The following is a 72,079-nucleotide window of genomic DNA, read 5'->3' on the forward strand; positions in this document are numbered from 1 at the left end:
GATAATTCTGGTCCAGCAGCGATCAGCACGCCACCTCCTCGAGAATCTGTGCGGTCCTTCCGATAAAGAGAAAAATTCGGCAAATCGGCAATGACTTCAGCATCAGTGATATCATTAGTAAGCCAGGTTTCAGTTAATAACAGTATACTGCTGTTAGATGATGTGACTAAGCTAGACACGCGTCCTCGTTTCGGCATTAGACTGCGAATATTAGTGTAGGTTACAGAGAACGAAAGATGATTACTTGGTAAAGTGCGGGGACGGGTATTGATTACATTTGGGGGAGGTGACCGCTATGGTATCTCTTTAACCATCTGCGATGAGATATCGTAGATGTAACGCTTAGTACCAATGTGCAATGTCTTGTAGCGAAGTGAAAATTTAGCTTTTTTTGCTTTGGCAAATGCTACAAGGTGGCTACGCGCGGTTTGGACAGAACGAGAGAAGTCTTCGCCGATGGTGTAGGATGTGTTCTTTAGTTTCCGGGCATTTGAGAGAATATTGTCTTTTGTTTTGTAGGACGTGAATTTGGTTATTATTGGGCGGCAGCGGTCGTCAGAGCGGCGTCCAAGGCGATGAGCGCGTTCTATTTCTTTAGGGTCGATTGATATGTTAAGGCGATCCTGGCAGTGGCGAATGATGATTTCTTCAGCCTCAGCATATGTTTCGGTCGCATTAGTGTCTTCAAGGCCATAAAATATTAGATTATTCCGCCGCGATCGATTTTCGGCGTCCTCTAGGCGTGTTTCTAGTGCAGCGACTAAGCTGGCTGTCTGGGCGGCGTTAGTTCGGACAGTATCAAGGTCTGTTTGTAAGGTTTTTAGGGTTTGGTAGTGGTTCTCGAAATCAGTCATTCTTTCGTTCAGATTGGAGATGGTTTGGTTTGTCGTTAGTAGTTGGTTTTTTAGTTCACCCACATCGGCGATGAGTTGAGATTGACTGGCTGAAATTTTTTGCAGCTCGGCAAGAATGGCGACAGTATCAGGACCGGGGTTAGTTTCAATGTCACCGGATAATAACAACAGAAGGGAACGGGCAAAATCGGCAACGATAGCACTCAGACACTGTGGCATTCAGACATATTCCCGCAGATAACGCATCTACAGGTTGTTTCACCTAAATCCTTAAAAAACTTTAAGAATAGGGTTTTTCAGTTAGCAGAACGCTTTTTCTTCATAACATTGTCAGTGATGTAGTACATCGGAATACAGCTAAGACGTGCTAACTGCCAGGCTGGTCAGCTAATACATAACCGTTAACTTTTTATCTTTTGCAGCTAGGCTTCTTAATTATTGAAAGACGTGGAACCCATCATAAGATCTGTCTATATCAGCTTTTCTCTTGATCATGCATGCTAGTTTTAGCAGTCACTTGTGCTTTTATATTTTTGCTAGAGCTATGAGTTTATGCTAAAAGTCGCTGAACGAAAACTTTAGTTGTCAGTCCTATGCATAGCCTTGTATGCTGTCTTTCTTCACTCTGTGACATGCATTATGCTTCATGAAGTACTTTGAACTTTTGTTTTCTATGAATGTTCTTTCCCATTATTCTGTCTATTCTTGTTAATTCTGCCTTCAACTGCACAAAAGTTATTCAGATTCCTGATGGGGAAGCAAACATCGCTGCAATACATCATACACATTAACTGCCCGGATACTTCGTTATGTTTGCATTGTTTAGATAAGTGCTGTAGATATTGTCATGGAGAATTCATTAAGACTATTACGCTATTCTGTGTCAGCGTGGCACCAATGGCATTACACTACTCATGAATGAAATGCTTACCCAGCGGACATGAATGAGAACGTGCCATGTTCTGTGGAGGTTTATCATCCTCAAGCAGCACTGTGGCTACTAGAGGTGCTGTAGTGGAAAGCAAATTTACTTGAACCACCTCTGGACATTACTGTTAACTGGATGAGTTTACATCCCACTGCCGCTGAAGTATGGTTGCGATGACAAGGGTCAGATCTGCAACGAATGCTGTGCAAACGAATGCGTTCGCCTCTTTCTCGCCATGGACTGTGAGTACCCATGAGTGACGAGAGACTGAAAGGTGCTCGACACATAGTTTTTTTACGGTAGCACTCTATTTTACTACAGCACTGATATATGCCACTGACAGAACGGGAAAATGTTCAGTATTTTCCTTTACATCATTGGAACAAAGAAAGGGTTAATCTGGTGGGTCTTTCACGAACCGAAGAAAATAGTGTGAGCAGTACGAAACTTCATTCTACTTTTATTCAAATGGGGAAGTACAATCTGCTTTATACTGTTGTCGTTTACGCAAGTTTTCTGTTATGTTTCGTAGAGGTGACTTCCAAGGTAGAGTTTGCAAACCAACTAGTAAATAGCTAAAGAAAGCTACAAATTTTCCCACGCTTTTTATTTAAACAGTTTGCAAAGCTTTCTACCTTCCAATATAGAAAATATGGACTTTAATAACGTAGGCTAGAACTCGTATTGCAGACTTTGATCCCTGTTGGCTCTTTTAAACAGTTCAATAATTGTGCTGCCCTAGTCAAGAAGTCTGGCCATTTACTTCATCAAAAGTTAGTGTAGTTGTTCCTTAAGCGAGACCGTGCAGGCAGAAATAATCTCCTGCGTGACAAAATTCAGTAGCGAAGACGAGGCATGCATTCCTCTTGGCAGTGCTCCTTTGAGTAAAATCTGTTCGTGACGGGCCAAAAAGTCGTCTTTCGTAGGAATGTCTCGGTTTTCTTGCATTCATCTTCATCGGCATCATAAAAATAGGACGTGTAGAATCGAAAACTATGCAGTTCTGTTTCCTTCAAGCACGATGATCTACCTGAAGAAAAAAAATCATGTACAGAGTGTGATATCATACTCACGCTATGTACGAGCAGTCACTTCATTTCATGACAAGAATCACGGTTAGTGGCAGCTGCGCTCCCACCAGCGGCTCCAACCTACTTAAGGTGTTAACAGCCTAGACACTTTCACAACACTTTTTGCATTGAAATAATTTTGCATTAATCGTAAAGATCAATTTGCAATGGAATAAAAAATCGGGAAGAAATATTAGCGTTTTTATTCCCTGTTCCTAAGCAGTAAGGTTTGGGAAAAAGCATGCAAATAATTCCTCACGATAAATAAATAAGTAATACCACTGAGGTCGATTTTAGCATATTTGCAAATCTGAGTTTTATCCCTTCAAATGCATGTAATTTTTATTTCGTGATTGAAATTTCATTTTTGTTTAGAAATTGCGAAGGAGAGAATCCCGGGTTATTTTATAAAAAATGCACGAAACATTAGGTGGTTTATTATCCATAAAGCTCTTTCCCAGATATGAGCTCAACGAAGGGCCCAGTGTATCAAAAACATTTTTGCTCTACACTCGGCATAGATGCATAGGTTGTCGCTTAAATCATCCCTACTGATTTAATGCTCCGCGTGGACATTGCAAGAAGCACAAAGGTGGTAGAGATTTAGCTGCACTGTTTCTTTAGAGTATTTTTTTAGCAATAGGGGAGTGAATATTCGGCATTGTGGAACATTGGAGGGTTCCTTTAAAATTTGCCTGACGGTCTGTCGGATCATCTGTGTCGACTGTCTTTCTTCTTGGCACACACCAAACAAAAAAATAGAAAACTTACTATTGCAGGTGAGAAGGCATTCTTTTCGAGTAAGAAAGCTGTTTCCATTTCCGCCAGGACAGGACATAAACTTTTCGCATTTTCCACTGGAGGAGTTGAAACCGTACCGGGCTTGGGAATAACTTCCTTTGCATTTGAGTACAGGATCTATTCTGTTTTCGCAGGCATCGAGACTGAGTTCTGTAAAATTGAACGGTTCTTCATCACGATTGGGGCCTTCTATTCTTTACTTTAAAGGTTCCCGTATTGGGAGTACTAAAATAGGGGTGCGTAACACGTGTAAAACACCTTACGCACAGAACAAACATTTCAGCTACAGGTATGAACAGTCTTTCTCAAAAGTTTGGAGCCCAGGCGTTTTCTTCTGAAGCACACTGTCTGGTTCGTAATACATCGCCAGTGCTCCAAATTTGCTGAAAGTAAGAAGATTTCTGTTCCTGCATGCTCCAATGGGTAGGACTACCACGAATGTTACAGGAGTCCCACTGCGAGGCTTAGAAGCAAACCCCCGGGCTATAAACTTTTGACAAAGACTGTACGTTCGCTGTTACATATGAGTGCTATAGATTTCGAAAATGTGGCTGCGGCTTAGCCCGGTTATGCAAGCGAAAGCTTTGCTATGCGTGATTATGCTGTGTTGCTCAGCCAGGTTAGACTCAACGTCTTCGTCCGCCGCCGAAATCATTGCGGAGGCAGAAACAGCGGCTGCAGCCTCGAAAGCTCTTCGCTGCCGCCCTTCGGCATCCTTCAACCACCGCTGAGCCAGTCGGCGCTCCCGTTCAACGTCGGTCTCTGCCGCTAGCTTCGCACGTTTACCTTCCCTACCTGTAGCTAAATATTTCGCATGATTGGCAATGTAAGCCGGATGATCACACTCCGCCCGTCGTATATGAGACCGTCCCGACTGCGTGGACGGTTCCGGCCGACTCGCTTCATTCATATCGTGAAACTGCGAGGCGGCAGTGTGTATGCACGCGAGAGCGGCGCTGCCTCCCTTTCAAGCGAACGGTGAGTCACGTGGTTAGTCACGTGGACACAGCTGGCGAGGTTGCGGCGAGTCACGCATTACGTCACGCGGCTGACACCCCTCCACTCCTCCACTTGAAGGTCAAATGGACCGCGTCGATGGCCTTGGCTCGGCGAGGCTATTAAAGTTTTCCCTTGAAAAATGTGGATGGGCTAGTGTTATAAGTTATACATAAAACAATGCTGCCAGATATTTCATCCTCTCAAGAGCAAAATATAGGAACAGAAGCTATTCCTGCATCACTATCTGGCATTTTTAATACCGACGGTTCCATAACCATTGTAACATATAAGAAATAGCAGATACTGGATTGCCGCCGCGGTGGCTCAGTGGTTATGGTGCTCGGCTGCTGACCCGAAAGACGCGGGTTCGATCCCGACCGCGGCGGTTGAATTTCTTTGGAGGAGAAATACTAGAGGCCCGTGTACTGTGCGATGTCAGTGCACATTAAAGAGCCCCAGGTGGTCGAAATTTCCGGAGCCCTCCACTACGGCGTCTCTCATAGCCTTAGTCGCTTTGGGACGTTAAACCCCATAAACCAACCAATCAACCAGATACTGGATTGAGCCCACATCGCGACCAGAGTTACTTGATTCTGAGACTCGCCGGGAAGGTATACTGATTTTGTAGAGCACATGCTGGCTCCAGTTTCAGGTCATGACATGTCATGAAGCTAATATGTTTACTGCGATATTATTTCTTATTAAGTTCTCATTGAAAAACTTTGATACCTTGATACTTCGAGACATCGAGGTTGAAAAACGTGATAGCTTGCTGCCCAAAAGAGGAATATTATCCTGTTCTTCATGAGCAGTATAAGATACTTATTTGCCTGGAAAAATGATGTTCTTTAGGATGAGCAAGCTACTAACACGTGACTGATCTAGGGACCTGACAATGGGCGTGCTTCAAAAAGATAGATGGGGCGACGGAGCGGAAGGTTTGCGCTGACACATCTTGCCCTCAGGTTAGGAAGAAAAGTCTAAGAGTACTCCAGTTAACCTCCTTGCTGACGACGTAAACGAAGGCGCCCCTGCCGGCTACCAGCTTTACGTGAAATACAACGGTACCCGTATAATAAAGACAACCGCGCACATTATCACAGCGGCATGCAGAGTGTGTAGTACTGTTGCAGCTGCAGACTAGATGCGCTACATATAAACTAAGCCGGATCGACCCTGCTAGATCCGCTACTGTCGCCCTCATATAAACGCGGCTTACGAGCCTTCAATGGCGCGTTTTAGGTGTCTACCGAGAAATGAGACAGTTATTAAGCCATTTCCTTCGCTCAAACCCCACTTTTTTCATCGGATTTGATTCATAGAAAGTTATGGAAATCTCAAAAAACTAAACCTAGTCAAGAAGATCATCTGCGCAAAAGTGCCTCTGAGAATGAATAGACCAATATTGTTTTGCACTGCTTGCTGAAATTTCGCCGATACCTTCATTCGCATTAACCAATACAACTCATACGGTTCGAAGACCTAATCAGGAGGGGTGCAGAACACCAGTTCAAGCGTCGATATATTATTCAATTTAAAAATCGAGAAAAGCGAAAGCTCCCTCATACATACAGAATTACTTTTTAACAGCACTCATCTCAACCAGCCAAACTCGCAATCTCTGGGAATGAGATCGCGAAATAAAGGAAGCCTTATACAACGAACTCAATAACGTATGTAGTAATGCACCACCAATGCAGTTATAGCGGAGCCAAAAAGCAATAAAAGGCCCAGAGCTAGGTTACATACCACTCACTACATACGATAACAACCTTAGAAGTGTTCTTATATCTGCAGATTTAAAAACTTCCAACCGGTTATTCTTCGCAGGGACCTAGAAGTCAGCGTCACGATGTCGCGTGCGGTGGAGACACTAGTGTTGAATAATTTGCCAGCCTAACGGACAGATAAATATTTTACAGAGAAGTTCCCATCTCTCAGATTATGAATTTCTTTCTCATTTTCAGCCTGGGAATACTATCCGCTCTCCTTAGCGCGGTTAGACTGTTATGCTGGTTAGAAGGGGTCAGCCACTCGTGTTGTTTTACCCTCTAATAAAAGCAAAAACGCAATAAAGTACTCGTTGAAAGACGCAAGAATTTACTAGTTGTACATGGGGACAACTGAAAGAAAGAAGCGAAGGCAAGCTTTCCAGTCTTCGTGACACATTCTTACCTTCGCTCGAGGACTCCAGTTCATCCGCTTCAATATCTCTTTTCTCTAAAAACACAAAATATTTCGATTCAGCACTGGAATACGGATATACCGCCATTGTTCGCTTTGTATTATGTCGTTTGCGGTCATAATAATAATAATAATAATAATAATAATAATATATTTTATTGCACATAGTAAATACAGAATAAAGAAACGGGCCTGTCAAAGCCTCTAGTGGCTTGAGGGACTAGGCCCGGCAAAGTCGGCAGGCGGACGTGCAATGCAAACATGAAATATGAGCATAAAATTAACACAACATATCAAAACAATAACACGAAATGAGTAGTGACCAAGGTGTAACAGTTCAGGTAAGTGACATCAGCAAGAGATAAAAATAAACTGCAAGAGCCAAGGTTAACACAATAGTAATTTAACACTTCGTGCCTGATCATGAAAATTAAGACAAATAATAACCGTGTTACAGTGACTGAACCATGATTTTTAATGCTTTTTTTGATGTTGCGGAAAGCACCTCCTCTGGCAAATCATTAAAAATTTGGGGAACATAAACACAGCGCCTGGCTTCTCCATACCTTGTTGAGGAGCGCGGTACCTTAAAACGAATGGTACTACGTAGGCTTCGGGAAGCTACATGATGCACTTTGAAATTGCTATCCCAGAAATGCCGTACCACTACAGTCTGTAGAAAGAGCGTTCGAAAGGATGGAAGACCAAGGGCTGTGAAAATGTTATCGGATACAGAAAAGGGGGCGTTATATGCTATATTTGTCAGTATGTTTCGCAATAAAGTGTCAACTCTGTTTTGCCATCTGGCTGAGCAAAAAGTAAAAATAGTAATTCCATATCGGAGAATGCTGCACACCAGAGCATGCGCAATATTTTTTTTTATGCGAAAAGGAACAATTGATTTTAAATGGAAAAACAACCAGGCTGCGCTCCTTAGCTTATCGCAGACGTGTGATAGCTGGCTGTGCCAAGAATGTCACTGTCGAAGAAGACTCCCAAGTATTTTACCGAATTCACATAGGTGAGCGGCACGCACCGACAGGGAAAACAGTTGTGAATATGTAGAAAAACCGGCGCATCTATAGCTGGTAGTTTTAATGGGGATCTGAAGCAAACGAGTTTTGTTTTTACCGGGTTAACTTCCAAACAGTTATTAGTGAACCAAGTTATTGTTTTGTGTATGTTATTCTGGAGATTAGTAATGGCCGTGTTGTAAGAAAAGTGTTTGGAAAGCAGAACAGTGTCGTCGGCGTATTGAAATATTAGACCTTTGGAAATTACTTCGGATAAGTCATTAACAAACAGATTGAACAGAAGGGGTGATAATATGGAGCCCTGCGGAACTCCGGCCTGCAATGGAAGTTTGCTACTTACATTTGTCATCCCGTCTAACACAACAACCTGTGATCGACCGGAAAGATAATGCTTGAGCACATCGTAAAACGGACCTCTGAAACCCATGGAGTGCAGTTTTTCTAATAAAATGCCGTGATAAACTGTTTCAAAAGCTTTTGAAATGTCTAAAAATAAAGCAACACTGAACAAATTTTGATCGAAAGCTGAGAAAAGTTCATCTGAGAATTCTTCCAGAAGAGCTACAGTACCACGACCGGGAATGAAACCAAACTGACGGGTTGACAAAATAGAAAATTTTTCAACAAAGGATGACATGGATCTCAAAAGAAATTTTTCGATTATGTGGGAAAGTATAGGCAAGATCGAGATGGGTCGATAGTTTTTCATGTCGTCTTTCTGTCCTCCTTTAAACAACGGCTTAACTACAGCAGTTTTAAGTTCATCTGGAAAACACGCAGTGTGTAGAAAACCGTTCAGCATGTAGATCAGGACATCAGACAATGCCTCGAAATTCCTTTGGAGCAAATCTGCTGACAAGCCGTCAATACCAGGAGGTTTATTTCGCTTGAAGCTAAAGATTATATCATGTAGGTCTTGTTTCGTAATGCTGGCTAGAAAAGCGGACGCAGAGTTTGATTCTTTCAACGTGCATTGGTATGCCCGACTGGAAGATGCTTTCTCTGAGGACAGCGCAAAAAAACGATTAAAGCTATCAGCGACTTCGATGCAATCTCCCGGAAAGAAAGAAAGCGGGGAGGTATTTGCGGAATTTTTGCCACGAAGATGGTTTATCAGTGACCACGTTTTAGCAGCATTCCTTGACGACTGGCGAAATTTTTGAAAAAAGTACTGGCGCTTCGTGGACCTTAGTAGAGCGACCACCCTGTTTCTTGCGGCTTTATATTCCAGTCGTAAGGCTTGATTTTTTGGTACACGTTTGCATCGTCTCCAAAGTGTGTCTCTGTATGAAATGGCACGCATTACGTCAGCGGTCAACCAGTTATAATCTCTTCGGCGCTTTTTTATTACGACACGTTTAGAATTGCCCTCAAATTTTCTTATTCGGTCGCAGAAGATACTATAGACCTTCTCTGGCGAATTAGCCTCAGTTATGGCTAACCAATTAAAACTGCTGATCAAGCTATCTAAGACTTTGTGGTCATCTATAGTGATATAAATGAGGTTTTTTGGAACAGCGCTTCGTGAAGCATTTGATAAAGGAAAAGAAGGAGACGAACGACAAGCAACCAGATAGTGATCCGCGAAGCGCTGTGAAATAACACAGGAGGCAAAGGAATAGTTAGGAGCACGGAAGACAATGTGGTCAATACATGAACTAGTTAGACGACCGTTAACCATTTCGTCACGAGTGGGAACTGTTATCGTATTTCTTAAACCACATGAGGACAGGAGAGACAAGTAATCGGAAACGGTGCCCATTGCAGGGCGCAATGTGTTTATGTTTAAGTCGCCCACCAAACGTATCTCTTCCACGGAATTCCAGAGCTTCAATATTTCCTCGAGCTCTAACAAAAATCGGGTGATACTAGAGCACGGCGGCCGATATAAAGCTAACAAATTTACACACCGGGCACCGCAAGTTATCTTCAGCGCTAAACATTCCGCATGCGCGAAGTTCACGTCCAGTGATGAAACATCAAATTTATCACTTACGAAGATAGCGATTCCACCGCCTCGGCGATGAGGCCTTGTCACAAAACGACTCTGATAGCCTGGTACTGAAAATGTGCGCAAACAAGCATCTGAAGTATTGGTTTCTGTCAGCACGAATACATCGATGAAACCTATTCCTGACGTAGCGACAAGCTTGAATTCTTCCCAGTATTTGCGAAGGCTCCTGATATTGGTATTTACAACAGTGAAATCATTGTCAACGCTCACACCAAAAGTGTCCTTGAACGACTGAAAGCGTGGAAGCTGGTGGCACGTGTCAGCCATGATAGCTACACAATGTTATCCAAGTCTGCTTGTCTGATAATTCGAAGAAGGGACGATCCTTCATTCTTTCTCACAAAAATTTTGCCACGCTTCACCCAAGCAAACTTGTACTCCATTTGCTTTGCTCTCGTCCTAGCACGCCAGAATAAGTCACGGTTTATTCTTGTCAGGTTTTCGTTCAAATATATCTTTTCAAGCGAACCAGCTTCGGAAAGTTGTAGAAGCTTTCCACGGGCATCGAACAGATTGTTTCTGGCAGCAATAGAAGTGAAGCGCACAAGGACCCTCGGAATGGAGTCACGTTTTCCCGGAAGACGATGAATCGCCTCAACCTCCGACAGGGAAAATTTCTGAAGGTTTAGTTTTTCAGCGATATCACTTAGCATTTCCTTCAGATTTTCGTTCTCTTTTTCCGGCAGACCATGGATTTCTAAGTTCATGTTGCGGCTGTATTGCTCGCTCTCATTATGGTCAACCTGTAGCCGCTCTAGCTGTTCGGCTTGTGCCTGAACTGTTGCTCGGAGGGCGGTTATCTCAGCATCTCTAGACGTGGCTTGTTCCTTGGCGGTCTTCATTTCGTCAAGAATGGAATCATATTGTTTTGCTACGAAAGTCACCGCGTCCTCCAGTTCATGAACTGACTGGGTTAAGCTGACAACTTCGGCTTTCAAGAGGAGCAATGAGTCAACCTTTTTGTTAAGCTCCGGTAGACATTCTAGACTTTTCTTTATCTCGAGCAGTTCCAAAAACAGAGCTGAATCCATGCCTGCACCTTCATCAGCATCGGAAGCATCCACCAGAGAGGCGGAACCACCAGCGCGTTTTTTTGCTGCTCTGCATGTTTTACACACCCACATGTCCCTTTTGGCTGGGCCCATTGTATTGAAGGTACTGGGTGCAATTCCGGAGCATGATAATAATAATAATAATAATAATAATAATAATAATAATAATAATAATAATAATAATAATAATAATAATAATAATAATAATAATAATAATAATAATAATAATAATAATAATAATAATAATAATATTCGGCCCGATTCGATCTTGGCCGCAGCGGCTGAATTTCAATGGAGGCGAAATTCTAGAGGCCCGTCTACTGTGCGATGTCAATGCACGTTAAAAATCCCGAGGTGGTCGAAATTTCCGGAGCCCTTCACTTCGGCGTCCCTCATAGCCTGAGTTGCTTTAGGACGTTAAACCCTAATAAACCAATAAACCAATAATCATTTTCCAAAAGCTCCGCAGAGAAACAGATGCAGTGGCAGTGTTTATAGAGTGTAGGTATTTTAAATGACACTATAACTTGGGATAAAGCTTTCGATCTACATACTACCTAATATCTAGGTGTCCTCAACATGTTCATTACGGCACTTCTAAGCTTATTATTGTCCCATGTCTATTTATGTAGTGCTTCCCGTCAGAGCTTTTTGATTCATGTAGATGGACTAAAATTTCTTTGTAAGGTTTTAATCATGTACTTGAGACTTGTGTTCGCAGTAACTGTATACGTTTAATACTAATCTCCTTCATGATCGTGAAACTATGCATTTTAATGCTGCAACGGCTTCGTTCGCCAGAAAGCGGCATTTCACTGGATGTTTTCCTATGTACAATGCGGTGGCCTATGACCCATGTCGCATGCATTCAACTCGGACGAGCCCCAGTACATATCAAGGAGAGAGCATGGACCTGTGGTAAAGAGGTTGGCACCCACCGGAATCGGACCATGCACCTTCCAAATATTAGGCGTGCGCTCAAACCACCAGGCCACCGTTTTACTAGTTATCGCCTGAACTAGTAGGCATCCTCAGAAGCCATGCAACCACAATGCCTAAAACAACGCTGCGTGCATGAAACTCCGACAAGGAAGGCACAGTAAGGAGACGCAAATTCATTGTTTGCATGTTGACTGAATCGTGGGGCATCGGTGGGTCACGTCGTGTATTCACGCTGTGCGGGCACGAATACTGGGTCGCGAGATGAAACCATTGGACAGCCAAGATTTAGCAAAATGCCTGTGAAAAGCACATATGTAAGGTTGCTATTGCTGCCCTTTAGTGGTTTCAAGAAGTTGGCTTCGCCGGTTGCTAAGTTAGAGGTCAAGCCGCACCCATGAAAATTTTAAAAGTCGCCCACTAGTCGGCAGTAAAATAACAGAAATGAGGCTTCCGAAAATTGCAGCTGCAGTGGCGTGTTAGAGAATGCACGGCAATTGGGAGAATTGAATATTCAGCACGACCATATAATATTAGACAACACAGTCGTCGTTGTTAGTTTTTTGTGTCTCAGGCAATCGGAGAAAGCGTAGCTGATTATTCACTGCATGAACGCCTGCAATACGACCACACATTTTTAACCAGCCGACAATAATGATCTCTATTTAGAAGTCTAGTTGCATGTGCATTCCTTCAAGGGTCAACCCTTATGATCCCAGCTTGCACTAGGAAACAGCCTATAGAAATACCAAAGTCTAAGCGCAAAGCATTGTACACTGCCAAGAAATATCTGTTTTTATAAGGACTGCGGTTATCTGGAATCAGGGAATAATACAAAGACCGGTCTACAGTCTTTCGTGAAGTGGTACTGATGTCCACTCCCCAGGAAGTATACGTCTATAGTTGTGCGCCACATGCATTGAAATCTATGAAATACGTGAGTTTTAGTTCATGCCGAAGGGATCATTGCCAAGAGGCCAAAATAGTATCCAAAAATAATACCTAGTTTAAAAAGGTATTACATACCCAGAACGTCTGTACCAGCACACTTCATCAACAGGAAATTGTTTGTAAGCCCGATTTATTTTTGCATATTGTGAGATTACATCACCATCCGCAGATCGCTACTCCGGATGATTGAAGTTGGTAGCTACTTATTGAAAAAAATATACACCATTCCTTTTTTTTTATGGGAGTCTAAACTATTGGGCTCGAACTGAGGACAAATTTTCAAAGCAACATTTCGTCATGCATCGTGAGAATGCATATTTGCCACTAGAAAATTCATAACGGTATCTTATAACATTCAGCTGCTGGCTCAATACTAAAACTGATGTCGAAGACCTTGAAAGTGGGCTCATAAAATCGTGTAATGTTTCGCTCTGAAATTTTCTTATCTGATTCGCGGTATTATCAACGTCCATAGCGGCTTTGAAATGAATGTGCCTAAAGTTGTCGTACCTCTTGATGAGACTTGATTCCAGGATTGAAATAGTGATGCCTCGCTCTCTGTTTCCCCTATCGTACCTGAAATGAAAAAAAAAGCACAACATTTTGTGCCACTTGATGTATCCTAAAAAAAGGAAGGATGTTCCGAAGACGGCTTCCGTCCCCTGTAATACGATAATTTCAAAGCATGGTAAGACATAGGGTTTCAGAACAGGGGACGTTTCTCAATGCATTCCAAGCGGTCGAGTGTGGATTCACGCCCACCAGACGACAGCGACGACCGCCAGCACCTTTTTTAGGTTATTGCTGCATCTTCGAGTTATATTCCATGGTAGTGTATTGATAGTGTACGTGTGAATTCAAATTTATAGTTTTTTTTTCTTGAAAAGCAGTAAATGTCCTTGCTGGTACAAATTTTCTTTAGCAGCGTATATTAGTGTACACATGCATTTAAAGAAGGATGGACAGTTGGACAAGTTGGTAACGGTTAAATTTGGAAGCTGCAGTGCAAAAGAGACGCAAGACGTACAGAAAGTGGACAGAGACAAGCGGCTGAGTCGCAGATAATTTTTTAGTATAAAAAAACGCAACACATTTTATACAAAGCAGCCATGTCAAAACCAGTCGAGAGAACTTGCGCTGGCGCATTGCAGAGGGAAAAAGCACTAACACAGCACTATACCATACCGAACAGAATCCCGCCCCCTCTCTTGGACTTAAAGGCAAGATTAGGAATTATCAAGGAAGCAGGCCTCCTTGTCGACTAGCATAACAGAAGGCTGGCTTACACATTGAAGTTGTCTTTTTCACACACACTTCAACAAGTTTTGTTGATAAATATAATATAGTGAGTGCTGCTCACTATGTATTTCAAAAAACAAGTCGTCTGAGCATGCACTACTGAATATCAAACATGAATATTACAAAATATTGAAAAGCATACAATAGTTCTTTTTTTGGATCTGAGGAAAGCTTTTGACTCCGTTATTCATGACGTCCTTCTCTCTAAGCTTTACGGCTATGGAATACGTGGAAACGTCCACATACCCTTAAAGAATTACCTGACTAATCAATATCAGTATGTATCTTCTCACAATCAGTCGTCGTCAAGATTAAAAATTTTAAACAGTGTTCCACAGGGATCAATATTGGGACCTTTATTATTCAACCTATATATTAAGGGTCTTCCCTTCATACCTCCGACACCCCAAATCATTATGTATACAGACGATACAAACATATTCTTCTCAAATACATCATTACCAGACTAGCGATTACCTAAGGCATCTATCTGATTGGCTGCACATAAATAAGATACAACTAAACGTTAACAAAACAAAGTACGTTATATTTAGGCCAATAAACAAGCCACTCTGGGTGATATTACAATCATGTTCTGCTGCAAATTATTACAAGAGGCAAAAGAGCAAAAAGTTTTGGCGTTTCATTTCTAAATGACATGTCATGGAATACACATGTCCCTAAACTAGCTGTTTAATTAGGTAAAACTATTGGACGCATGAATAGAATTATTAACTTACTCTTCTATGGTTGAAAAAAAACATTGCACAACACACTTCTCCTTTCTAAACTATCATACTGCGCACTAGTATGGGGAATAACTACTGCTAATAATTATAACCTGTTGTTAGTATTACAAAAAAGCATTAATAATATTTGAGAACTATCACGGTAAGCTACGCGATCTTTAATGAAAAGCTAGTTATCAAACACACAATGCTTCTAGCCACTCAGATATCCGTGAAAGGGGTGCGTACTTGCGCGAAAGACGGGACGAAAACAAGGAGACACAAACGACATGCAGAAACCGTTTCTGTTTCCTCGTTTTCGTCTCGTCTTTCGCGCAAGTACACACTCCTTACAAGCTATGAACGAACTCGCCCAGATTAAAGTTTTAACAGATATCCTACCGCAAATTATCGCAACACGTAAACAACAGGAAACTATAATGCACCAGTTCAGGTCAGACTATGCGAAAGTACTCCCTTCGTAAAAAGCATAGAAGAATATTTATTTTTAATTATTTTTATTTCAAGATACCCCTAAAGGCCCTCTTCATGAGGGTATTACATAGGAGTTGCTAAAAATTTCAACTTGAATACATAGAAGGAACATTAACATGAGTGACAGGGCAAAAAAAAGCAAGGAAAGAGCAATAACTAGTAGTCAGCAAGAATCAAAATGTGGCAGAACAAGACGCAAAATAAGCAAAATGAAAAAAAAACAAGAAAAGAAAACACAAAGATAAAAACAACGGAATGAACAAAACGAAAAGCAAAACTCGAACACATTGCGGTGAGCAGAAGAGAACTAGAAGAAAACTACAGATCGCTTTGATTTTTTAAAACTTCATGAAATGATGTCGCATTCGTTTCAGTTGCGATTGTGTAAGGCATTCGGTTCCAATAAATAATGGTTTTGGGTATGAATGATTTAGCAAAACTTGAAGTGTGACATGTGATGCGTTTGATTTTGAAAGGATGGTCTCGCCGTGGAAACACCGCTGAGGGTAAGTGAAAGAAATCGTCGTGAAGCAACGGATGATGGTAAATTTTGTGAAAAAGAGTTAAGTGAGCCAGTTTACGACGGTGGGAAAGGCTGTCAAGTCCAGCACGGGCTTTTAAAGCCGTGACGCTAGCAAAAAGTGAGTAGTCAGAATAAATGAAACGAGCAGCACGGTTTTGCAGCGATTCTATATTATCTTTGATGTAGGCTTGATCTGGGTCCCATATGGCGGAAGCGTACTCAATTTAGGTCGAATTAATGTAATATAAGAAAGTTTACGCACATGCACCGGAGCATGTCGAAGGTTACGTTTTAAAAGGCCAAGAGAACGGTTAGCAGCTGCTAGAATGAAGTTAACATGATAGTTCCAGGTTAAGTCTGATTGAAGGTGAACTCCTAGATACTTGTAAGTGGAAGTTGTCTCAACTGTTATGTCATTAAGAGAGTATGCGGTTGGTATGCGATGAGGATTTCTAGTATAAGAGACGAGCTTTGTCTTAGAGGGATTTAGGGTCATAAGCCACAACTGACACCAAGTGTTAATAGAATCGAGGTCAGTTTGTAAGGATTGTCGGTCACAGTCATTTGTAATGGTTCGATACACAACACAGTCGTCAGCAAACAGTCTAATTTGTGAAGAAATGCAATTTGGCAAGTCATTAATAAATATTAGAAAGAGCAGGGGACCAAGCACACTCCCCTGAGGCACACCAGATGTGACTTGGACCATTGTAGAGTTAGAAGTTAGAACCATTAACATAAGTGAAGTGAGCGCGAGATGAAAGGAAGTCTTTAATCCATGCTAGTACCTGAGGGTGAATATTAAGGCACGATAGCTTGAGAAGTAGTCTATGGTGGGGAACCCGATCAAATGCCTTTGAAAAATCTAAAAACAAAGCATCGACTTGAATTCCGGCATCTAAAGAAGTAAATAAGTCGTTAGTAAATCCGGCGAGCTGAGTGTCGCAAGAAAATCCCTTGCGAAAACCTTGCTGATATTAAAATATGATGTTATGATCTTCAAGATAATCAGCGACTAGAACCAGCTACGGCCGACAGACCTTAAATTTTCAAATACCGCAATTTTTAAATAATATTTCAGGCAAACGAATTTCAACATCCCAGATTTAAATAAAATGTGAAATTATAGTTCATAATTAAACCACCCCATTTCTTTTCCTTAATATTGGCATTCACCATGACTTTCATAAACAATGTATATACGTATATTTAATATTTTCTGTGTTATATGAGATGCCATGTTGTGTAATGTTTGCATGTATATATACATATACATATTTTGTTTTAACTGCCACTATATTCATTTGAACGTATGTAAGTAATACTCATATAACGTATCTTGTTAATAATTTGACCACTTTTCATGCGATTTCCACAGGGAATGCACATTTTGTTCCTATCTATACATTTATATTGTATATATCCACAATGTATTTTTAGTATTACTAGCATGATGTATTTTGTGCTCTCTGCTGAAACTGCTACCTGGAGCAGGAGCCTGTGTCAGGATTTGTGCCCCTAGCTCCTGCTTCACTTTCACTGTAGAAAGAAATTAAGTAAATATCTTTGTGCCCAAATAAAACCTTTGTGTTAGCAACCAAAGGGTGACAAGTCTTTCTTATTTTTTTTTTCATGTGATCAAAATTCGCGGCAGTGCTCTTTCAAAGGAGAGTAGTGAATGCTGGAGAGGGATCTGAGATGTTCGTGAAGACGGATGTTTATGCGTCTTCCGGTTTGCTCTGTGAGTAAATTTCACAGGTTCTTTATCTTCCTCGCACCAGAGGTGCCCCGCCAGAGACGGTTTGTTCCAACTGGAAGACTGAAGCTTGATCTCTGCACCAGGGGTGCCCCGTCAGAGACGGTCTCTCAATGAGTTCAAACGCAGGGATGAAAAAGACAATAACTGAAGATTTATATACAAATATACACAGAATATACAAGTTAGATACAACGGCAGCAAGACAAACAACCAAAAGGTGGATCTGGCTAATACTAGGGGAGGCCCCTACTCGGCATAGCCGAAGATGCGTAGCATCTCACCTTAGCGCAGAACCCCGCTTCCGGCTCCGGGGCCCAGTTTTAAAGCCCTAAAGGCCCGGCCCACATTCCGTAGCACCCAATCATTCTACATTCTTCATATCATTGGCTAATCGAGAGCATGGTCAGCCCTCCAACTAAAGTAGGGTAACACCCTTTCCAGAAAAACAAACGCACGGTCGTGCCAGCATGTGCGGAGTAGAACGTTCTCTCCACCACAAAATAACAATAAAAACAAACACAAATACACATTCGTGCCAGAACGTGCGCGAATCGGTTCCACGGGGCGGGTGGACACCCGTACTTCCCGGCGCGTTCGCGAGCGGCCGCGTTCCAAGAAAGGAGACGCTCCGCTTTGAGTGCCCCCAGCCGCGTTCCAATGACCCCGCGTACACTACCGATCCCTTACACGCCCTTCCCAAGATTCTACAAAGGGCTCAAATGCCACTTTTAGAATTACAAACAAAAGGGATCGGTGTCTGACACGAAACCACCCTTCGGGTGACATAACATAAACAAAACGTATACATTCAAACGCGCGTTTCACACATTTAAATCCAGCGCATTGTCCGAAGTCCAAGCTGTCGCGCTGCGACCAGTTGCACCAACAAAACCAAAAACAAAAAATGCACACGGGCACCAACACAACATTACGCAAAATGCACACTTAAATACACACAGTGGCATGCCTGCCGTGCGCCGTAACACAGCGTCCAAGTTGGTGCGTTGCACCCAGTTCACCACCTCCAAGTAGACACCCTCGTCCTGCTCGCGAACGAGCACACACACACACACACACACACACACACACACACACACACACACACACACTCGCAACTTGAGCGTTCAGTAGCACTCGCACGACGTCTGTAAGTGGCCACGTGAGCCTCCTTAGTCGCACCGAGCGTCCCTGTGTGCGTTTCGAGCCACCACGCGTCTCAATCGATACGATCAACGCCCAATGGCTACTACGCTCATTAGGCCGGTGCCACAGCGGGGCAATAATTCAAAAATTGCTGCCCTCCAGGATCGAAAACGTATTGGTACTCGATAAGTCCAAATACTTCAGCACGCGACACACTTGAGGGAAAGCTTTCTCCGGCGCGCCGGTTCGAAACGCGTACTGCGTGAGGAACATAGCCCCTGTCCAGCCTAATCATATCAGTGGGACCACTTTTGCCACACGTGATTTGGCGTACTGCAGCACGGGACGTACTGTTCCCCGCGCCGACTTCCACCGTGAAAGCCACGCACCTGCCTCCTGTTACTCTACCTCGCTTGGAGCCATTTGCCCCTTTCCTGCTGAGGTAAACACTGACGTTGCCGTTCCCTGCTTGATAGGCATTTGCCGGCTTCGTGGCATCGTCTAACTCCGAGGCTCCATGAGCTCCCTCGCAGTCACTTGACCCGAGCTTGCCTTGCGGCAAGACGCCACTCATTTCCGGGTCCTCAAATAACCTGGCCAGACACACACCGGGTGCGTTCAACTGCGCGGCGCTCTGCCCGATCGGCCCAGCAGGCCCACCTCCGCTCTCTGCCTCGGATGAAGGGCTCTGGCCACCAGCAACGCTACGGGGCACTTCATACCCTATGGCCGACACAGTGTGTGTTTGCAGCAACGCCAGATTTTCACCTGTTCCTAGCTCCGTGTCGGAGGTCACAATCTTAGTCATAGAGCCTGCAGGAATTAGATCGCTGTCCTGCTTGGTTTCGGACAATTTGGTCTCGATTGGCCCTAGATCATCAGAATTGGGCTGCTCCTGTTCTTTGCTAGCCGCCCGCGGTGGCGGAAAAGCTGTTATATTTCCGCGTCTTTCAGGAATCCTGTTCTCACTTCCTGAACCTTTTGCGGCCTTTCCTAACAAAGATGAGTTCCCGCATAACGGCTGATTGCTTTCAGCGTCCTCACTATTGTTTCCCTGACCTGTGCATGACAAGCATAATCCTTTGTCTTCCAGCACAGGCGGCCTCTCTGCTCGGGACTCGGAGCAGTTCTCCCTGGCTAGTTGACTAGCTCTCCGAGACTCTTTGAGCTTAGCCAGCTCGAGCTCTAGCTGCTGGCGCCTTGCTTCTAACGCCTGCAAATCCGGAGGTTTTTCCTCGCATAGCGGCGCCTTTCCTCCATTCACTTTTGCAAGCTCAGCCTGATAATAAGCTAAGCGCGCCTTCGCTAACTCAACCTGGTATCTCACATCGAGTGAGGGCCGGCATGGATAACACTCCATACCGCCGTCTGTACCCCTCAACTGTCCTACCGGCTCGAACACAGGGACGTGAACAATGCGAGCAAGGAAACTCATGGTTTCGATGCGTCGATCCGCATTGCCAGCTCCTTGGCGTCGGAGTCCACCGCCACTTTTCCCGGACGCTGCGATGAGCTGTCGCACGCCGCTGGTCAGCCGCCGGTGACTGTCAAGTTATCGACGCGCTGCTCTTCTGGACCGGATGCAGTCTCGTGTCGCTGGACTACTGCCGTGGTCCTTGCTTCTTTGCCGCCGTCTCTCTGCAGGTCCTTTTTCGAACGCTGCTGTTGCCTGACCGTCGCCTTTCTACCCTGCCTTCAGCCTTCATCCTGCGCCGTCTTCCGATGGCCGCAGGATCCTGTCGACTGCGCCAGTAAAGTTTCACAGGTTCTTTATCTTCCTCGCACCAGAGGTGCCCCGCCAGAGACGGTTTGTTCCAACTGGAAGACTGAAGCTTGATCTCTGCACCAGGGGTGCCCCGTCAGAAACGGTCTCTCGATGAGTTCACACGCAGGGATGAAAAAGGCAATAACTGAAGATTTATATAGAAATATACACAGAATATACAAGTTAGATACAACGGCAACAAGACAAACAACCAAAAGGTGGATCTGGCTAATACTAGGGGAGGCCCCTCCTCGGCATAGCCGAAGATGCGTAGCATCTCACCTTAGCGCAGAACCCCGCTTCCGGCTCCGGGGCCCAGTTTTAAAGCCCTAAAGGCCCGGCCCACATTCCGTAGCACCCAATCATTCTACATTCTTCATATCATTGGCTAATCGAGAGCATGGTCAGCCCTCCAACTACCGTAGGGTAACACCCTTTCCAGAAAAACAAACGCACGGTCGTGCCAGCATGTGCGGAGTAGAACGTTCTCTCCACCACAAAATAACAATAAAAACAAACACAAATACACATTCGTGCCAGAACGTGCGCGAACCGGTTCCGCGGGGCGGGTGGACACCCGTACTTCCGGGCGCGTTCGCGAGCGGCCGCGTTCCAAGAAAGGAGACGCTCCGCTTTGAGTGCCCCCAGCCGCGTTCCAATGACCCCGCGTACACTACCGATCCCTTACACTGTGCATACTTCGTTGCTTGAGAGTGCAAACTGGTACACTTCGGGGAAACACGGAGTCCACCATCCTTAACCTGTACGACCCCTGGCATTGAAAGGGGCTAAATGTTGTCCTCCTCTCATGTCGGTCCCTGATCACACGGCACAACCCACTCAACTTATACGGCGCTGAAAAAACGACGCCAACATCAAAACGCCCTGCCATGTTTTCCAAATTGCGGGCTAGTTTGTGAACATATGGAATTACAGCCAATTTGATATGTGCCTTATTTCTTTTCTTTACGATTCTGCAGCCCCTCCATTACCATGTGCGCAAAAGGTTTTGCGTTGTGGCCGACATGACAAACTCTGAAAAACCCGCCTTTATCAGCAGGCAAACCTGTACCTGCACACTGTCTGCTATGTTCTCATGACATGTCTTTAGTTGGCCTGAGCGGATGCAAGAATAAGCGAAAGAGTTTTTTACACTCTTACAGCGCACTTTAAGATGAAACCGCCCTTGATTTATTTCTGACAGTTCCTTCACGTGTCATAGTGCCCCATTTCACTACTATCACAATAACAGCAAGCGGTGTATCCCCAGCAATCGATAGATTGCCGGTGAGCACACGCCCATGCCCTAACATTAGTAGCGATAAACATTAAAAATTGACCTGTAATCACTCATTTATTTGTGTGGCATTATCATTTCGGCAATAGCTTGAAACAGGAATCATTCCAAGCAATACATCATGCAACAATACAGATTACTAAAAATACTGGTCAATATCTCTGACCTCCATTCCCTGCAAATTATTCGAGCACATCTTTTTTGCCTATGTCATGAATCATGTGAATAAGAATAATCAGCATGGCTGCAAAATAAAAAATCCTGGCAAACTCATATTTTCTAAGTTGTTACAGACCTCCACTATTCCTCATTTATGTCCAATGGCACAGATGTAATTTTCATAGATTTTCAAATGCCTAAAGGCTGGGTGTCACATAAACGTTTCCGATTAAAGACTCGAAACCTTCAGTCTGACCATAAAACAGCTAATTTAATTAAAGAACAAATCGTTCTTAGGCAGGAAACTTGATCACTGCCTCTGAAACTGCATCACAGTCACCTTTGTATAGGATGTGAGTGTCTGCCTTTTGGTGCCCACGTACACCCGTAGTCGTATAATCAAGAAAAGCCATCGCAGTGTCTGCCGCTCTCTACCCAATCGTTCCTCAGCTCGGACCCGGATGTACAACTCCTAGGCACGGAGCGGGCCGAAGAGGTCGCCAAATGACATCCTTGGTCGGCCACCTGGCGTCCGGCCTATAAGAGGATCCTACCGCCGGCAGGCCAACATCGCTCCAACCCGCGCCTGTGACATTTTCTTTAATAAAGTTTGCCTCTTCGTCCTGCTCAGTAACCTTAGGTGTTCTTTAAAGGGGCTGTGAAACACTGCTTGAAAGAATGGCCGCCATACTTCAGGTGATTATTTTGTCACACACATGCTGGCCGAAGAAAATTACAGGAATCGGCGCGTAGGAGCGGGATTTATTCAGTGAACAAATTTCAAAATAGAAGCAAAAAATGGTGCCGTCAACTCGATTTTCGCGGTGTTTCTCATTCCTATTTAAATTTTCCAATGCCGCCACTGGGTGGCATCAATCAAAACAGCCTATACGAGCACGTCGCGAAAGTTTATACACCTTAATTGCTTGGTCGCAGCAGCTCGTTCTTGCCAAGGCTGGCACCATCATTCCCATGGCTACAGTAACCACGTGGACGCACAGCTGGCCCAGCGATGCTTCACCGTCACGTCGAGGGCACAGAGGAGAACATTGATCAATGACCTTCCTTGGTTTATCCGAACTCGAGCGCGAGGTTTCCAAACGGGGCGATGACCTGCGCGAGTTACTAGGTACAGTATTGGTCATAAATACGACCCACGGCTCTGGCGCAAGGAGCAGCTGTCGGGCCGCATCGCGGCGCTGCTATCTCCGTCGTGCTCTTGCTGCGAGGGTGCATCGGCGGCCGATAAAACTTCGCCCTTACTCCCTTTTGGGCGCCTCACACGACTGATGAACTTCAAGTGCGCCATTCAGCTTTTTCGCGGCTGAAGTGCGTAGGAGTGCGTCTCCACTTTTACTCACTTGCCACGTGGCTGTATTGAAGGGGAGTGTGCGCGGTTCCCCGTTGCCGCCTCGATGCTTCGCTCTCGTATGTACTGTGCGCCCTTGAAGGATTAGCCTTGGTGCACGGTGCATGGGCATTAGGGCGGTCAAGAAATAGGCCAGAACATGTTATTTTCGCGTCAAGACACCCGTCTGTGAACTCGGTGAAGCCGTGCTTTGTTCCTGGTAGTCTATTAGTGCATTCTATTGCAGCCGAAGTGTGCTTTGATTTTTGTTACTTTGAATACACGATTTTAGAGGAATGAGCTCTTAGCTTCTAGCTTTTAATAAGTACTAGCCACACAATACTGCGTACTAATTTGAATGTGTATTTTATGCGGGATCACGTGCAGGAAACTGATTGCGAAAACTGTTGGTAAATTAACATTAAATGGTGTTGGTGCTTTCTCAGCAACCCCCGCAACAAACGACGGTGATTCGTGCCGGAAACCATCTTCATAGTCAGCCTGACTATGCCCACTGTACAACAAATGTCCCTTCCATAACTCTCCAACTACCTGGTCTTGTGCCAGCTCCACCCGCCTTGTATCTGTAAGCCTCCTAAACTCATCGACCCAGTAAACATTTTGCCGCCGTGAGAGAAATGTTGTAGGCTATAACGCGCTGTCTAATTGCAGCAGCAACTGAAGGCCGCAGGGGTCCTTGACGGAGGACCACTCTCACGTCTCTAAGCACTCATCACCCTTTGTCCAAAGACGTTTATTCACTCGCTCACTTGAGAGCCTGAACCCACGCGTGCCCACCGCCCAAGCGGCGGGCACTGGAGCGCCGCCTACACGGACGCGAGACGCGCGTAAATATAGAATGCGAACTGAACTCAGACGCTTCGCAGCAGCACGCGCCGTGGCTGGTCGGCACATGGGGAAAACGAGATATTCGAGGCTTCGAGCAAGCGCTGGCACGGCGCCGAAAGTCACACGCAGCGCGAATTGCAGAGCCCTCTTTTGTACTGAGCTCAGAAATTCTCAGCCCTGAAACGGCTGAACGCCGCACTTGAAATTTATCAGCCGTGAGGCGTGCCCAGCAGAGAGTGAGGGCGAAGCTTTGTCGTCACTCTGCGCACCCTCGCGGCGAGCGCCTGACGGAGATAGCAGCGCCGCGGTGCGGCCCCGCAGCCGCTCCTTGCGCCGGAGCCGTGGTCCGCGTATTTTTGATCGCGACTGTACCTCTAGCATAACGCGTACTGCTGCAGCGTCTCGCGTCTGCCAGACGTGTGGCGCTTCGGCTCCGTCATTTTTCAGTGGAGCCAGGAATAAATTACTCGCACCCCTTCAATTTTGCTGGCTTTGGATTGGGCAAGTTCATCGGCATGCAATTTCACTTTCAGATATATAGAGATTAGGGATAAGTGCTATTAGCTCTGTCATGGATCTGTACAGAGGGATGCAGTTGTTCGGTGCAACACAATGGACACGGTGGAGTTTTTTTTTTTTAATGCGAAAGCATTACTAGGCTATGTCGGCGGCGTCGTGTCCGCAAAATGTTTCGGCAGCAGTTGTGGGCAACTCGGAAGAGGTAGCGTCAAACGAGTGCTTGTAATCGAAATAGGATGATGTGAGGATGCTGCGCAAAAGAATTGAAATTGGATGAATAGTTAATTAATTAGATCAAAATATTCAAAAATGGGCGGGGCCAGGGCAAAAGTGGCGCCAAATTTTAAGATGCTGGAAGTGGGGGACCACGTGAGCGGATATGTTGGCGGAGCCAATGCGTACTGCCAAATTTGATAGTCCAGATGGAATACTGAGATGGAACAAAAAATAATGCGCAGTTAATCTTAATTCAATAAATAATTAATGATTATAGAATGTGGCAAGAGTGAATTAAGGTGCATTAACTGTGTATAAAGGTGAATGAATTATTAGTAAGGTTAAAAATTGAGTTTGAATGTCAATTAATGGTACATAATGGTGAATCAGGCATGAATTATAGTTTTTTTAAGTGTGAATTATTTCCGAATTACTTGTGACTTAAGGTGAATCAAAATGAATTAATTGTGAATGAAGCGGGTAATGAAAAAAATTAAGGAATTAATTAAGGAAAAACAACAAAGCAACTTGAAATGAGGAGGCATCATTGGTTTCGCATTAATCCAATGCGAGATACGGCGATGGTCTCGAACTTTTTGTTTTACTTGCTCTGTAGTGCTCTTCTGTAATGTAAACCTGTTGGTTTTGTTGATCTTATATAAAACGGAAAACCGTGAGAAAACGTTAACACAATTTTCAGTATATTTACTTTTTGTCCAGTCATCAAGCTGCCGCCCGATATGTCATATACCCTGCAAGAAACCGCCACTGGCGACACCTTTAGTGCCTTGAAGTTGGTTTTGCGAGATAATTAAAATATTAAAAACCGGAACCTACGTGGTACGATCGATACTAACAGCATCACTATAACTAACACTACGCAACCAGCAGGCAAAAACAGTGTACTGATGTTCTGTTTAACCGCTCCTTTAATAGTCTCTGCGTCGGGCTTTACTTTTTTTGTTTCTATAAATGACGTAGCATTTTTACCAATAAGTCTTTTTTGCATATTATTTCGAAATTTGCAAGGAAATCGTTACCGGAAGCGAATTTCGTATTCTTCAATCTGATTTAGCTAAATAAACAGAATGGTGCCGCATATAGCAGATGCAGATTAATGTCGACGAAACTAAATATTGAATATTTTCAATCACAGTCCCAGCGCCTCTCAGCCTCTACACAATCAATAACTACACGACTAAACAGTTTTTAGCACGTATGTACTCATCTGCACCCAAGTCTAACCTGGGACACGCACATAGAACACATAACTAACAAGCAGCAAGACAAGGAGGAAAGGCGAAGAGGTGAACCAGTAGATGTAACCAGTTCGGTATCCTGCACTGGGGGAAAGGGATGAGGGGATATAAAGGTGAGGCAGGAAAGGGAGAGATAATAAAAAGTACAAGGCGAAAAGGCTTAAGCAAAGTGACAACCTGTCGAGCAGGCCCGACACTCTTTAAGAACCGCAGGAGGGCCTGGTAGGCCTTCACCGCCCATTTTCGCAAAGGGTTCACAAAACTTGGTCGTCAACAGCACCTGCTTCTTGCTAACAGCGATACCAGACATGCAGCGTACACAACTCTTATCAGAACTTCGCTTTATGGCACCCTTATTCACTGATATGGCACCCTCACCAGGATAATCTTACTAGTATTCTCGAGTCGTTCAACAACAAAGCATAAATAATATTCCAGGGCTTCAAACACTAGCACCGCGAAAAAAACAAGCTAGTATATTATTCTCTTTTACCTAGTGTCGTACTAACCTTCCCTTTTATCAATTCAATAGCAGACCTCTCCGCAACGTTTCGTCTCGCCTAGATCATGCTCGTGAAGTCTGTCCGTACTTGCGCCCACAAAAAAAGTACCAAAAATCACCTTTCATCCTGGCCATGAAGGAGCGGTGTTTTCTGCTGTTCAGCATCGTGTCATTTATGAACTTGCCGCATTTTCAGTCGGTATTACAAACCTTTATTTACACAGATAACACTTCGTAATGTTTTGTGATTCCATTGTGCTATTTTCCTTCTCGTTGCTCACTGCCCACCATAATATCGTTTGCTGCTGTATTGTATGTAATATTTTGAAATTTGTTAGCTTGTTTAGGTCTAGCTTGTTTTATTTCATTTTTCGCAAAAAATGCTGTGCACCTTTATTCCGGTTTATTGTTCCCTATGATACTTTTTTTTATTGAGTCTCTCACTATGTAATGCCCTGCTTGGCCCTTAAGGAACTCTTGAATATACAATTAAATAAGTAAGTAAACAAAAAATATAACTGAGATGGCCGCGTCGACAAAAGAAGAGGTTGCCACTAACAACACAACGAAACAACAGCGGGCCAGACCTTCGGCTGCGGTGAATCATTGCAAGCCCTGAGGGTAATGAAATAAATAAATTAATTAGAAACCTTGACCGGAGGGCGAGGCTGCTCTTCAAGTAGCTGTCAATCAATTGGTCGCCGTCCTGGCGTACAGCACCAAAGGCAATGCAAACGCGATGAAACAATCGCGCCGACGAGATACGTAGGAGAGCATCGTATCTCCTACGGGGTCCTTTTTTCCGGCATCTAAAGAAAGCCCGCGAAATATGAAAAAAATACCATGTGACTGCGCTCGTGCGGCTGATAAGAGCGACGGCCGTTCACTTCGCCACGGTATGCCGGTACGCTCCGTTTGATCGAAACGCCGTTGGGAGCGCTGCGATATGGTTGCGCACGAGCGCAGTCACATGGTATTTTTGCATATTTCGCGGGCTTTCTTTAGATGCCGGGAAAAAGGACCCCGTAGGAGATACGATGCTAGAAAAAACTAGATCGATTGTTTGTAAACCTGCTCTACAACCTAACGTAACGCTCTTGGCACTAAAATGAATATTTGAAAATTTGCATAATTCATCTTAGCTAATTAACTAGATAAGCGGAATATAAAAAAATATTCTGAGGAGCGCCATATGCTGGCAAACATGTTATCGTTGGTTTCAGCGGGCGGCGGTTTACCGCTCTTTTAATTCATTGGTTCAAGTTTCGCGAAACACCCTGTATAACTATCTGCTTCTGTGACAGAGACATTCTATCTCCATTTCAACATGAATTTAAGAAGAGATTTTAGAGGGTAACTCAAGTAAATATCTGCAGTACATAGTTTTTCTCCTTTTCTGAACAGACCTGGGCAGATTACCACTGTTTTTCAGGATATCAGGAAAACGTCTGACATTATTTCAAGTGTCCAACTTTTATCTGAGCGTAAATATTGAGGGCACCTCTCTTTTAAGAATAAGCTGGGTTTCTGTTTGCATTTCAAACAGCGTTCAGTGCGTTAGCATTAATTTCAAATGTTCAAGCAACCTCTCAAGTACTTCTAGCGTACCACAAGGAAGTGTACTGGGAAACTTGCTCTTTTTGGTCTTCATAAAAGACATTTCTGATGTAATTGGTCAATGAGAGAAAATACGCTCTTTGCCGATGATTATGTTTGGTTTAATCAAATAGAAGGCCGGATTCTGGAGTGGATGGCTTTCCCTACCAGTTGTATTCGGCTGACTTGATTGGCCAGTGGGCCGGCTCTATGACGACATTCGGCGCTCCGGCCAATCTCAGCAGCCGAAGCTTACGTGTTCTGAAAGCCACCATACGCGAATCCGGCCCCAAGTCCTGCCAATACCATGTCATTTGTCACTCTAACCTTCAGACCATCCCAGTCTGGTACAGTCGATGGGAGATGAAATTTAACCATGACAAAACAGTCTTCATGCAAGTGACCAATACAAGAAATAGTCTATCATATCTATATAACCGTCCATATCTCTCGGTAGACCAAGTTAGCGAATAAATATTGAGGCGTTACTGTGGCAAATAATCATAGCTTCAATAAGTATATATCAATGGAATGTACAGTCTTGGTCAAAGGTCATAAGGCCAAAGGCTTTCAGCTTCAGCCATAATACAGCCATTAGGGCGCTATTAAAGACCAAACGACCTTGAAATGCCAGCAGGTTTCTTCTGAATGTAGATGAGCTTCCTGCTTCACCTGTGTTTTGAATGATCCGCTACACAGAGTATTCTAAGGACATTCATTGCGCTGCAGGTGATAGCTGCGGCCTTAGGACTTTCGACCAAAACTGTACGTCGTACTTTCAGAAAATTTCCTTCTTTATACTTTCCTGCCTTCAATAGGAATAAATTGAAGCTGCCCTGCTAGGGCAAAACTCTTAGACCACAGGACCATCACAGTCATAAGCTCGAGTACGAGTACACTGCCTAGGGCCGTTGCACAAAAATTAAAAGCGAGGCGCTGGAAATGATACAGCGAAAATTGTTCGATTCACCTTTAACAATCATCGTTTCGCTGACACTTTAGCGTACAAACACGGTAAGCACGAAGGTAAATTTTAAAATTGAAGCGCCTCTTCTTAGAACTATATATTCTCTTTGAGCTCTGATTCATTTATTATGCACAATCATTTCCACCGTACAGTTATAGAGTCAATGCTTTTAAATACTTATTTTTCCGTGCACAATAAATACATCGATTGAATTTCTCTTTTAAGTACCAAACAGCTTCAATTCCATTGCCTGAACTGCATATACAAAGTTTCTTGCGATTATTAATGTTTTAATTAATTTTCTACAATATTATTTGCTGTGTTATCGAATACGGCTTTTTGTTCCTTCGTCTAGGATCTATTTCAATGTCTGCAACGTAATGTAAATAAAAGTGAGAAATTTTGCACCGACTTTCCGCAACTGTGAATAGAAAGACAATACCTTCCCTTTTATTCAAGTCTTCAGGAAGAGATAGGAATATTGCCGTGGAAAAAGTTCATGATGATGCATTTTTTATGGCGCAAGGGTATCTGTGGCCAAAGAGCGGGATGAGACAAGGTATCTTCTTCTATTCAAGGTGCGGTCAAAGACCCATTTCCCAAGCATTTCACCCTAAAGAAGCCGAACACCAGGCAGGGTAAAGCTTGCACCCATTCTGTCACAGGTCGGTACCCGGCTGGACTGAGAATCGAACCACGCACCTTACGCATGCGAGACGGATGCTCAGACCACCAGGCCATCGCTGTGGCGCCGTAGAGAGTTAATAGATGAGAATAGACTATATATTGATCTCGTGTGAAGGCATTCAGTACAATATGCTTACCGCTTTTGCAGGATCGGAAGGCAAAAAAAATTTCTCAAAGAGGCGCTTTGTTAACGATGTATTTTAAAATGTGCAATTAAACCAAATAACAGCAAGAAATAGCGGAGAAAAATACGACGGAGAGCACACGGTGTCATTATCTTCCCTCTTTTCTGTGTCCTTTTCTTTCCTTCAAGCTGTCTGTGGGTTAAACATTCACTACCGACTGCCGCAAGCCTCGAGGCCCAGTAATCCTGTTAACATGATACGCAAGATTTCGTACCCTAACAGACTTATGTCAGTATTTCTTTTCACCTGCCACGTTTTTCCTCCAAAAAGAGGTGTTGCCCGGGTAATCAGGGACATGTGTTTAGACCCATAGTCAAAATAGAGATTTCGATGTGGATATAGCATCGCTATGGGTCCTACTGTCTGCAAATTTTTCTGCACATAAGTGATAATGTTCCTGCGGAGTTCAGTTATTCATCGAATCAAAATTTATTTTATAACTTCCCTATTCAGCTTTACTGTTCCGCACGAATATATGCTGCGCAAATTGTATGCATTGTTTGATATCGTATGCATTGTTTGTGTGCACAGCATTATGCATATATTAAGTAATAACTTAAGATTGTATATTCAGTATTCAAGTTTACGCACTCTTCTACTCCTTAGGTTCGTTAATTTCTTTTTATCGCCTTAAAGACCAGGCGAGGGGTAATAGAACAGATGTACATATATATAATATGGTGACACAGAAATATGCACTCACTGGAATATGCACGCAGTTGTCCAGGCCAGACATAGAAGAACGCAGATTTAGAAGCATGTGACCGTACGTTGCGCAATAATTTTTTTTCTATACTCGGAGACATGTGACCACAGGATTGACTTTGGCGGAGCCATTGTGATAGAGGCCGAACCACTACAGCGCAGGAGGCCCCCACTGGGGTCATGGTACATTCAGCAGATGCGGGGGAATGTTTTTTGTGGCCTCGGGAATCTTTCCTCAACCTATACACAAAGTTTACGTTCACTGGCGCGGCGGTTGACCCTGCGTGGGCTTAAGAAGACCGTTTGCAACTCACCCGTCGTCGCTCCTGATGAAGGAAGCGAGTAGGTTACGAAACGTCGTGTTATCTTTACTTGGATGGCGTTCTCGTTGTTAGTTAAACTAAGCTTGCTTTACCAACCAGACAGACCTCTGTCGAATGTCATGTTTTCAGGTGCTTAGTATGAAGATCTTACCGGTAACAATGTGAAAACCGGCGAAGAGGCATAAATAGGTGTTACGGAAAATCACTGACGTCTTTGAAAGTGAAACAAACTATACTTCGTCTCACAAGATGTTTGCAGCACTACGGAAGGTAGAGCTCTCTCGTCCAATCAGGGCTGCAGAAACGCAGAAAATAGTCCCTCGAATATATGAGGAGTGTATGACTATTAATCAAAACAATAAGCATTGCAACTAAAAACATGACTTGGACAGGTATATTTAAATGGTAGGGAGTGTTTCAATCACTGGTGAAATTACCAGACAAAGCCCGTACGGACACAGCTCAGCGCAGGCCTGCTGCGAAGTAGTGATGCGTCGCCACTTTCAAACATGGCGTCGGTCGAGTCTGTTGTGTCTCCTGTGTGCTCTACACCGACAGTGCGCTGTTTCCCCAAGCAGGCGAAGCAGGTGGCTTTAAATGTTCTTGAAGCGCTTCGCGTCGAGTGCGGGGGCAGTTGGAGTACAAATGCGCTCAACAAGAGGACGGCAAAACTCACGCAGGTGAGCGAGCGAACGCTTTACAAGTGGACAACGGAGACGTTGAACGCGGGCCGAGTGTTGTCACCGAAGAAGCGTTCTGGCGGAAGAGGCCGCGAGCGGACGAAGAAGCTGGACGATTTTGACCTGAGCGTGTTGCGAAGGGTGGTACACACCTTTTTCCAGAGAGGGGAAATTCCAACTATCGCGAAGGTGGTTGCGCATTTCGAAGAGGACGAAACGCTACCGACCGTGTCCGCAGCGACAATGCAGATGATGTTGAAGAAACTTGGCTTCCGATACAAGAAGCGCTCTCGGAATGCGATGTTAATCGAAGCGACGCACATTGTGCAGTGTCGCCGCCGGTACCTGCGCCAGATAGCGGAGCTGCGACGCCAGGGTAGGCATATTTTCTTCACCGACGAAACGTGGGTGAGATGATCGAGCCCGTTTAACGTGCGTTGCCTCTCGCGCAGCACATGGGCTTGTTTTGCGATGATCGAGCCCGTTTAACGTGCGTTGCCTCTCGCGCAGCACATGGGCTTGTTTTGCATTTCGCCACCATCGACACTCGGCTGCCTCGGCACGCTGGAGTAAATAAATTTATATGCACATGACACGATTACTGAAATTTACTGCGACGCGACAACAGAGGAACTGATGAGAACAGGTTGCGGCAAAAAAAAAAAAGTGGGGCTATACTCCGTTTCATACATAGCTGTCAACGCAGCCAAGGCTGCGGCGCCTGTTCGCGCTCCTCGTCCGCATCGTAATGTAGTGCGTCGAAAGTGAAAAGAGTAATGAACTCAAAATTAAAGTAAATGTTGGTTGATATTGCAGTATAATGATAATGGTGTTTTATTTTGCAAAAAGATTGATTTTTCTTTAATGTTCTTCAAAACAGAGTGCCTTAGTTTTCTGGGTTTTTTTCGGCTCCTCCTTTATCAGTGATGAAATAACAGCGCAAGGAACGGGACGAAAACACGAAGGAAGAAGACACAGACACGGGCAGGTTTTCGCAGCTAGGCCGGCCGGCGATGTCGTCTGCTTTCGTCTTTCGGTTTACGAGTATGCGAAAATGGCACCGCTATCGCCTACTCGCTTGTTTTCTTCGCCCACTGCGGCTTCAAAAACATCTCCTGCTCGCCTGTTCTCCAAGCTGAAGTCTCAGAAAATTTCGAAAGACTCCAAGCAGGTTATTGTCAACGTTTACTCTAGCGTAACGAAGCGCTTCCCGGAGAAGAATGTGCGTGAAGTTCTCGGAACAGTGGGCGAGATGACCGGGGTGAGCCCTCGGACAGTTGCGAGGTTCAAGAAGGAAGGTCTCGCTACTGGAATAAGATCACCGCAAAAACGACCTAGCAAGGTGACCATATCTATCTCTCGCAGTGTTAAATATGACAGCTTTGCAGTCAACGCCATCCGACTCAAGTTACATCGTATGTATGCCGTACATTACACTGCCTTTTCCCTTCGAGACAAGTAAACAGCGCTGTGTTTTTCAAAGTAGGTATTAGAGTTTGACAGTTTCGAGTTTCTACCTAATGAATCTTTTAAGAAAAATAAAAAAAATAATAAAAAAACCACCCGAGCCGGGAGTCGAACCTAGGCCCTTTGTAAAATGAACACACAGGAGCGCGCTTCGTACCACTCAGCGACGACGCGAGGCGGAGAGATACATTTTGCTTGTTTTTTGCAGCGGACTACATTTGTAGCTTTGGCAGCGTTGACAGCTATGTATGAAACGGAGTATAGTCCCTTTGGAACGGGCGTCCGCCTGTCCAAAAACAAACCAAAAAAAGAATAAAAGACATCACGCGCCACCTGCTAGAGGTAGAAAGAAGCCACCTGGACATCAGGTGGATCGAGCCACAGGCGCGTAGGAACACATTAATGAAGTGCGCGCCATCCTGATTGGACGAGAGAGCTGTACCTTTCGTAGTGCTGCAAACATCTTGTGAGACGGAGTATAGTAGTCGCTCATGTACCAAACCAACACTTTGCTCTCGCTTAGTGCTCATGTTTGAGAACAGATAAGAACTATATTAATTGTTCGGCTCATAGTGTTACAGCATTATAATGAGGTGAAATCGATGAGTGCGCTACAGTGCAATTAGCGCGCTTTGCATGGGGTTTGAAGCATTCTTGCAATCGCTGATACCAGTCAGTACCAAGGAGAAAATTTCTGCCAGTACTACTTTTTGTCGGATTTTTTTTCCCAGCGGTGGCATTTGGGTATGATTCCAGAAAGTGCCGTCTATTAATAACACGCAACGGTTCGATCAACATTAAGAAAAAAAAAGAAAGCAGCACTGATTCAACCACACGAAAAGGCAGTAATACATCCCCTTTTATAGGAAGGAAAACAGCATCAAGAGCAATTTAGGGCGGAAAAGGCTTACCTGCCATTTTATCACCAAAAACAAAAGATAATTAGGAACAGAGGTGAAATATGGCATAAGGCGGTGTTACGCGAAAATGTTGTGATGTGGCTAAAGGTTTTAACGCGAGAGGGGGAGGTTTTAACCATCCCCAGTTTCATAGCGCAGCAGCACGCGGGGTCGACCTCCAGTTCTCAACGCAGTGCCCACAGCCGCGTCTCCGCAGCGTTCATCACGACACCGGATCCAGTGACTCAGCCCAGCTGGTAAGTCACAATCCTTTCGCCTGGCCTCCCAGCGCGGAAATGACTTTCCACGGCATTTCCGCCATGGAAATGCCATGGCATTTGGCAGAGCATAGCTCTTGACAAGAATTTCCACAAACATAGGTCCTTTCGTGTAGTTAGGGTCGATTCTTTCAAGATTTCAAGCAATCAGTGAACTCACCCATGGAAAATACTGACAGCAAGATCAGTCCAGTGGCAAAGGTCAAGGCTCTCATTTCTTCCGTCCTTTCTGCCAGATGTTCTCACTCTGTCCGTAGAAAGGAGCCGACTGAGATCCCTCCGACGCGTCCTTGGTTTTAAGCCGGCAGCCTATCTCTCGAGGAGTGTTTTTTTTGTGTGTGAAATATTGCCCTTCCGACTGAGAGATTGCAGCCTGTGGGAAAGTCGGCGTTATCTGAAAGGAAGTCGTCTTTCACCCTAGCTATGGTTCCGTTTTCTTGCTCCTGACTGTTCTTATACTTGGCTGAAGTTGCTCCTTCGGTGTTTTTTTTTTTTTTTTTTATTCGTGAAGTCTGCCTTGAGGCATAAGTTGAGAAAAGGGGGAGTGGAATGTAGGTTACAGAAAGTTAAAAGAAGGAGTAGTGTTGTAAATCGGTTTCTAGCCATTTCCTCTTTCCGACTTTGCAAACCATGGTGTGTTATGCGAAAATTTTCAATTGCGAGCTCATGAGCACCAAGTTTTGTTCGTATTTGTAAGCAGCGAGTTTACTGAGTGCCCGTTCAACCCTTTCTCAGCACTTTATGTTTCCAGCCTAAGTGAATGTGTCAACTATGTGCTTATTCCTTCCTGGATACACTGAGAAGACTCTAATACTAATATCCATTATGCATTTAAACTCAAAATTTACCCTGTACACCGCAGCCGCCGCCGTGGCGTTGCGGCAAAATTACGCGTTTCGCTAGTGAGCATGAGCCAAAGGGACGTAGATCGTGGTTCGCCGCAGGAATCTACACGATGACAACTCATAAACATTCCCGCATATTGCGGGATGCCAGTGCAACCTAAGCAGCCACAGTTGGCTGAAGTTCTTCCTGAGCCGTGGACAACGCTATCTCTCACAGCGGACGGGTAGCTTTGCCACAGGGAAAGGTTCGAAATACACAATGTCATGAATAAGCTTTTTTACAAGATTTTCCTTATTGCGGGTATATTTTTCTGTTGATCAGTTCTCAACAGTCGGTACATGTAAGCAGAATACATTCCAGTGATCTTTCAAAATATTGTTACACACGTGACGACGACGACAAAAAAAAAGCCAAAAAATGTACTCTTGTCTAACATACTTCCTACACAGAACAGTACATCTTCCGTGAAACTTGTGTATGATGACTATTTCCCCGCAGAATGCTGAGCCTTTACTATCCAGCATTTCAACTGGATTATTAGAAGACGATTTACAAAGCCTACCTGTTACCATCACGGTTGCTACTGACGCCTCCCAATGCCATGAAAAGACAGGGGTGGGATTATATTGCCCGCTTCTAGATTGGTGTTATATGCACGCATATGCACGGAAAAGAGCAGTTGGTAGATCGTCAGGACCAGGAGCACTCGCAGCATTCAGCCCTTTGAGTATCGACTCAATTCCTCTTTGATTAAACTCGACACAAAGCATGTGATCAGAATTAACTCGACCAAAATTGAGTTCAACGTGAGAGGTGTTCGAAGGAGCAGAGAATACAGAAGAAAAAACCCCATTGAAGCACCCTGCTTTATCGATACTCTCGTCGATAATGGAACCTTCATGTACAAGAGATGGAATCGATACTTGATCCTTGCCGTTTCTTTTCATGAACTGCCAAAATTCTTTAGGGCGCTCTTTTATGCGCAAATGAAAAGAGAAGAAAATAAGTATTTTCCTTGTTTAACGGCTACCTTCGCTGCGTTTGTTGTATATTTTAATTTTTCATTGTTCTGTATAGAAGGATTCCTTCTATACGCCCTGTAAGCAGCCTGTTTTTTGTATATGAACCTGCGCACAGTTTTGTTAAACCAAGGCTTGCTTTTGCTTCGTCGTGACGTCAAGGTCCAACTAGGAACGTACATTTCAGGTAACTCTGAATTTTTTTCTTTGAAAATTTTCCACAACTGGTGAACTGACATCGTTTCAGATAGTGTTTCAAACACATGAAAGTAGGATTCGAGAGCAGCGCAGATATCACTGACACATGCTTCACCATAGCTATATATGCGACGCCGCCCGCCATCACTAACTCTGACGTAATCCAGCTTTATTTCGTACAGGACTGAACTGTGATCTCTGATCCCGGGCGAGATTACAGGAGGGTGCACAGCCTCAGGAATTTTAGTCAAGAAAAGATCTAGAACGTTGTTCCCACGAGTTGGTTGAGTCACGATTTGCGTCAAAGCGAAAGAGGCGCAAATATTAAGCATTGCTTTAGTCTCCTTATTACCGCTACTTGGTGCCATGCCTAAATAGGACCAATCAATTTCAGGTAGATTAAAGTCACCTCCGATGGCCATGTAGTCATGCTTAACTGATTCGACAGCTTTCGAAAAGTCGCTTAAGGTGTCGGATGCACTTCCCGGTGGTCGGTAAAATGAACACACAGCGATAGATTTACCATTTCCTAAACGTATTTTGACCCAAACAGCCTCACTGGTTTCAACGTCAATATCAAGTTTCAGGGAATTAACTGTATCGTCTACCAGGATGAAAACACCCCCACCATGCGTGTCGCGATCTTTCCTATAGCTGCAGTAATTACTTGGAAACACTTTACTATCAGCAATATCACCATGCAGCCATGACTCACATCCAAGAACGACGGACGGCTTCGTCAGTTCAACAAGACCCAGTAATTCATCTTTTGTGTTTTTAGTGCTACGGCAATTAACTACCAAAAAAGACAAGCAACAGTTATCGGCTTTAAGTCACGTGACCCGCTTCACACTCTCTTGATTTTCAGCGTATACATACTTTCCATCCTTCAGGCATAAAGTATCATATCTGATGACCGGACTATCTGATTCATCGCAATGTGCTTTCGCGTATTCCCACAGAATTTTTCGTTTCTTTCGTACATTATCGCAGTAATCATCAGATATACTGACAGAAGTAACCTTGAGTGTTTTTGCTTTTGCAAAGACTGCTAACTTTTCCTTATGTGTCGCAAACTTTACAATGATGGGTCGCTTTTTACTTGGGCTAAATTTGGCAAATCGGTGGGCTTTTTCGAATTTTAGATCTTCAATTCCCATATGCTCCCTGCAGACTTCTTTCACATGATTTTCACTTGTTGCATTTGATTCTTGCTGATCTGTATCTTTACTGCCAAAGAAAAGCAAGTTGCAACGCCGACTCCTGTTCTCTAGCTGATCTAATTTGGCCCTCAGGCTCTGCAGCTCGGCATGTTGCAATTGATTATTCTCCTGGCATTTCGCAACAGTGCTCTTCAGTTCATCAAGATGGCCAATCTGCATTTTTAGTTTTGTCAACCTCGTGTTAAGAGTCTACATGGCAGCCTTGTTCTACGCCTGGTATTCCTCAATGGATAACAATTTCTGGTTAATATTGTAACGTACTTGTTGACGACGGGGGCTTTAATAACAAGTGCGAAGACAGACAAGGCCACGGCGACAGACTCCACACGGCGCGAGCCCTACTTCTTCGTCGTCAGCAGCTATGCGCCACCTGGCAATGCTAGGTGGTATTATTCCCCCCTTATGGAAAAAAAAGAGCGCTGTCGACGTAACAAAAATAAACAAAACACGAGCAAAGTTCCGCAACTGAAGAGTTCCAAGACATCAACACGTCTGCGTCACCGAGTATAGTACGGTTTAAGCCGTACAACGTGCACGATGTCAGAGCTGGGCTGTCTGCGTCGGGGTTGCGCAACACCGTCCGGAACCACTTCATAGTTTACGTCACTCACACGCCGGATCACTCTGTAAGGGCCAAAATAGCGGCAGAGCAGTTTCTCGCACAAGCCTTGGCGACGGACAGGAGTCCATACCCAGACTTGGTCACCGGGTTTGTAGTCAACCTGTCGGTGTCGAAGGTTGTAACGGCGCGCATCGGTGCTCTGCTGTTGCCCGATGTGCACGCGGGCCAGCTCACGGGCTTCTTCAGCACGTTGGGCAAATTGTTGAGCGTCTGGGTCGAGTTGGTCATCCTCTGGGGACGGGAGCATGGCATCAAGCATGCTCTGAACTTCACGTCCGTACACAAGGCGGAACGGTGTAAAGCGCGTAGTTTCCTGCAGGGCGGTGTTATAGGCGAAGGTGACATACGGCAGGACCTCATCCCAAGTTTTGTGCTGGACATCTACGTACATGGACAACATGTCCGAAAGGGTGCTGTTGAATCGTTCGGTCAAGCCATTGCTCTGCGGATGGTAGGCCGTGGTCTTGCGGTGCGTTGTGCAGCTCAGCCGAAAGATGTGGTCGATTAGCCCCGCTGTAAACGCCGTCCCTCTGTCTGTAATGACGTGCGATGGGGCGCCGTGTCGCAAGACGATGTTGTGCATGAAAAACTCCGCGACTTCGGAAGCAGTGCCACGAGGGATTGCCTTGGTCTCGGCATAGCGAGTCAAATAGTCGGCAGCAACTATGATCCACTCATTGCCGGCCTGCGACAAAGGGAAAGGGCCGAGGAGGTCCATGCCGATCTGGTCGAACGGAGCGCGAGGGGCTATAACGGGCTTGAGAAAACCCGCCGGCTTAAGTGGTGGCGTTTTCCGGCGTGGGCATTCTCGGCAGCTTTTAACGTAGCGTTTGACATCAGCAGGAAGTCCAGGCCAGTAGTACACGTTCCGCACTCTGGCGAGCGTACGTGAAAAGCCCAAGTGGCCAGATGTGGGCTCATCGTGGCAGGCGAAAAGAACGTCAGCTCGGAGATCAGCTGGAATGACCAGAAGGTAAGGTCTATCGTTGCCTCTCGAGTTCTTCTTGTACAAGAGGCCTTGCCGCAAACAGAAGGAGCCAAGACGTCGAGAGAAGTGGCGAGGTATAGCCGTATCGCTACCTTCAAGGGCGTCAGTGAGAGGGCGAAGTTCCGAGTCCGCCCTCTGCCGGGTCAGTAGGTCGGAGGCGGTGAGCGTACCAAGGAAGCCGCTGTCGTCATCGGGCGCTGCGTCGCCAGTATCAACTGGTGCACGCGACAGTGTGTCGGCGTCTTCGTGTCTGCGGCCGGACTTGCACACAATAGTGATGTCAAATTCCTGGAGCCGTAAGCTCCAGCGTGCCAGGCGTCCAGATGGGTCTCGCAAATTTGCCAGCTAGCATAGACAGTGGTGATCGGTTACGACTTTGAATGGGTGGCCGTATAGATAAGGGCGAAACTTCATAGTGGCCCACACGACCGCAAGACATTCTTTTTCAGACGTGGAGTAATTGCTCTCGGCGCGGGAGAGAGTACGGCTAGCATAGGCGATAACCCTCTCAAGGCCCTCTTGGTATTGAACAAGGACAGCGCCAAGACCGATGTTACTGGCGTCGGTGTGGACCTCGGTATCGGCATCTTCGTCGAAATGCGCAAGAACGGGAGGTGTTTGAAGCCGCTGGCGGAGCGTAGAGAAAGCGGTCTGTTGCTCAGAGGTCCAGACAAAGGAGGTGGTATTCCTGGTGAGACGCGTCAACGGCTCGGCAATCGTGGAAAAGTCCGCAATAAAGCGCCGATAGTACGCACAGAGACCCAGGAAGCGCTGGACAGCTTTCTTGTCGGTTGGAACGGGAAACCGCGCGACGGCGGCAGTCTCTTCGGGATCCGGCCGCACTCCCTCAGCGCTCACAACGTGGCCCAGAAATTTGAGCTCTTCGTAACCGAAATGACACTTCTGGGGCTTCAGGGTAAGGTCAGCCGAGCGGAGAGCGTCGAGGACAGCCCGCAGGCGCTGGAGATGTTGATCAAACGTTTCCGAAAAAACGACGACGTCATCCAAGTAGACAAGACAGCTTTGCCACTTGAGGCCTGTGAGGACGGTGTCCATCATCCTTTGAAACGTAGCCGGGGCGGAGCACAAACCGAAAGGAAGCACTTTGAATTCATAGAGGCCATCTGGTGTCACAAAAGCGGTTTTTTCGCGGTCCCGTTCATCTACTTCAATTTGCCAATAGCCGCTCTTCAAGTCAATGGATGAGAAGTACTTAGCGCGCCGTAATCTATACAGCGAATCGTCAATACGCGGCAACGGGTAGACGTCCTTTTTGGTCACACTGTTCAGTTTGCGATAGTCGACACAAAATCGGAGAGTACCGTCCTTCTTCCTAACGAGGACGACAGGCGAAGACCACGGGCTTTGGGAAGGTTGAACAACGCCATCATCAAGCATTTCCTGAACCTGGGTTTGAATAACTGCCCGTTCTTTAGCAGAAACACGGTAAGGCTGCTGTCGTATAGGGCGAGCGTCGTCATAGGTGATGATGCGGTGCTGCGTGATGGGTGTTTGACGAACCTTCGAGCAAGAAGCGAAGCACGGCTTGTATTCCTTCAGCAGCTGCTCCAAAGCCAGTCGTTGTTCCCGAGGCAGATGGCAGTTTATGTCGACGTTTTCAAGGGAGGGCTCGTCAGTGCCGGCTGCCGCGGACGCAAAACAAACAGGAGTATCGATAACAGGTTCGGCAGAAGCAATAGCGGTTCCTTGAAAAAGGTGTCGGTATTCATTACAAAAATTAGTGACCAGGACCGCAGACCGCCCACCACGAAGCGTCAGTAGACTGCGAGCGGCACAGATGCCTTGACTAAGCAGGAGTGAACAGTTAGCCTCGGCGACTGCTTCTGCGTCATGCAAGTCGTTGCAGGTGACTTCAACCAAAACATTGCTCCGTGGCGGCAAAGTGACACTGTCAGCAGAAACACGAAGGGCGGCACTGCGGTGGCAAGAGTCGGCGAGGTGGGTGGCTTGACTTGTCGAAAAAGTGATGATTCGTTGCCGGAGGTCGATAACAGCACCATACTCCCGCAGAAAGTCAATGCCGATAATGAGATCGCGGGAGCAATTGCACAGAACTACACAACTGATGACGAACGTAGATCCGTGAATCTGAACGCGAGCCGTGCAAATGCCCTTTGGGGTAACGAGATGACCACCGGCTGTACGAAGATGCACCACAGAACATGGACCCAGGCAGCACAAACCGTTGGCCCAATATTGGGAGTCTGTTGGCTATGTGTGGCCCTATACAGGGCCAATGTTGCCTTCATTGTCCACATATTGGCACTGCCACAATGTGCTATTTCCAACATTGGCCCTACTTGTCCGATGTTTTCCCCATATTGGCAATGCCATTAGTTACACCTCCAACGATGGCCCTACTTGTCCGATGTTTTCCCCATATTGGCAATGCCACTTAGTTACACCTCCAACGATGGCCCTAAATGTCCGCTGTCGTCCCCATATTGGCAATGCCGCCTCATTAACCCGCAACGATGGCCCTACTTGTCCGCTGTTTTCCCTGTATTGGCAGTGCCGCTCCACGACACACCAAAGGATGTCCCGGTGATTATCTGTGGTTAATATCTCTCAATCCATTTTTTTTCAATATTCGGACTTGTTTATTTATTTATTTTTATGACCAACAACAGCGTTAGCGTCGAACTCTGACGCGAAATTACAATAAAAAGCGCGATGTAATTGATCGCGCGAAAGTGAGCAGAGGTCAGATTCATTCACGAAGGTATACGAATTTTGAAAAGCGGCGTCTTTTGAAATTATGATATGCAAAGAAAAAAAGAAAGAAAGAAAGAGGTGCCACAATCAAGAAAATGAAATTTCGATTCGATGAATGGTATAATAACGCACTAATTAACGTACTGCCTCGCATATCTCTCGCATCCCTAGCATACCACAGCCCCCTATTATAGGTTGCCGGTTGAAATTCGTGTCTCAAGATATAGGCTCAACTTAACTGATCAGTTTATGCTGCACGAAACGCTGCATCGTATGACACAATCCGGAACACAATGCCTCACCCACAGGATGCTCACCCTAGAAAAAAACAAATAAATCGCTTTTTCCTGTACTACAATTTAACTAGGTCACAAATTATTGCGTGGCGCATTTGGAGAGAAGAAACGATCTGAGTAAAACGGGATTTTGGTTTTATCGCAAATAAACAGTTGACGTGAACAACTTGCTGCACATTTACTGCGTGAAGAAGCAGCAGACGGGAAAGAAAATGTAGATATATGTTAAATTAAAAAAAAAATAAGCGAACAAACGGCTCTGCTTCCTGAAGCCGCGAAGCTAAGGTGGCTAGGTTTCTTTAATGTCGCAAATTGTTTCGTTATTCTGCTGTGCTTTTTGGGTATTCTATAACGACGGCTCTAGCATACGTTTTTGCATTAAATTATCACGTTTATCAAATTAAAGATCGGAACTTTTTCCCGGTCGCATTTCCACTAGTTTTTTTTTTTGCCTTTTCTTTGCGCGTATCCTTAATACCAGTGAGCCATAACAGGTGCATTGCTGAGTAGCGCGCTGCGTCATTTCGAGCTAGCGCAGACACGCACGGGCGGGCCGCATGACTACGGCTTAGACCGACCTGCCTACACTGGTGTGTATAAAATGTGGGGTATTCGATCGTCGCTCTAGAAGCGAATCATTGGATTATATTGATGAATGGTGTTGCATGGACGTATGTCATCCTACTTTGTCCGCCACAAGTATAATATATGAAACACTCAAAGAATACGCATTGTTCCCGCTAATTTTCTTTATTGTTTTATATTTCCGGTATTTTCATAGTAACACATTTCTCTCAGCTTCAACCAAAGAGGCACACGACCGCAGAGATTACGCTAATGTTTGGCCGTTTTGACGAAATTCATGCCCAAGCTCCACGTTTACACTTCCAACATCTCCGCATTGTCGTTTCCTTGCCGCTTTTCACGTGCTCAACTGCCTATGGCGCATCCTCCGGACATTCCGGAATTCTTTCACTCATTTCACCCCCCCCTCTCCACCCCCTTTTTGAAGTCCCATACAGCCGCCTTTTGCCGGGCCGAGCCCCTTTGTTGGAAGAGCGCTGGCCCTCACCATGCTAGGAGTTATTTTTTTTCTTTGTGATTTTAGGTACACTGACCTTCTCTAACCTGTTTTCCCCTCGCGCCCAACTAAGCGCAACGCCGCTCATCCACCCTCCCTAGATTTTCTTCTATCCCTTTTCCAGCTGCCGTTTCCCTAGCTGCAGCAAATTCTCCGAAAAATATAAGAAACCTGCCCCATCGTCGTCTCCTCCTTTCCCGAACACTCGCCCAACGAGTATCGCCTGTAGCTAGCAAGGCGGCGAAAAGCCACACAACCAGCGTGCCGACGAAGCATGCGCGCTCAAGCTGACGCCGTTCGTTGTCGAGAATCCACACCCGATACGATTTGACAATTATGACGGAATTCAGTAGCCTGGCCTGCAAGATTCTATTTGTGAGTACCACCATACTTTTATATTGAAATGTGTTCGGAAATGAGTATGGTTCTTGGCGTAATTGCCGCTTTGAACCAGCGCCGACCTTTTTTTTCTCCGGCAGGAAAAGAGAAAGCGACAAAGCATGGCGCCAACTTCTGAATGCCAACTTTCACAGCTAAATGTCTAGCGCAAAGGCATGCACAGAATGGTGAGAACTTTATTTTTCAGCTTTGATAAAATGGATTTACCGAACGTTGACTATCTCTTCAATCACCGTGGCGGAGTGTTGTGTGGCCCGACTCATGTTGCGTTCATTACGACATTGGTCGTCTATCTTTTGTGCAAGATGAGTACCAGAAGCGCTTATTCTTCCACTGCAGCAGTTTTCTGGCCGCGTGTAATATTCCCGTGCCGGGTGCCTTTGTCTTGGCCAGTTGCAGGCGTACGAGAAAAAGCGGAATTCCTGGTCCCAGCGAACTTTATCCATGTTGTCTCGGAATTAATCACCCATGGACTATCGGAAGAGTGATTTCGTATGGTTTTCAAGTAAGATTTCCGTCTGCCCCGTTACATGCATGCCAAGCGGCATCGATAATCTGCTTACTTTAAAAAAGTGTATTCGGTCTCCTGCGTTCAGCGCATTTCGCAAAACTGTGCAAGCCGTCTTTGCATGGAATATTATATTTCATAGCGAAAAAAAAAATTGCTCGCAGCTGTTCAATGGGGAGGAGCTGCTACCACCTGTGCCATACTTTGCTGGAACAAAAGGCTAACAACCAGCTCGCAATAGACATGTAATTTTGATAGGAAATATAAAAATAGATTGATTTGTATTAAACACTATATTTATCTCTTTTTGTGACTTTTAATATGTATTTGAGGGTGTGACACGGCAAATTGGGATTAGAACTTAGCAATACGGTGGGAAAAAATTGTTAAATTCAATTCAACATTTTGCTTTTAGTGTGGAGATTTATATTAAAAGTCATTTAGAAATTATACTTTCAACATATGTTACGAGTACCTTCTCGCACACTGCGCGCCACTAAGATCAATGTGTTATTTTATTTCTTGTCTTTTTTCTGTGATGGTTGTACTTACACTCATGATCACATCATGCACCTCTTTGCAGCTGCGATGTACAGCCAGGTCATCGTGCAAGAGCTTGGCGAGGAATTTGTTTCAAGGCACTGCAAAAGTTCTCTTACAAGAGGAGTGCAACGATTAGTGCCGATATGACTCATCGATTCAGCGGCTCCGGCACAGTGCATTTCACGATGTACTGGCACCGTAGATGCAATAAATTTCGTTCTTTGAATCCGTTCTTTCTATTTTCTATGTCTGCTGACTGCTTATATGTAAATTGTTACACATACAAGCTCCGGCTGGTGGAAAACAAGCGTTATATGTCTGCGTTGTTGCTGGCCAGCAAGAGGTATGGTACAAAACTAGGTGGGACCCCCGATCGCATACAATTTCCCACTGTTCTTGCAATTGATATGCCACCTATAAAAGTTGGATCAAGGGTGGAAAAGTGGGCACATGTCGGAGCGAACCTGGGGCTATTATTGATACTGGCGGAATGTGGGCATACTATTGGCGCGAATTTCGGGCCATTATTGACAGATCGACTGAATGTGGGCATACTATTGGCGTGAATGTCAGGTCATTATTCATAGATTGGCTGAATATGGGCATAGTATTGGGACGAATGTCAGGCCATAATTAATAGATTGGCTGAACATGGGCATAGTCTTGGCACGAACGTTGGCTATTTGTAGATAGACTGGCTGAATGTTGGCTCAAGGCTGGTAGCTAGACTGGCTGAGTATAGGCACAATCTTGGCATGAATAAAGGGCCATTCTTGGAAAAAGTCTCGGATTGCTCAAATGCCAGTGTAGGACCAATATTCATGCCAATTTCCGCCACTCTTTTGCCACTCTTGGACCAATCAATTTGTGCTGCTTGGGGAGTAAGCACTTTTTTCAGAAGAGTCGCCTATTTATCACTCATAGTTGAATAGTCGGCCCCGGTGTCCACTAATGCACTGACTCTGTGACCGTCGAGAAGAACAGGTATGTCCAAAGAAACGGGGCTGTCTAGGTCGGATGACGGTGCCATCTGTTCACGGTCGGAACGTAGCGGCGGCGACGGGAGGTCTTCAGCGCAGCGACTCCCAGCGACCTCGCCCCCGAAGGTCGCTGGTCTCAGTTTTCCCGGCGAGGGCTCGGCGAGCGACCCTGTGCTGCTCGCGAGGGGCTGTGGGGGTTCGGGGAAGAGCGCCTCGGAGACGATGAGCGCGGCTGATGCGGCGTGCTGGCTGAAATTGGCTGTTCCGCTAGGAAGTCTTCAATGGCAGGGGACCGATGGCCAAGCCGGGGTCTGGGCGAATCGGCTCGAAAGCCCTGCAGACCGAGGCGCCGATAAGAGCAGTTACGGTAGAGATGTCCTGGTTCTCCGCAGTGAAAGCAGAGTAGCCGGTTATCAGGTGTGCGCCAGACATCGGCCTTCCGCAAGGGCGCTCGGCGATCGTCGAAATACTGCACTGGTGGAACTGAGGACCGCGGCTCAGGAGGCGTTACCGGAAATGGTGGCGGCGAAACCGCAGCCGGGCGCCTCGCAATTTCAGCATAGGTGGGGCGGTGGCAGACTCCTGGTAGAGGAGGTGTTTCGACAGCAAGAGCCCTGAACGCCTGTTGCACCTCCTCGCGAACAAGAGCAGAAATCGAACCTAGCGCTGGCTGCGAAGGGATGCAAAATTTCAGGACCTCTTCACGCACGATGGTGCGAATCAGTTCACGCAGATCGTCAGGGTGGCTCCCGGAGGTAGCAAACGATGCGGTGACAGCAGCAGCATGCACGGGCCGGTCGTAGGTCGCAGAACGTTGTTGCAGCACCTTTTGCATCGTTGTGGCCTCTGTAAGGAATGCAGCAACGGTCGATGGTGGGCTGCGCACGAGGCCTGCGAAAAGCTGCTCTTTGACGCCACGCATTAAATGCCGGAGTTTCTTTTCTTCCGGCATGGCCGGGTCAGCTCTTCTGAAGAGGCGCGTCATGTCCTCGACGTACATCTGCACACTTTCGTTCGGCAGCTGGATGCGAGATTGTAGTGCACGCTCAGCCCGTTCACGACGATCCACGCTTGTGTAGGCCTCCAGCACCCGACGACGGAACTCATGCCACGTGATTAAAACGTCCTCTCGGTTTTCAAACCAGGTGCGAGCGCCATCCTCGAGGCTGAAGTAAACGTTCCGGAGTTTGGCTGCGTCGTCCCATTGGTTAAACGCAGCTACGCGCTCAAAATGAAGGAGCCAGTCCTCCACATCCTCAAAAAGTTCCCCACGGAACGTCTTGGGAATCCGCGGAGTCTGCAAGGTGTAGTGGGATGGCGCGGCAGCGGCAGTTTGCAGAGGAGGACGAGTGGCTGTCTCCATGGCGCCGCTCTCGACTAGTCCTACCTCCGAAGGCAGTCCCTGGATCCTCCGACTGAAGCGATGTACCGGGGTGTGAAGTGGTACAGGGCTGGCGCGACGGCTTCCTGGAGGGGTCTCTTGCATGGGCTCACGGTTACCCCGCACCTACACCAGACTGTAACGTACTTGTTGACGACGGGGGCTTTAATAACAAGTGCGAAGACAGACAAGGCCACGGCGACAGACTCCACACGGCGCGAGCCCTACTTCTTCGTCGTCAGCAGCTATGCGCCACCTGGCAATGCTAGGTGGCAATATCAGCCTGGCCATCTAGAAGCTGATGAAGAGGAGAGTCGTTATCAGGCCCTGGATTCAGTCCAACGTCTCCGCACAATAACAGCAGCAGCATGATAAACATAGCCCTACGCTTTAACAAATAGCGTCGTCTTCGACAGTACTTTGCATTATCGATAAAAGAAGAGCGTGAACACACTTGTGCAAAAATCACATGGGGCGGAACCGGCAAAACGTACAAAACATCGGTGCCGTAAGGAGGCATTCCACCAACCTGCATGAAGAGCCATAACGTGAGCGGCGGTGTCATGGTAGCGCCGGAATCACGCCCCAGAGGAAGACTGCTGTGACGCCCCCTTTGTAGCAGGAGATGATGTTCGTCGACGGTCCAATGTTGGGTGACCGGCAGCGGACATTGCCCAAATTCAGCGGCACCACACGCTTCAGTGACGAAGAAGGCATCGGCGTTGAAAGGTTCCACGAAACTACTTAGAAGATTGCCCGGTGGTGAGGATTCGTTGATGCTGGGCAGAAGGCAATCACGATCGCATTGTAACGAGACAGCCACGTTGAAAACCTGCATGAAGAGCCATAACGTGAGCGGCGGTGTCATGGAAGCGCCGGAATCGCCGCCATTCAAAATTTCCTTTCTAACATTTTTTAATCATCACTATCACCTTTTTTGTTATTCCTATTGTTATTATTTTTTTAATCCGTCGGCTACAAATCACACAGTGTCGACCTCCTGTGTTCGTTATCCATTTCCCGTTTCTTTTTAGTATGTTTGCTTTATGTTTACTTTTCGCATCCCCAGCAATCCTTTGTTGTTTGTCCGTGGAAAAAAAAATCCATGAAAAATCTCCCCGTGCACCCAACTTCTTGGCTGATGCCTCTGCGTGGGTATCCGCCTTTGTACGAGGTTAATAACTACGACATAGAAGCGCATGTTGGTTTTGGTGGACTAGTGTTGTCCAGCTAGCATCCTTCATGGCACCGCCACATCCACTGGAGCTTTGTCAGAGCCGTCGCATCTCCGGACACCACTGCCCGTTACCACGCTGCACGGGGATGAGCCTGGCTGAGCGCTTCACGGTCCTTTAAGCCCGGCTGCCGACCGGCCTTCGTCGACTCCCAGCGGACCTTATCAATCATAACGTGAGCCGCGGCCTTTTGCTGGCGCAGCGCGCAAGGAGGTTGCCGATTAGTTTACCCACTACCAACGGGTGAGCCGACAGAACCGGTGGGAATCCGCCGCTCAACTTTCCAACGTGGTATTCTTCCCAACAATGACCGCCTTAATCTGGTACGAAAATCATGACGACACGCTCTCTACGTGGGAGCGCTTTGTTACCGAATTTAAGCAGTGTTTCGGCGACTCCGTTGCGCGGAAGAAGCGCGCAGAGCAAACCCTGCCTCATAGGGCGCTGCTACCAGGCGAGACGTGCACTACATATACGAAGGAAGTCCTCAGACTGTGCAAAAACATCAACTCCTGAATGCCTGAAGAAGATATGGTCGGTGATTTCTTGAAGGGCATTGCGGATGATGCTTGTGATTTGCTTATCTCCAAAGACGACCTGGCGACTGTCTCTGATGTCTTACATCCCATCCGCACTACTGAAGCGCTGAAGACACACCGCATAGTACCAAAGTCTGGGCGGCTGCAGAATGTCACCACCGTAGCCAATGTTGGAGATAACTTTTGTTTGGACCTTGCCACGATTATTCGATTTTTCGTGCACTTCTACGACTGCATCCCCACGCCCGTCATACACCACCCGTCTGCTGTGACCCCTATCTTTCACAAAGGGCCACCTCCACACCGACTTCGCAGCCCGGGATTCCCTCCGATAATTCACCTAACGTCGCCGCTTCGACCGATTACCCTCAATCGAATTTCGATGGCCCTCTTTCGTCGGTGTGTCCCGATATAGACTACGACCGTCGTCCGCGAGCTCCCTGATTTTCTAGACGCCCCCCTCGGATGGTTGATCAGCTCGAGTATGAATGCATTTCTTCTATGCCTCCTGACATTTTCGAACCCTTTCAGGGCGAGCGTTTTCTTCGCCTTCGGCCCGTTCCCGTTCGCTACCGATGCGGCGTTCCGGGACATATTACGGATACTGTCGCAGTCGCCCATCTTCACGGTACGGACGCCGCATAAATCCTGTCGCACCCAGTGATCGCCACTTCGACAGCCGCCTCCATCGCGTGACTATTACCAGTCCGACGACATCCGGCATCACTTCCCTCCTACCCCCCACCCCTTCCCCCCGGCCCGTTTCTCATGCGCGCCGCCGTTCACCGTCACCACGGCGCAGCTCTGTATCGCCACAGCTGGAAACCTAGTCCCTACGACAGATGGAGGTGAGGTCGTTGGACACCATTTACTGCTCTCAGACACCCCTCCTTCAGTTATTATGTTCAAAAACAAGATTCATGTGTTTGTAGATGGTGTTTCAACTATGGCGCTAGTGGAAACAAGTGCAACTATTTCTCTTATGAGTTTGTGTCTTAACATGTTGGACTGCAAAGTGTTGCTCATGTGGGACCGAAGCGCGACTTTTTATGCATTGAACGGCGCCTTCTTGCGTCCTGTGGAAGTGAGCAGGGCCAAGATGTATCAGGGTCGAACAGTGTTATCGGATGAATCTGCAGTGCTACCTCACTCAACGCATGATGTTATTTTAGGCATTGTTGTACGTGGGGTTTGGGGTCGCGGCTCGATAGAACCACTGTCAAGACGGCGCCCGTTCCGACCCGGACAGGAGTGTCGCTGAGCGAAGGAGTTATTATTGACGAAGGAGGACTTAGTGCATTTACTTTTTACAAGCGTAAGAGCCAATTGGAGAATCTCTCGGCCACACGCATAGCCGACTTACATAGGCCTTTATTTCCCTGAAGAACCTAGGTAGAGGGCGGCCTCGCCCAGGAGGTTAGTCTCAACGTTCACTTTCGTGCACAACCTCACACTTTATCTTACTTGTGGACGCTCTCCTGCCACGGGTTTGAGCTTGAGAGTGAAGGGAATGCCGTCAAGGTCCCGTTGACTGCAGCAGGTGATGGTCTCTGGCCAGCTGGCGGTTCCCCCGTACTGTCGACACCTGTTTTAAGGCGAAAACCTTTATTGGCTCATATTGTCGTGACTGGTCGGAATGGTCGTGACGTCACTGCGCACAAATTTTGACGGGTGTCCACCGAAATATCTGAGACAGTTACTGCGCCACTTCCTTTCCTCAAATACAATTTTCATTTTCTTCATTACGGCGCCTCTTTCTCTTTCTTCTTTCACTCCCACTTCCTCCCTTCCTGTACGGTGCGGTTCAGGTGTCCACCGAGATGACAGAGAATTACAGCGCCATTTCCTTTCCTCAAAAAGCGTTGCATTCAAAAGGCAACGCATCGCGACGAACGGGTGGTGGCGTTCCGTGGACCCCCTGGCTACAACACGCTGCCGCGTTCCACTCCTAAAGGAAAAGATTAAGCGTCATTAATTGGCAGTTAATTAATGCACCAAGATAATGTGAAGTGAACAATCGCGGAGCAGAATGCAGCACTCAGGCTTTCGCCTTTCACCACTTTAGCCGCTAAAGCTCCTCGTAATTTTTTTCATCAGATGACACCCGGCCCGCAAGGCCGGAACGCGAGATCTTGAAAAGGGCAGAAAGTGGTCCTTTGTCCTTAGAGGTTCGCGGTGGTTGGGGAAGATGCCTGTCAGCCCACCGTGGTGCTCGGCGCACGGAGGTTGGAACGAGGGCCTTTCTCCCCCGACATGGTCGCGCAATTAGAGAAGATAGCGTCCGCCTGCTCGCCGCGATGTTTCTCCGCACAAGAGCCGACATCGGAAATTGCGCGCTTTGTGTCCTAACTTCAGATCACCGTTCTTTTGAGTCCCACACTCCGACTCAACAAAGTACATTGCCCTCTCCTGGTGATCCATTACGGTAGGCCTGGAAGCAATCGTCAAGTTGACAGGAGGTACTCGCAGCCACCCAGAAGAAATATATGTGCTGGCTATTCGAAGCGATACCTGCTGACGCCGTTCTTAGCAGCAGAGACTTTCTGCCCATGTTTGGCGCTACTGTCGACGGTCGTACGGGCGAAATGAGTGTTGATGGTGCCCCTTAATCGAGCTTCTTGGAGGCGTCCCCTATTTGTGCTGATGTTCGTTGTGTCCGTGGATACCTGCGTGCCTCCGTTGTCTGCTGTGCGCCCCGGTTTCGCGCTGCCACCGTATGAACAAGCCTTTTCAGGTTATCATCACACGGAACTATTCGAACGGTACCAAGAAATCGCTTCTCGTTCATCATTGTTTGGCGCCTGTGAGCTAGGGCTGCGCACGATTTTGGACTAGTAATTGCTCTCTGCAGCCCACGCTTTTGCCGACTGGGGCGAAGCTTGCCAAATTTAGTGAAGATGCCCACCATCAGTGATTTTGGAGACGGATGCGCACGATGACAGTGTTGCTGCAACTTCGGTCGGCTCGCAACTGCATATCATGGTTAGCGAGTCGCTGAACACCTCGAGCATGATGCTTTGGTGGACTGTCGAAGTATTCCTCCATGTTTAACTTCTTGTAGCCCAACAGTGCACGCCCTATTACTGTGTCTCGCACCACTCATCGCACTTACACTGGATGTGCACACTCGAATCGCCAGAAACCGTATCGAGTGACCCCGTCCGAGCGAAAAGACTTAAAGGAACTAGCCCGCCTAATGTTAAGAAAAGAGGTTATTCAGGAGTCCTCCAGACCTTGGGCGGCTTCTTTGGTTCTAGCGGAAAAGGAGGATGGGACATCGCGATTCTGCGTAGATTACTGCCGCCTCAATGCAGTCACCAAAAACGTCGTCTACCCCCTTCCCTGCATCAATGATGCCATATACTGCTTGTTCTCCGCCTAGTACTTTTCATCTGTCGATCTGCGGTTGGGCTACTAGCAGATACCAATGCACCCAGCGGACAAGGAAGAGACTGCCTTGAGTGCACCAAACGGTTTCCTTGAATTCAGTGTTATGCCATTCGGACTGTGCAATGCGCCCGCAGCATTTCAGTGATTCATAGATGCCATACTACGGGCCCTCAAATGGCAAATCTGCATATGCTATTTCGATTATGTTTTCTTTGGCCGGACATTCGAAGCGCACAACGAGCACTTTTAGCTGGTCCTGAACTTCTTGCACTAAGTTGGCCTTGTTCTAAATTCTAAGAAATGCCGTTTAGGCGGGCGTGAAGCATTGGTGCTCGACCACGTCGTCGACCTAGAGGGCGCGTGGCCGGATACTCAGAAGACTGCGGCCGTTGCAGCGTTTTCACAACTCTGGATTGTGAACGAGCTTCGCCGTTTCATTGGACTGGGCTGATATTTCCGTTGGTTTTGTCCGTCTTTTTCCTGCCGTACCCCGCTCACGCACCTGCTGCAGAAAAACGCTGCCTACGAGTGGACATCAGCGTGCGACTCGCCATTCCACCACTCCATTTCCCGCTAAAGTCGCATCTCATTCTCCGGCATTACAACCCGTGAGCTCCGACGGAGGTCAATACTGACGCAAGTGGTGTTCGCATCGGTGCGGTGCTGGTCCAGTGATGTGATCAGCGAGAACATGTATTTCCTTACGTCAGTCGGAGTCTGAGCAAGGCTGAACAAAACTGCACTATTACCGAGCAAGAATGCCCTGTGGTTATTTTTGCCCTGCAGCGCTTTCGCTCTTACCTGTACGGACGGCCATTCAAAATCATAACCGACCATGCCCTATGGTAGCTGCTCAATCTTCGAGATCCATCGTCTTGCTCACTGGGCCCTCCGTCTGCAAGAATACGACTACACCATCTCGTCTGGTCGACGAGATGCCGATGCCGACTGCCTCTCCTGGTTTCGACTTCCTACGACACAATGTGAAGGTGCGAGCATCGGGAAACTCGGTGGTACAGGTTCATTGGTTTCTTGGGGTTTAACGTCCCAAAGCAACTCACCCTATGAGGGATGCCGTAGTAAAGGGCTCCGGAAATTTCGACCACCTGGGGTTCTTTAACGTGCACTGAGATCGCACAGTACACGGGCCTCTAGAATTTCGCCTTCATCGAAATTCAGCCACCGTGGCCGGGATCGAACACGCGCCTTTCGGGTAAGCAGCCGAGCACCGTAACCACTGTGCCACCGCGGCGGGGCTCAGTGGTACAGAAGTAATGTAATGGTAAGGCTATGAGGGGCGCCGTAGTGAAGGGATCCGGAAATTTCGACTACCTGGGGTTCTTTAACGTGCACTGACATCGCACAGTACACGGGCCTCTAGAATTTCGATGGAGGCAACATTCTAGAGGCCCGTGTACTGTGCGATGTCTGTACAGGAGCCCTTGACTACGGCTCCTCATAGCCTGAGTCGCTTTGGGACATTAAACCCCATAAACCAAACCAATCAATGTGATGCCGATGATTTCGGCCATTACATTACCAACGAGTTTCTCGATGCTCGCACTTTCCACACTGAGCAGCACATGACCGTCGCCACGAGCAGTTCCTTACCACTGCGCAGGACTCTATACCGGTGCCAGCACTTAATGTCTACTTGGTGGTCTCCTACATAAGAAGACCTACCCGGCCACCGGTCTTCGCTTTGTCGTGGTGGTCCCCGAGAGTCTCAGCTCCTCCACAGCGTATTTTGCATGATGTCCCAACTGCTGGACATCTAGAATCCGCGAGGACACTTCACCGCACTCAGGCACCTTTGTATGGCCGCGGATCCGCGCAAATATGAGGAAGTATGTAGCCAATTATACCCAATGTTAGAGTCACAAACATCCGAGAGGTGCTACACCTTGTATGCTTTGGTGTCCCTGTATATGCCACCGCAGGGAGCAGAGTTTCGCGTCTGTTTTCGCTCGGCGCTCCGACCGCCGTTCGCTGAGAGACGATCACATGGTTTTCGTGACGTCAAGTTTTGGACACTCCGCGGAGAAGCCGACTTCACAGGCGCAGTGCCGAGCAAACCCTTGTCAGCTCGACGCCGCATGCGAGTCAGCGCTGTCGGCTACACTTCATACGTTTTCCATGCACACCTGTGGCATCAGCGCCACAGTGGCTCAGTGGTTATGGCGCTCGGCTGCTGACCCTAAAGACGTGGGTTCGATCCCGGCTGCGGCAGTCGCATTTCGATGGAGGCGAAATTCTTGAGGCCCGTGTAGTGTGCAATGTCAGTGCGTGTTAAGTGGTCGAAAGTTCCAGAGCCATTCACTATGGCGTCCGTCATAGCCTGAGTCGCAGTGGGACATTAAACCACCCTAAACCATTAGTTTGCCTATGCTGTGACGTTCCGGCCTATCGGGGGTCTGTCACAAAGCAACCCAACCTGTTCCTGTCTACGGGCCCTGCTGAGGCGAATAGAATTGAGCCCACAAGGTGGTATCGTGGCAAAACATTATTTATTTCTCTGCCTGAAGGCGAAACTGGGAGTCCGCTCACTGCTGGATTCTAGGAGAACTGCTTGTCCGTCCGGCAGGTCGGGGCTTCACTCCGCTAATCTTGCTTCAACGGGCCACGGCTTCTTCAGCGCTCCCATGGTCACCTCTCTTCAAGGCGCCCGGCTCTCATCGCTCCTCTGTCCGTTGTCTTCTGCCCGCGACCACCGCATCCCTCCGGCTTCTCGTATTCTCCTTCTCTCTCGGTGTCCTCCTCTCCCAATGGGCTTTCGCCTTCGTTGCTCCTACAGCCGGCCAGGGGCGTGCGCCGAATCTCCACGAAGCCGCCGCCATTACGACGGGAAAGACGACGGCCTGTTGGGGATGTGTCGGGGGATCAGGTGTCCCACGTAGGGGTGCGCTCTCCTGCAGCCAACGCTTCCTCTGCTGGCAGCCCTTCCGCTGCCAGCCGCCGAATTCCTTCGCCACTTCGAGCCGTTACGCAGTCTGTTGAGTCTGCTGCAGGTAAAGCCGCTTGCCGGCCGCACGCACACACAAATGCGCTTGTCTGCCCGCGCCCGAAAGAGGGGGTCCGGGAGGGGGGGGGGGGTGAGGGCAGCACTACCACCCAACAAACCTCAGAGAATTGTGGTGAGCGTCTAGCACCAGACGTGGGCTCTCGTCTTCTCTCCTCTGGCTGTTTGTGGTCGTCTGTCCTTTGTAGCGCCCGCCGCATTCCACAGCGACGCCTTCGAAAACATGTCTTCGCCGGTAATTCTGGAGATAGGCACAATGTCTCTGGAACTAGGCAATGGAGTAAGTTCATTTGAGCAATGCATAGGCGTCACGTATGCAGTCCTTCACAATGCTATAAAGTATTGTTCTTAGTAAAAGTGCCCTTAAGAACAACGTGACAGATGCTGTCTGATCCGGAACGGGACTTCTTGTTCTTCTCAAATTACTTATTCTAGAAAGAAAAAAAAAACTCGCAGGCCTTTTCTAGTCTTTTTTCGTCAGTTTATCATGATTACGATTTGCTGTTTATCTTTGGCGATATTTTTTCATGCTGTATGCAAACCCTCGGCACAGCACGGATTAGTTTTCAGCGTTACGTGTAGAAACTTGGTATCGAGTACAATTTTTACGCAATTAAACGAAAAAAAAAACGCAAGCGCTCAACACAGCGACCTCATGAACACAGGCCCTGTACGCGCGAGTAGTGGCTTTCTGGCACAGCTTGGAACATGATGGCACACCTTCGCGCAACTAAGCGCCCTGCGGGAGCATATACAGGTACACTAGTAAGCTTCGCCCTGTGGCGCCTCCGAAAATTGCGTGGACCCTTTGGCGACTAAAGTGTTGATAGACGAAAGCCGAGAACACTATGCCCTGACGATTTCCGGTGGATGCGACGTCACGCCGTTCCCGTGTCTATAACGATACCGAAAGTGTACATCTTTCGGGGATCTTAATTGTTAATTGCGCTTAATTACACGTTTCTCCATCTAATTTGACACAAATGCGATGTTTTTCCGGCCATTCTGTGACAATTTTCACTATGCCGTTGCGACTTCTGGGGGATGGGACGTCACACCATTTCCGTAGTTATATCGACGTATGCGCTATTTCGACGCAATTTCGCCATTTTTCCTATAATTATTCAACTAATTAACCTAGAGCCATCAAACTTGGGTTCCAGGTTTATTTTTTCCTCTTCTATCTGATGAAACCATTGGTTGTCTTTTATCTTTTTTATTTACCGAGTTAAACGCGTCTGACTCGCTTTGTTAACGGATGACAGTATGAGCCACTAAAGGCTTCCGCCTTAAAATCGTGTTAAGAAAGTCGGAATCGACCCGCTGAACCCTTTTCCCAAGTAGCACTATAGGAACCGCTGGATCATCGTCTGCGTGGATTTCCTCACGCGTTACTATGAGACGGCTGCCCTCGCCGCGCCTACAGCGTACCGTGTGTCTTTTGTCATGCTGCATTCTATCATCTTGCAACATGGACCACCAGAAGCGGTGGTAAGTGATAGAGGCCGCCTGTTCACCGCCGACGTCATCAAGTAACTCATCCACTTGTGCGCACTTCACTTCCCCCCTTCGACCTCTTGCCATCCTCAAACAAACTGGTTAACGGAGCGCACCAACAGAGCAATAACCAATATGATTTCAGCGTGCGTCGCTTGGAATCCCAACAACTGGGACTCTACGTTACCGTTAACCACCTGCTCTTTCAACACTGCCAGACATGAAACAACACTCTACAATCCACTGTTCCTCTTTTATGCGTGTTCCCCCCGTCAGACCTTTGACAGCGTCCTCCCTTTCTTCACCGATGACGATCCGTGCTTAGTGGAGACTCTCTGCCTGGCTGAAGATGCTCGCCGAATTGCCCGCCTGCAGACTCTGGCATCCCAACACTGCTCGAAGCTCGCTACGATGGCCACCATCGCCATATCACCTGCACTCCTGGCGAATTCGTCTGGTTTCAGCGAACCATAATAGAATGCGGGTTGCATCAGAATATGCTGCCACACTACACTGGTCGTTCTGTCATCGTGAACTAACCTAGTGATCTAAACTACCGCATTGCGCGCCTTACTGCCAGTGGTCTCAGTTCCGAAACAACTGAAGTCACGCATGTTGCACGGTTGAAGCCCTGCCATTCTTTTGAGTGTGCCTGGCTCTCTCATAGGCATTTGCCTGCGGGGGCGGAAAGTGGTAGAGATGTGACGGCGACGACTCCGCGAGCTGGGATGAATACAAGGACTAGAAGCGCATTTCGGTTTTGGTGGCCTAGTGTCATCAAGCTAACGGCTTCCTGTCTCTGTGTGCCTGTGTCTCTCTAACTTTTTGGGTGTTACAATCTTGCCCTACGTGACCGCTCACTTAACGGTACAAGATATTCTTCGATCAAGTCTTCGAAACGAATTAGCGATGCACGCGAAAGGTAGTTGGTAACTGATGTGCCGTAAGTGAGAAATATTTTTGCTACTATTCTTGATTTAATACCGGTTTGAATACGATTTATATTAAGTAATATTTGGAATTAATAGGTCTTGCCGTCGGAAAGGAAATGCTAAGATTTTCCTCTCAGGCTACATTTCCTGACACAGGTAATGAAATGTAGATTATTTACATCAAATAAAGTCGCCGCAAAAGAGTTTTAAAACACAGCATGTGATCACGCAGTTAAACCGACGTGTCACGATAAAGTTTGAGTGAAAAAGCTGCTCTGCCATTTAATATGTTTGCTGTTTTTTCCTCTGTGTCAATATATTACGGTTTTTTTAAGTTTTTTAATAATTGTTTGCAGTCCAATGTATTTAATATTGTTTACTTTTGTTCTTTCCACTTTGTACCATCTTTTGTCTGCTAAATATTGTAACCCCTCCCCTCACACAATGTTCCAAGTGTGGAACCTGTGAGGTATTTGTATAAATAAATAAATAAATAATTAAATAAATAAATAAATAAATAAATAAATAAATAAATAAATAAATATCTACCGTGTAATGAGTGATGTTTTTGGAGACGCCGGCACTGCCCTTACGGCGACAGGAAGGTGGGCACAGTTGCAACGCTGGCTGCTTAGGTCCTGCTAGAAGAAATAGGAGTGCCGTAGTGGGCGCGCTGTCTCGGCATTGGCTCCACAAGTCGTGGCACGAACGTTTCTTCCACTCAAGGTGTGGTCAACGTCTATTTCCCTAGCATTTCACCATCAAGAAGGCGAACACCAGGCAGGGGAAAGCTTGCACCTATTTTATCACCGATGGGTACCTGGCGACGCTGGGGTACGAACTCCGCAGCTCCCGCGTGTGAGGCGAGTGCTCGAACGACTAGGCCACAGCTGCGGCGCTGTCAATAGGTTGTTTTGAATGTCAACTGACGCAAGTATTAAGTTTCCGGAATTTTGTGGCCCTCTTTTTTTAAATTTGTGTAAATGCAAATCTCACTCTAGATATTGTTTGACCTGATTAGTAGTTGTTGAAATCCGATGGTAGTACTTTCTTCTGGGGTTCGTACATCAGGGTTTGGTCTGGGTAGTGCACACAGCTCTCTTTTTGCGATTATATTTAGTTTGCCGACAATATTTTCCTTACGTAAAGAACTGCGATGATTCGGCTTTTCTCTAGTTTTATTCGATTATTTAATATTCACACCTTTTCATGGGTCACCTGTATGTTCCCTGGTACATCTCGGAAAATGTCAAAAAGAGAAACTCCCGATTGCAGGTTTGCAGGCACCTTTTCCGTGTAGCAAAGCTATTCGCATTGCCACCAGGCCAGGACATGAATTAGTAGTTGTTGAAATGCGATGGTAGTACTTTCATCTGTGGTTCGTGTACAGGTTAAATATCACTTTTAAGGCACACTTGTATAAAAAAGTGAAAAGGAACGAGTTATTTATTTATGTGTGTAAAATTTCCTTAAAGCTCTGTTATTGTATTCTTACGCTGGACTGCCGTGACCAAAGTTGAATCATTCATTTCTTCTGCTGGACAGAAGATCCGAAGTAAAGTGCAAAAAAAAAAGAATTTACAAATACAATTACAAATTTGCTCGAATAACTACGCTGCCTCGGCAAATAAGAACACAAGCCATTATCACTTCATTTTACAGGCTTTTATTACACCAGAATTAGGAAATATATCATGAGTTATGTAGAGAGAATCTCCCCAAATGCGTCTGAGTCGGAGGTAGTAAAATACGCAATATGATTTAGTTGATTTCACGGTAAATTTTCTACCTTTATGTACACTGGCATGTATCCTCAATTCAAAGATCTCTAGAACAAGTTCTCGAAAGGAAGTTTGTTCTATGACTCAATAATTAGGCCGCTGCAATCGCAGTAGGATTTTATTTTTTAAAAATGTTTAGCGAATCTGCTGTCAGTAATAAAATCTACGACCAAACGACGCATAGTTCCGCAAACGAGGCATGCATTCCTCTTCGCAATGCTGTTGAGAGTAAAATCTGTTCTTGAGCGGCCAAAAAGTCTTCTTTCGAAAAAATGTTTCCGTTCTCTTGCATTCATCTTCGTCGGCGTCATAAAAGAAGGAAATGTGGGTCCTGAATCGGTGGTGTTCTGTTTCCTTCAAGCATGCTGACCTCGCTGGAAGAGAAAAACAATGATAAATGCAGCGAAATCCATGTATAAATTCCGTTTTCCTCGGAACAACCGGGTCTAAATTACTACGGTAAGAAATGGTAAACCATTACACTGCAGAAGCACTCCAAGTCGAAGCTCAAAATTACGCTCGCGCAATGTTTTGCATTCTGCCTTAATTTCACAGCCAATATGCTCCTCCAATAAAACGGAGAGGTGAGCTACGTACGTCAGAACAAGCTAGCGGAAGCTTCTGCTGCAAAATACTTCAAAACGTGCAGCGCGAACATCAAATGAAGTCTGTGGCACGGTGCACAGCACTCGTATTTTTCCGTGTCATTTCGAAACACTGATGTCCCTTTTGTGGCAAAACGAGAGAAAACACCAGAGGGAAAACGAAGTCCAATGACCCAATCAATGCCTACATTTTTTCATCGGTTGGTGTTACGCGTGCTCATTCAATTACTCATTGGAAAAACAGCTGCTTGGCATATGTGACGGTGATCATTTTCAGAAGATGTCGAGACGGAACGAACTGCTTCTTCATGTAGCCACCTTCCCTTTCAAGGAGCTGTAAACTTCAGTATCTTTTCTTGCTCAGATTTGTTTAGAATTATGAACACAAATTCCATGCGTCTATCCCCATTAGCCGCGGCTGCATTTTATCGGGCACCCTCTGCACGAACTTTCAAAGGCTGCCTGTGTTCTTTATACTACTGGCTCTGGCCTGCATTCTGTGGCGTAATGCAGTCTCCATTAGGGCCAGTTTTAGGTAGAGATGAAACAAGCACGTACATATATAATATTCTGCCTAGCATCACCTTTATCAATGAACAATACTTATATTTACCACTGTCGAGGTTTCGAGAATTACTAGCCAATACACGCACAGCTTGAAGACTAACCGTACATCAGTGCTTGGTCTGCGCAGTGCACACAGTTGCCTTTTTGAAATTGTGTTTAGTTTCCTGACAATATTTTTTATGTAGAGAACTGGGAATGATTCTGATTTCTCCAGTGTCATTTGATTATTTGATATTCAGAGCTTCTCGCTGGTCACCTGATGTTCCCTGGTAGTTCTCGGAAAATGTCAAAAAGAGAAACTCACGATTGCAGGTTTGCAGGCAGCTTTTCCGTGTAGCAAAGCTATTCGCATTGCCACCAGGACACGACATGAATTTCTCACACTTCTGTGTGTTGGCGTTGTAGCCGAATCGTGGTACCGGAAATGCTCCGTTGCATTCACGAACAGGGACGATGTCGTTGTGACACGCATCATTGTTGAACGCTGCAAAACGAAACAATACCGATTCAACTGTGTTTTATTAGCGACAGAAAGTAGAAATGGGCTTTCTTCTCCTTTCCTGAGCCCTTCAATTTTTCTTCAACTCTTGCCATTCTGTTTCTTAACAGTGCATTCGAGACCCCTTTTTATAAGAAAAATTGTGCGCACCGCTGCATTCCATATAGTTTATTTCAATAGTCACATTTCTAAAAAGCCAGCAATAAACATATGGTGCACTCAGGTAACTAAATAACTAAACCATCATCATCAACAAGCAGAACCTCAGGTGAGATACTTTTTTTACCGTAGCGATGCGCTTTGTCGGCATGAAAGGCTGGGATGTAAGAACCACTTAAGTATAACTGTATATCTTGTACCAAGCATTTTTAAAATGACCAAACTGTTTGTGTTATATGTTTTGGTAAATATCAGTTTGCAGGTATACAAGAGACTTCAGTTACGCCTGCAAATATGTTCTCATTCATTGAGGGGCCTAATACAAATCTTGAACGAAATGGTTTGCAAACAGCGCTGCCGCAGTTGGTTTGCTTGCACTGCTCATCTGTACTGATTTAAAAAACAATGGAATGCAATATATCTTGTTTTTTCAATCCAACACTACTTTTAATTCACGCTTCCTATCAGCTTAATTACAACTAATACAGGACAAAGGCCTCTTCTTTCCAGCTGATTGCTTCACCTATATGCCTGATATCGACGATTGAGATACGATAATTATTAATTTTTGCGTAATCTGTGCTGTCCTTGCAATCTTCTTTGCAGTTCTGTACGCAATAAGTATGTAAAAATTTCGAGTGGGAGGCAAAAATGGATGCATTGGCGACATCTTAAAAAGAGACATGCAGCGCAGCTTATTTTGTCGAATTCACTTTCGGATGGGCTGGAAATATCAGGAAAAATGCGAAGTTATGCGTGATATTTGCTTAAACTTAAGCCCGCATCACTTGTGTGAAACTAATATGAAAATACGACTTCATGGACCCACTCAATCCATAGCAAATCGCTAATATTGCTTACAATAAAAATATGTGATCAGAGTATCTCACAACTCTTAATCTGTGGCAAAATAATAGAAATTTACACAGAGCTTGAGAAGGAAATATCAGCTATTACAGGTGAAGAGAGAACTTAAAATTTCTATATAACATTGGGGCAGGAGCAACGTGAACAAGCAAAAAAGACGCAGGTGACCAATTTCTGATGATCATGAAGACTTGTGAAGATTATCAACAATAGATGGGCCGCTCAGGCTAGAACTATTTCCTTCCATTAGGCTCACATTTGCAAGGCTAGGTTCGTATAGAGTGTTGTAATGACACTGGTGCGGATTTGGACGAAAGTAACCAAGGAAAATAAGGAAAAACATGCAAGACTAGAACACGTTTGTGTCGCGCATATTACTTTACCTTTGTCACAATTGCCGTAATCACAAGAATCTTGCATCCTGAATGCAAATGGTTTGTTTTTGGAAAAAGAAAGATTTTAGAGAGCGGAGTAGAACTCACCCATTGCGAATAGCGGCAGCATAAAGAGCATTGTGTAACATGCGAGGCCCTTCATATCTGCTCGTCTTTTCTGTAGCGTGGTTGCACTGTGGCGAATGTGTAAGACGACTGCAATTTCTCGGCCGTACTCCAGCTTAAATAGAGAGGGCCTTTCGTTGGAAGTTTCGCTATTGCGCAGAGGTCAGGATCCCGTATCAGCAACTCTCTCCAAGAGCCCCGCCGGCGTTATCAATACCAGATGCAACTCTAAGTCTTATAGTTCCGCTTTGCTCCAGCCGCCATTGAATTTACAGAGCAGTTCTCGCTGCTCGCAGATGAATACAAAAGCTTACTCTTGGGGTTTTTACCTCTGTCACCATTGATTTACTTGAAGACAGAACTCAAACCGTAACTAGCTTACAGAACATCCTTCATTAAACATTTTCAGCGCAGTTGCGTTCCATACGGGTTACATGAACTAAATCTTGCTGAATAGGAATTTTCCAACGGATCTCCCACTGTGGTTAAAAAAAAGTTTATGGCAGAAGAGCATAAGGAAGAGGAACATCCTGTTAACACGAGAGCGGCATGCAATACAAAAATAAAATACTTCTGACATTAAAGATTTCTTCAATCACATTACCATGAGAAAGGTAGTGCTTGTGCACCTAAAAGACTGTGCTATAATTAACATTCCAGATGCTGCAATATCGGCTGCTGTTTATTGTGCTTTTATGGTGCGAATGACAGGCCCTGTTCACCAATCGAACATAGTTACTACGAATCCGGGCATATTAGGGATACTTTCCGCATTTAATTTCTATCGGTTAATTTTTCTCAGAAAAAAATACTAATTTGCAAAGGAGAACGGCATAGTACTCAAGTAATATATTCTTCGTGGGGCTCACTCTAAAATTGATTCGTAATATGATGTTTCTCTAACTATATTAAATATTGATCAATTTTCCTTAGTCTTCCCTTTCTGCCCTATACGGAAGCACCTGTGGAATACAGCGATGATACACTTTTCTGATTAGGGATGTTTGTAAACTGCCCTGCATGACCTGAGATCGCTTAGTAAAACATGTTGCGGGGCTAGTTGGTGATGCATTTTCTTTTCTTCAAATTTAAACAGAGCTAACTTTGCAAACGAATACACAGATAGACATTACAGGAACGAACCTTGGGAAACACATCAGGCTCATGCATATATCTACCCGCCCATTGCCGTTCTTGCAAGGATCTAAACGGTCAGAACTGTAAGCCACGGCTTGACAAGATCAAAATTCTGACCAACAGCAAAGATAGATTAGCTCGGGAAATATCCGAAGCCTTTTTTATCAAGGCGAGAGGCGACATGTGTGTAAGCTTCTCCTCTGTCTCCCTGCGTACCAGCGAATTCACATTGCTTATAAATAAGGCACGAAATGCAGTCTGCTCACCTTAATCTACTTTTGCTTAATCTACCTTAATCTACTCGTACAAAAAAATAGCGACCTCACTTTGCTCCTCTAACCCCACTTCCTCCCCCTCCCGTTTAATGGACCTTTCCTTCTGAGGTCAGTCGTAGATGCGTATGCGCTCAACATTGTCTTTCTTCATCATCATCATTTATTTACCCTTAAGGGCCCCAGGGGGCATTACATAAAGGGGGGGGGGGGGAACAGTAATCAAGTCACAAAGAAGAAAGTTGGAACATAAACTTAGACTAATGTAGATACAGCTGTGAACACTTCAAAAGAAAAACAAGCGAGTAAGTAGGTAAACACAAGAAAAGTAATGAAAAATAAAAATAAAAAGGGCCTTCAACAGGAATCATTTGGGGAATAAAACATTTGCAACGAAAATACGTGTCAATAAACATAGTTGGAGTCAGCGCCCGTCTTGTCATGTCTATCTGTGTGTTCGTCTGAAAAGTTAGCGCTGTGTAAATTTGAAGAAAAGAAAATGCTCGCCACTGCAATTTTCTTCTTCTACACTTCGTTTTATACATTAGGTGCGACGCCGTAAAAGGTGCGGAAACAGTCCGCACGGATAAAATAAAAGATAGCGTGTTACTCCGCACTCGTTTTCTAGCCGAGTGGTCTGAGGCACGCGAAAGCGATAGCGTGCCGTGGAACATGCAGTGTCCCAGAGTGATTTAGCAAGACATTATCATCAGCGAGCCGCAGATTATTAAGGTACTCTCCGTTGTCTATTATCTACAATTGTTCCGAATCCGGATCTGTGAATACCTGCTGTAAAACAGCGGTGAATAGAACTGCAGAGATCGCACTTCCCTGCCTGACACCTTTCCTTTTTGGAATTTCAGTACTTTCTTCATGGAGGACTAAGCTGACTGTGGAGCCGCTGTAGATATCTTCCCGTAGTTCTATATAAGGCACCTGAGTAACCTTCCTCCGTAATGTTTTTTTGGCTGACGAGGTTTTGAAATCAGTGAAATGATTCCTGGTATCTATAAATACAGGAATTCGATATTTCTATACATTGCTCTATTACCTTAGTATTATAGAGACCATCTTCACTGGCATCCCAACTTATCTCTGTTCTTATTTCTGACATTTCTCACCAAGGACTTTGCGAGGCTTTTATGTTCAATGTCAGCCAAAGTACTCGCTCAACACAGAGTTCCGAAAATCTATAGTTTATTCTAAGTTCTTATGGCACAGCGAACCACAGGAAATAATGTTGTCATGGAAGTGAGCCACCTGAGGCCGATTTCCAGAGTGGGATGCTGTGGTTATCCAGAGTCTGCTTCAGTTATCCGAACTTTAGCTTGCGTTCCAGCGCAAGAAAACTACTAGGCTGAGCACTGAACCTGTGCCAGGATTGCATCCCTATTGCGTAGATGAGGTTCCGCATATCAAAACCGCCGCGTAAACTAAACCGTTCCCTGATCAGCATAGTTCTGTTTCTCAAGGGCATTTGTGCCGCTAACTCCTCGCGGAAAGTGGCTGCGGCTGCAGATCTCTGTAGTTGCTGGTGCTGCGATAAGCGTGCAAGCAGACGGAAACGAAGCGTCAAATTTCGAAGCAGTCAGAGAGCGCTGCTTTCTTTCGCCATTATCATACGTCCTGTATTTTGCATTGCACTTGCCGGCTCACGTTTCAGCTTACTTGGGAGACTTATTACACAATGTAGAGCGGGGATTACGACCAAGTCCATGCCCTCGTGTTCCTAGGCGCACGTCCCTTAATCTGCTATTTTATTTTCCGGCTTAATTTTACACGGGCGGGGCATCCAGACAGCAGATACCTGATGGTCCTGTAGGTTAACGAGGCGGATTACAAAGGTAAGACAGACGTATAAAGGGAGGGCAGAGTCTCGGGTACGCAGAGGAGATTAGAAGAATTTTTCGCGGATTGAATAGCTGTAGCTGGTACGGAGATTATCATACATTAATAGAAGAGACCTTTTCCTGCTCTGGTATAGTTACATTGTTGATGATGACCATGGTGATGATCAGTGTGGTTTATCGACAGTTTTAATTTTGCCCTTGACCAAAACCAAAACATATCTGGTCTACGGTAAAGCTTCTTGCAAAAAACAAAAACAAAAATAAAGCGGGTAGCAAGGTTGCGTCTCAAGTAAAGGGAGTTGTCAGGCTGTCGTGAAGGGGTTACCTTCGAATACTTTCCTTCGACAGTTCCAAAGATTTGTGGTCGCTACATAAGAGAGCAGTTACGTTTGTCCATCGCTGCTTGCCGCGCCGGTCTCGCCAACACCAAAAAAATAAGGCCCACCGGCGCTTCATTTTCGATCACTCGGAGGCTGCGCCCCGCGACAGCCCATCATAACACAGGAAAGATAGAGTCGGCGAAATAGTGGCGCAGTTTCAAGTATATTACATCACTTCACTAAACTAAGGAAACGTGGCCTGTGGGCACGTGAGAAAGGATAACGACTGTATTAACGTATATAAGACACGTGATTTAGTAGCTATCCCTTCACCGCTTAAAAAAAAAAAATCAAACACGGATGAAGCTGTTGGCCACAAGGCGTGAAGTGCTGACTTGCATAATTATTGCCTCTGCAAAATAATTACTTAATAATCGGTGTCACTATATCTGTATTTCAGCCTCTCTCACTTTCCCTCTTGTTAAAAATGTAGATTTGTTCCAGAAAAATCACAACTTGTGAGAATGTGGCTAAGAAGATACTTCTCGTTTTTGCCGAGAGTGTATAACTTTCCTGCTTTCAATTTTACACCTCCGCTGAGATCCAACAGAATAATTTTTGAGTGCAGTATCTTATTTCATCCATGATTTTAATATCGTGTGTGTTGTTTGTCTATGCATTAGGCCTCTATTGAGAGAGCATCAAAAGCTTCTAATGTAAAATAAAAGACTTAATAAAGGCCACCTCGTTTTATTTTCATCTTTTAAGCTTTACATTGAAAGTTTAGGAAAAGAAAGTAGCATATAATACGAAGGAAGCTGTAAGAGCTGTTATACGGTGCTGTAGTACAAAAATGTAGTACAAAAAAAATCTGATAACACATTTCTTTAGTTCCGCATTGCAAAATTGTTTTCATCAGCTTCGAGAAGACGGTGGTCAAACACGCTGTTCTTTTTTGTGCAACTGCTCACGACATGCTTGTAATAGCGGGCAGCTGTTGTAATATCCGATAGTTTTGAAACCAAGGATCACAATACGTATTCAGGAAGCCCCTTAATCTTATTTGGTAATATTACTGAGTTTTAACGAGCGTTTAATAGAAACAATTCAGTTTTTGGCATAAGCCCATGCGGTGAGATCTACGGCGCTTTATTTGAATGCAGAGTAACTATACGCCCCGTGAATGTTCTCTGTTACTAATGCGTGGCCATTAATTCTCTAAAACCTCCACTCATGAACAGCCAGTAATAAATATCGCAGAACCAGACTTGCGCCGGCACGATTTCTCTGCAACGCTTGCCGTTTCCACTGCAGTGGGGGATTTCATTCCGGTGTCTTCAGTACCCGTAGTTAGTTATTCCAAAAGGAACCTGTAACAGCAGAACAACAAAGAAAGACTTAAACGCAGCAGTTGACATAAAGGCTTCTTAATCCTAAATTGTGCTTTTGAGAAGAGCACTGCTAGTGGTGTTGGCAATGAATGCCAACAGACGGATAAAGTATATGGTTATTAGCATTATAACAAATCGACGAAGCCCGTAAAATGCCTCAATACTAATTATGCAAATTCAGGCATTGTTTATTTCGCGACTAGTGTCAGGAGCACTGGGAAATGACTGGCTGGTTAGGTCACGGTTACAGCGGTAACAACTGTAGTAGATGTACTGCCGGTTCGTTATTTTTGTTTTCACAAGACGATAGCTAAGAAAATATGATAAACGAGTCCAGTAAAATATGGTAAATTAGCACACTGTGTACGATTCGTGTACGATTCGCTAACCGCATAGCGTTAAGGAGCTTGTGCCGCAGAGAAGGCGGCGTCGGTGGCGTGGGGAATCGCAAAGGGTCATGAAGTCACAGTAAGTTACATTACCTAACGCAGGCATTTCAAACTAACTACAACGCTCCCTTAAAACGGGAGGTAAAGAGTGGAATGAAAGTGATGTGCAATATATAACATGTAAATAGTATTAAAGGTCGCCGGCAATCCTAAATGATTTAATTTTATGAAGCAGATCAATTTGGACTAAACATCAGTTTTCATTATATTAGACGGGATTCGAAGCCACGACCCTTCGGTTACAAGCCAGACATGCTAACGACCAGGCCGGGCCAAGAAGAGCAAGGTAGCTGTGATTGCATATGCATATGCTCACACGGTTTCGCACAACCTAACGAAGAGAGGTGCACGCGCGAGCGTCAGAGTGGTATCTTCGGATCCCGCCAAGCCATCAACCCTCTGCAAGCACTCTTTTGCTGTCAAGAAAGTCAAGCCAACTTTTTTTTTTCGAGATGCACAATCAACCACGACAACAAGCTCGCAGCCTGTTCTGAAGGCATTGTTAACAAAATTCCCTTAATGTGTGCTGCCTGCTACATCCGCCAGGCCGGAAGGTATATAAATGAGAATCTGAGAGAACGTCGCAGGAAGTTACCAATGGACTGCATATTGCAGCCGCGCAAGATGATGAGGGAGGAAGAGAGAAGAGCACAGGACAAGACGCTCGTAGTTTTGCGTGGTTGCAATATGCACTCCATTGTCAACCAGCAACTAGCCCGCCTTCTCTTGTTACATGTGCTAATTTCTAGTTTAATGGGCCCTGCTCTACCTTCCTTTCTCCGCGTCTTGTCCTGTGGTTTCCTCTCTTCGTCCCTCGTAGTTTTGCGCGGTTATAATACGCCCTCCATTGTCAACCACCAACTAGCCCGCCTTCACTTGTTACATGTGCTAATTTCTAGTTTAATGGGTCCTGCTCTACGTTCCTTTCTCCGCGTCTTGTCATGTGCTTTCCTCTCTTCGTCCCTCGTAGCTTTGCGTGGTTGCAATATGCACTCCCTTGTAAACCACCAACTAGCCCGCCTTCACTTGTTACATGTGCTAATTTCTAGTTTAATGGGCCCTGTTCTACCTTCCTTTCTCCGCGTCTTGTCCTGTGCTTTCCTCTCTTCGTCCCTCGTGATTTTGCGCAGCAGCAATATGCACTGCATTGTCAACCACGAACTAGCAAGCATTCACTTGTTGCAGGAAGTTGTGCCAAGTGACAATCAATGGCAACTTTCCTCAACACTGCAGGTCCTGCAAATGCGAAGCGCTGCTTGAGGAATGCTCAGACATCTACAAGCAGAGAGACCAGCTTACTAGCGAGCTCAAGATGTTTTGCGAGCGAAAAAAAAATGCGTCAGTAAAGCATCAATCTACCTCGCAAAAAAATAATTGTTTCTTGGCCGGACGAAAGCGCTGTTGGAGCTGCACACTCAACTTGGGTTGAGCGATCTGTGCCAAGGCTCGGGCATAGTGCTACTAGCTTTCAGCTCTGTAGAGTCCCGCTTCGTCTTTTTCACATTTTATCGCTTTTATCTTGCATGTACGTTTTGTACTTCATGTTTTATCGATTTCCTGTTATTTGATGGTTTTTCAATTTCTTCGCGAACCGTGTTACAGTTGGAGTTTTAGACTTCATCTTATTTGTTGTTGGCACTTTAACCGTCACGTTCATTATTTCCCTAATTTATTTTAAATCTTCCGGCGTGGTTCTCGTGGCTTTTTATGTGATTTTTTGTGAGTTCTTTTGTGGGCCAGAGCGACCTCCTAGGGCGGCAACACGAACTTTCCCAGTTGCGTCAGTTTTTCGCCTCTTCTGCCGTCATTATCTTCCTTACCATGTTGGTTCTGATCCATGCCCTTTTCCTTATGCTTTTTTTTATTTCTTTATTTACTGCTACGTGTTCACCACATGCTGCTATTCGCTTGTTATTGGCGTTGATGCTTTTAGTGCTCGTGGGCGTTGTGTTAGTTTGCGTATCGTACCTGGCTTCCCCGTGCTGATTTTGCTGATTTTGCAGTTTTCGGCGTGCATGTTTCCATAACGACGGCCGTGCAATAGAGGAGAAAGTTGGCGCTTGCGTGTGTGTTTTCTTTCTTTCGCCGTTGGGAAATCGCTATTGTGGTCATCGATGAATCGGAAATTTACACCGGAAATATTATTACAATAATTTACAGCACTGGATAGCTTTATACTAAACTACTTTGCTGCTTATTTTGTAGAGCAAGTGTAGTACTCCAATACTTAGGTTTTGTTCACATCCGAAAGGCTAAACGTTTTCTTCATTACCACCCAGATTACATCCACTGCATGAGAAAGGGCTCTCCTATTAATTCGGCAGCGAGGTATAACTATAATGCTTAAACGTCCAATAATTATCAGGTACGCAACCGAGTGCGACTTTTCGACTAGGGCAATGAAGGGCGCACACCACCACACGATGATTTGCGGGGTTCGACTTCTCGGTGCCATGAATTACCAACTAGCGCGGTCAGCAACGTTCCCAAGTAATATTTTTTTTATTTTCTACGTCTGCATGCTGCCGTTGGATTGTGATTCTGTGGATTTCCAGCAAGACAGGCGGCCCCTAATATATCTAACACGGGCCTATCGAGTTACTCCATGCAGAGAATGAAGAAATATTCCCTACCATATCACAAGAAGTTTCCGTGGAGCATACGATATTTTGAACGCCGCGCCGCCTGAAGTGACGTTAGAGCGTGGAGACGAGTCGGCTTCACGGTCTCCGACATCTGCTGGCCGCGCTAGCGTGCAAGACAACATGGCGGAGCGAGCGTAGCTTTGCTGCAGGGTGGCTTTCGGTGTCTTGCACTCATTTTCCACGCCACGCCGCTTTCATGCGGTGAAGCGAACCAAACTAAATGTAGACCCCAGCGGCGGCCCTCGACTCGTATGCCTCGCTGCCGAGGGCGTTGCGGGAGTCGACTGCACAATTAATTTTAGCCAGATTATTCTATTCAGAGTGTACTGCTAACTGGACTACACATTTTATCACAAGCATAGGGTACAGCTCCAAAGCACAGGAATTTTCCCCCGCCAGTGTCACCCGCGGCGGTTTTGAAGCGAAGCAGGTTACGCCGAGCAACCTCTAGCGAGCGGTTTGCGCTGCCAGCACGCCGGTTGGTTGCACTTCGCTGGAGAAAGATACGTAACTAGCCCGGTGCAATATATCTAGGTTACATAAATTTATGAACTCTCATTTTTATATCTCCAATTATTCACATATATCGAACTATTTCGCGGCACTTGGAAGTAGCCACTTTTTTTAAATAGACGCACATACGTTCAAAGGCTGGTCATGCCGGAAATCGTGCATCTGGCGACCCATGTGCAACAGGAATCGGGCAAATCCCTCAAATCTCGTAACTATTCGAATCTACCTAATGCAGCGCCCCATACTTGGACAGTCAGGAGCTTAATTCAAGGAGATCAAATACCATGAAAAGGAAACTACGAAAGGAGTAAAAGTTTGTAGCGTTATATTTCTTTCACTCCCAAAGGATGAACCGCATCTCGCCTGTAATTCTCATAATAAACACACGCCAGTGTAACAACGTGACATTGCTCGCCTATTGATTAAATCGTGCTGCTTAGAAGTGAATGTGAACTTCGCAGGAAGCCAGAGAAATTAAACGTGCAAGATACATAGAGACAGAAATATTTTACAGTACAAATGTCAAGGAACCAGGACTAAACATTAACAGAGATTGCAAAAAAAAAGTATGTTGAATATATACTGTGTAAAGGTATGGCTTGGTTTGGTTTATTGGGG

The 72,079-nt window shown here is 45.8% G+C and overlaps 1 protein-coding gene across 1 annotated transcript; it reads right to left on the reverse strand.

Moving 5' to 3' along the window:
* Positions 1 to 2,202: 2,202 nt before the first annotated feature.
* On the reverse strand, positions 2,203 to 51,323 carry LOC149325170 (uncharacterized). The gene is made up of 8 exons (XM_089563317.1): positions 51,290 to 51,323; positions 50,533 to 50,653; positions 34,635 to 34,763; positions 13,337 to 13,402; positions 9,867 to 9,931; positions 6,828 to 6,872; positions 3,624 to 3,803; positions 2,203 to 2,812 (listed from the first exon to the last, which is right to left on the reverse strand). The coding sequence occupies exons 1-8, from the start codon at positions 51,321 to 51,323 to the stop codon at positions 2,619 to 2,621; spliced, it is 834 nt and encodes a 277-aa protein (XP_089419443.1). The 3' UTR covers positions 2,203 to 2,618.
* Positions 51,324 to 72,079: the final 20,756 nt, after the last annotated feature.

The sequence above is a fragment of the Amblyomma mixtum genome, chromosome 10 (assembly GCF_055824585.1).
Source record: "Amblyomma mixtum isolate Tamu chromosome 10, ASM5582458v1, whole genome shotgun sequence".
In the NCBI taxonomy this organism is placed as follows: domain Eukaryota; kingdom Metazoa; phylum Arthropoda; class Arachnida; order Ixodida; family Ixodidae; genus Amblyomma; species Amblyomma mixtum.

Bases quoted from the DNA above. Each gene is read 5' to 3' on its own strand.
- LOC149325170 (XM_089563317.1), bottom strand. From the start codon at position 51,323: ATGTCGGGGGAGAAAGGCCCTCGTTCCAACCTCC. The intron at 9,932-13,336 runs GTACGACAACTT...GCACATTTTCAG, and splicing joins GAATCAAGTCTCATCAAGAG to TACCAGGCTATCAGAGTCGT. The intron at 3,804-6,827 runs GTAAGAATGTGT...TCAATTTTACAG, and splicing joins ACTGGAGTCCTCGAGCGAAG to AACTCAGTCTCGATGCCTGC.